The sequence below is a fragment of the Notamacropus eugenii genome, chromosome 2 (assembly GCF_028372415.1).
Source record: "Notamacropus eugenii isolate mMacEug1 chromosome 2, mMacEug1.pri_v2, whole genome shotgun sequence".
NCBI lineage: Eukaryota > Metazoa > Chordata > Mammalia > Diprotodontia > Macropodidae > Notamacropus > Notamacropus eugenii.
In genome coordinates, this window is record NC_092873.1 from 359,451,199 (window position 1) to 359,507,487 (window position 56,289).

Sequence of the window (56,289 nt, forward strand, 5' to 3'; positions counted from 1 at the left end):
ATCTTAAAGCACAGATCTTATCATGTCACTTCTCTATCTAATAAACTCCAGTGCTTCCCTCCAACCTCCAGGATCAAATGTAAAATCTTGTTTTACTTTTCAGCCCTTCACAACCTAGCCCCTTCCTAGTATTCCAGTCTCCTTATATTTTGCTCTTCTCTAAATACTCTGTGATCCAGTGACATTAACTTTCTTGCTGTTTATTGTACACAATGTTCCATCTCTTAACACCATGCCTTTTCTTTATTTGTTAAAATTCAGCTTTCCCTTCCAGATAGTCTCCCTCTTCCTCTGCTCTTTTTCACCCATTGAGAAAGCAAGAAAACCAGAACCTGTTACAACTATGTAGAACCATGCAAAACAAAATTCCATACTAACTATGCCTCCCCCCTCCAAAAAAAAAAAAAAAGAGAGAAAAAGAAAGAAAAGAAAATAGGTTTCAGGTGGCACTCTTTAGTTCATCATTTCTCTATCTGGAGATCAAAAGCATGTTTCTTCATGAATCCTTACGAATTTTGTTTGGTCATTGTGTTGATCAGAATTTTGAATATCATTATTATGATATGTTATTCTCCTGGTTCTTCTCACTCCATTTTGTATCATTTCAAACAAGTCTTCCTAGGTTTTTCTGAAACCATTTCCTGGTCATTTCTTACAGCACAATAGCATCACATTCATATACCATCACTTGTTTAGCCTTTCTCTGACTGAAGGTTAGCTCCTAATTTCCAATTTGTCAACACAAAAGGAGCTACTATAAATATTTTTGTACATATGGCTTCCTTTCCTTTTTCTTTGATCTATTTGGGGTATACAACCAGTAGCAGTATAACAGTATCAAGGAGGCATTCAGGTGAATAGCTTTTGGGACAGAGTCCCAAACTGCTTTCCAGAATGTTTGGAGTAGTTCACAACTCCACCAAAAGTGCATTAGTATATTTATTTTCCCCATATACCCTCCATCATTTGTAATTTTCCTTTTTAATCATCTTAGCCAATCAGATGGGTATGAAGTAGGACTTCGGAGTTGTTTTAATTTACATTTCTTTTTTTTTTGATTTAGAGCATTTTTTCATATGGCTATTGATAGTTTTTATTTCTTCCTCTAAAACTTCCTATTTGTATCCTCTTACCATCTATCAGTTAGGAAATGGCTCTTATTCTTATAAATCTGACTCAGATTCCTGTACATTTTAAAAATAAGACCATTATCATAGAAACTTGCTGCAAAAATTTTCCCCTCAATCTCCTGCTTTCTTCTAATTTTAGCTGCATTGTACTATTTGTGCAAAAGCTTTTAAATTTTATGTAATCAAAATTGTCCATTTTCTCTCCCACAAATCTCTCTCTCTCTTGTTTGGTCATGAACTCTTCCTCTATTCATAGATCCAACAGATAATTTCTTTGATACTCCACTAATTTGCTTGTAATATCACTTTTTAATGTCTAAATGGTATACCCAACTTGAGCATATCTTGATTTGTTATGTGGGATATTGGTCTCTGCCTATTTTCTGCTAGATTATGTTCAAATTTTCACAAAATTTTTGTCAAATAGTGAGTTCTTGTCCCAATAGCTGGGATCTTTAGGTTTATCAAATATAGGTTACTGTGCTCATTTGTGTTTGTATATTGCGTACCTAATGTATTTCACTGATCAACCTCTATATTTCTTACCCTTTACCAAAATGTTCAGACTATTACAACTTTGTAGTATAGTTTGAAATCAGTACAGCTAGTCTGCCTTCCCTTTCTTTCAGATTCCCTTGATATTCCTTAGTAATTTGATAGGTATGACACTAAGTAAATTAATTTAGGTAGTATTATCATTTTGTCCTACCCATGAGCAATTAATATTTCTCGGGTTATTTAAATTTATTTTTATTTGTGTGAAGAGTGTTTTGTTCATATAGTTTCTGTGTATGTCTCAGCAGGTAGACTGCCAAGTTTGTTAGTAGTTCTTTTTAACAAATTTTCTCCTCCTATCTCTTCCTATTGGATAAAAAAATTGCATTTGCGGGGGATTATTTTATATCTTGCAACTATTTTGCTGATGTTGTTTCAGTTAGTTTTTTGGAGAGTCAAAAGTGAAAAAGGTGAATTCACCACCAGTGAAGAAGAAATAAAAACAATTCTATTGTTTCACCAAACTATAAGCCAATAAAACTGATAATCTAAGTGAAATCAATGAATATTTACAAAAATATAAATTGCCTAGATTAGTAGAATACTTAAATAAACCTGTCTTAGGGAAAGAAATTGAAGAAGCCAAAAATGAGCTCCCAAAGAAAAACTCCCAGGACCAGATTTACAAGCAAATTCTACCAAACACTGAAAGGACAATTAATTCTAGCACTATATAAACTGCTTTTTTTTAAGTAGGTAAAAAGTCCTACCAAATGCCTTTTGTGACACAAATATTGTCTTGATACCTAAACTAAGGAGAGTAAAAATGGGGGGAAAACCCACTATAAACCAATTTCCTTAATAAATATTGATACAATAAATAAATAATAGCAAGGATGTTATAGTGATAGATCACAAAGATCATATACTATGACCAGGTTGGATTTCTATATACAAAAAAAAGTAGGACTGGTTCAATAATAGGAAAGCTATAAGTATAATTGACCAAATTAACAACAAGCACACCTGCCCGCAAAAGTCATATGATTATTTCAACAGATGCAGAAAAAGCTTGACAAAACACAACATCCATTCCTGTTAAAAGCAACAACAAAATTAGTTTTACTCATGCTTTCTCCCATTTGTTTTAATTCTTCTATTCAACATGACTAATGTGAAAATGTGTTTAATAAGAATGCTTGTGTTGAGCCCACATAAGACTGCATGCCATCTTGGGGAGAGAGAGGATAGGGAAGGGGAGAAAATGTAAAACTTATGGCAGTGATTGTTGAAAATCAAAAACAAATAAATAAACTTGGAGGGGGGGAAATAACAATAACAAAACACAAGTATAAATGGAGCTTTTCTTAAAATGATAAGTAGTATCTAATTAAAATCAAGGGCAAGCATTAGCTGTAATGGGGATAAGCTAGAAGCCTTTTTAATAAGATCAGATGTGAAGCAAAGATTTCTATTATCATCATTTCTATTCAGTATTGTACTAGAAATGCTAGCTATAGCAATAAGACAAGAAAAGGAAATGGAAAGAATAAGAATAGGTAACAAGGAAACCAAACTATCATTTTTTGTAGCTGTTTCTTCATGGTTATCAATTCATCTTTTTCATTTTTGATACCAGTAGTTTGATGTTCTTTCTTTTTTCATTCAAAGTAGGCAATGGTTTATCTAGCTTATTTTTATTTAAAAAAGAAGTTTCTAGTTTTATATATTGGTTCATTATTTTTAACTTTCAGTTTTGTTAATCTCTGATTTTCAGGACTTCTATCTTCATGTTTAATTGGAAGTTTCCATTTGTTAATTTTTCTAATTTTTTCAAGTGCATGCTCAAATCATTGACATGCTCTTTCTTTTATTGGAGTAAGCATTTAGAGATATAATTTTTCCTTTAAGTACTGCTTTGGCTGCATGCCACAAATTTTGATATGTTGTTATCTTTAATTAAATTATTGTTTTTATGATCTGTTCTTTCACCCACCCATTCTTTAGGATTGAGTTAACAATTAATTTTTAATCTATGCTTCAAAGACCCACTATTAAATGTAATTGTTATTGTGCCATGGTCAGAAAGAGACTTTTAACATGTCTGCTTTTCTGTATTTGTTAGGTTTTTATACCTTAATTATGATCAGTTTTTTGTGAAAGTGCCGTGTGCATCTTAGAAATAATTATACTTTTTAAAATTCTCATTCAATATTTGCCAGAGGTCTATCATATTTAATTTTTCTAAAATTCTATTTGGTTCCTTAACCTCTTTGTAGTTTACTAACTCTATGCCTTTTCACTGAGTGTCCATTCCTGGAATGCTTTTTCTTGTCTATACTTCCTTTCTTCCTTCAAGACTGAGCTAAAATCCCACCTTCTTCAAGAAGACTTTCTCAATCCCAGTTCCATCTCCCCTTCACACCACTACCAATGTCTTCCCTCTGAGATAACGTTCCATTTATTCTTCTATATCTTGTATGTCCATAGTTGTTTGTCTGTGGTCGCCACACACTGAAGAAAGGGACTGTGTTTTGCCTTCTTTGTATTCCCAGTGTTTAGCACAGTGACTCCTACATAGTAAAGGGTTAATAAATTCTTGTTGACTCACCTTCTGAAAAAAACCCTAAGCTGAAAATATCCAGGAATGTCATTGCCAAAATCCAGAAATGCAAGGTCAAAGAAAAACACTGCAAGTAGCCATAAAGATAGAGTTCAAGTGCCAAAAAGCCACAATCAGAGTCACATAAGATTAAGCTGCAACTACAACAAAGGAGAAAAATACTTTCCAAAAGGTAAGAGATAAAGGTTTATAAACAAGAATCACTTACTGTGCAAAACTAAATATAATCCAGTGGGGTTAGTAAATAGTTTTATAATAGAAGACTTTCTAGCATTCCTGATAAAAAGGTCAGAGTTGGGTAAAATCTTTGAAACACAAACCCAGGAGAAAAGAGAAACCAAGAAAGCTAAATGTATTTGAGTAACTGGAAAAACTATGATGAAGTGCTTAATTGTAATAGGAAGAAAAGGGACAGCTAGGTGGTGTGGTGGATAGTGCTGGACCTGGAGTCAGGGGAACCTGAGTTCAAATCTGCCCTCAAACTCTTACTAGCTGGGAGACACTGGACAAGTCATTTAACCCTGCTTGCTTCAGTTCCTCATCTGTAAAATGAGCTAGAGAAGGAAATGGCAAACCACTCCAGTATCTTTGCCAAGAAAACCCCAAAAGGGATCAGGAAGAATCAGACACAACTGAAACAATTTCAACAAGCAGGAAAAGAGACAAATATCTTTTAATAATTCCATTATCCTATAGTGGCACTGAGAGAGTATAAGATAAACACAAAGCCTTGGTGTGGTTTTGTCCCAATTTTTTTTTCATTTTTAAAGGGGAATGAAAGGAATAGGGAAAAGAATATACTAGGAAATAAAGCAGGAAGGAGGAGGACTTAACTATTTCTCATAGTTAGGGTATGCAAGAAGAGTATACTACCTTACAGAAAGGGAAAGGGAAACAGAAATCTTATAAGTCTTACCCTTACCTGAATCAAACAAGGAGAGTTGAAAAGAAACATACAAGAAGAGAGAGGAATTTAAGATGATAGATAGAGCTGGGGATGAAATAATCACAAGTAAAATAAATCAGATTTTAAGGTTGGATCATGAAGGATAGGAAGAGGAAGGTGGAGAAAGTGTAAGAACCAGTCAATAGCCTGGGGTAGTTGAAGAGAGGAGGAGCAGTAGAATAGGAGGCAACTACTTCATTTATAGGTTACTAGTGCTGATCCATATCCATTCTCTTTCACCACTTTCTTTCTATAAAAAGGGAGGTGGGAGCAAGTAAAGGGAAGAAAAAGTATAGGAGCATATAATGGAGGAAAATACATGATTAATAATCATTACTATGAATATGAATGGGATAACCTTGCCCATAAAATGGAGGAATTATTGCAACATAGATTACAAAGTAGAATCCAGTGATTTCTTGTTTACAAGAAATACACTTAAAACATATATATTGTCAAAGAATTAAATGATGAGGTAGAAAAGGATTTATTATACTTTAGGTGAATTCAAAAAAGCAAGGATAGAATTATAATCTCAAAGCAACAGTAAAAATATATTTAAAGGAAATAAGCAGCATTGTGTTTAAAGGCATTGAAGATAATGAAATAATACCAATATTTAATCTATATGCCTCAAATGGCATAGTATCTAAGTACTTGAAGGACAAATTAATCAAACCAAAGGAAAAAATAGAAAACCCATAATAGTTGGGAATTTTAATTTGCTCATTTCAGAACTAGACAAATTTAACAAAAAAAAATTTAAGGTCATGAATAAAACTTTAGAAAACATACATGATCCATCACTGGTGATTTTACACATACACACATGTGTATATATATATTATATGTATATATATATATGCATGCATGTATTTCTCAGCCTTGCATGATCTTTACATAATTCAATTTACATAGTAAAAACCCTATAAACAAATGTAGAAAAGCAAAAATATTAAATATATTTGTTACTGACCACACACTATAAAAATTATAATTAAAGTCCTTTGAGGAAAGGATTCAAACAAAGAGAAATTAAATAAATTAATCCTGAAAAAAATGTAGTTCAAAGAACAAATCATAGAAACAAAAATTTTTTTCAAAGAAAATAATAGGGACACAAAATATCCAAACTTTTAGAATGCAGCCAATATAGTCCTTAGAGAAAATTGTTGTTAATCATTGCATTGATCAGAGTTCTCAAATCTTCCAAAGTGGCTTTCTTTCCAATGTTGTTATTGTATAAATTATATTTCTGGCTCTGCTTACTCCATTCTTCATTAATTTATATAAGTCTTCCCAGGTTACAAAACCATTACTCATTTCTTATATAGAACAATGTTCTCATATAGAACAGTGATGTTCAATTAATAATTTGTTCATTTTTCCCTCAACTGATAGACTACCTTTCTAGTTTCCAGTTCTTTGCCACTATAAAAAAGAGCTGCTTATAAATGTTTTTGTACATATGGGTCTGTTTCCTCTTTCTTTGATTTTTTTAGTATATAAACCTAGTAACAGCATCTCAGGGTCAAAGGAAATGCACAGTTTGGCAATTTTTTGGACATAATTCTCAATTGCTTTCCAGAATATCTCAAAAGGTTTTGCAGCTCTACCAATAATAGATAAATGTACCTATTTCCCCACAACCACTCCAACAGTTGTCATTTTCCTTTTTAAAAAAATCAATTTTGCCGATCTGAAGGGTGTGAAGTATAACCACAGAGTTGCTCTAGTGTGCATTTGTCTAGTTATTTACGAGTTGGAGTACTTTTTCTCTTGACTATTGATAGTTTGAATTTATTCCTTTGGAAACTGTTCATATTATATGATCATTTATCAATCAAGGAACTGCTCTTATTCTTATAAATCTGAATCAGCTCCTTTATATACCTTCAAAATTTGACCTTTGTCGCAGAAACTCCCTGCAAAGGTTTTTTCCCCCTTTCCCCCTTTTCTAGCTGTTTCCCTTCTAATCTTCAACCAATATTCTCTTTTTAAAAACTTAATTTTCATTTTATTTTTTCAGTTTACAAAAATCTACCTTCTCTCCCTTCCTCCAATTGAAAAAAAAAGAAAAACAAAACACAATAAATAGATACAGTCAAGAAAAACAAATTCCTGTATTGACTGTGTCCAAAACATATACAACTAAATCTAATGACACCAAATAACCAGTCCTTTGAAATGGTCTCATTACTTGAATTTGCACATGTTTTCATTGGGCTAGAACCAGTTACCATAATTTATATAAGTATAAGTTCAAATAGTGTGAATTTGAGTACATTGATTACAACCAATTCATAGGATTCATAATTCACATCAATAAGGGCCCAGCTGTGTGTCTCAATCTTACACTGAGTCCATCACAGCTCTGACAGGAAGTGAGTATCATGTTTCATCATAAGTCCTTTGGAAAAATGGCTGGTCATTTTGTTGATTAGTTTTCCATCTACTCTTTATTTAAAGGAGAAAAAAAAGGTAGTGTGTTCAGCACTAGTGCTCTAGGTTTCATTCAATCTCTTCCTTCACTCTTCTTCCCTTTCCTTACTCAAAGGCCAAGAACTGGTTCTTCTTTCTTCCTTTCCTTTTAAACCTCTCTTCAAGATCGATTTTTCATGGTTAGAGTTTGTTTTTCTTAGGACGAATCCCTCTCTCATTCTACTTCCTCTTTTATTTGCCCCTCACCCTTCTTTTCCCCTCCTGTTTCCCTGTTGAGTGAAATGCATTTCTACACCCTAGACATGCTGTATGTTCTTTCATCCTTTCACCAGATCAAATGAAAGTGAAGTTTGTGTTGTCTGCTCCCTCCAGCCCTTCCTCAATGCTCTCATAGTTTTCTACTTGCTAATCCAAATTATATGACATAATTTCCCCTACTATTTCTCTCTCTTGCCCTTTCTTAGTGTATTCCTGCCCCCCTCCCTTTCCTTTCTTCTTTAAATATCATAAAATTCTTTTAAAAATCCATTCCCAAGCCCTCTATCTTATTGCCCTTTTTCCCTGATGATGATGATGAGATCTGATTCAGGACATTTATTTTCTCCATTGCTGCTTCTTCTAGAAATTGAGAAGTCACCAAGGCAATGCCTTCTCAAATTGTTCAACATTAACCTTTATCATCTCTCCATTCTAGAATATAAAAATAATTCATCCTGTGTATTGCTCATGAGTATTTGCTCATGTTTACCTTTCAGTTTCTCTTGTCTCCTGTGTTTATATTTTAGTCTCTAAACAGCTACGGTCTTTTCATCAGGAATGCTTGGAAGTACTTTATTTCATCAAAGCTCTATTTTTCCCCTGTAGGATTATGCTCAGCTTTGCTGGTTAAGTTATTCTTGGTTATAAGCGTATGTCTTTTGCCTTCTGAAATATCATATACTAAGCTCACCACTCTATTATAGCGGTGGCTGCTAAATCATGTCTGATCCTGACTGTGACTCCTTGACATTTGAATTATTTCTGGATGCCTGTAGTATTTTTTCTTTAACCTAAAAGTACTGAATTTGGGTTAAAGCATTCCCACTGATGAAGAGGGAGAGAATTCCAGGCATGGGGGCAGACAGTGAAAATGTAGAGTTGGGAGAGAACAGTAGAAGGGCCAGAGGCACTGGATCACCGAGTACATGCCAAGGAATAAGGTGCAAAAAGCCTGGAAAAGTAGAAGGCCATCAGGTTGCGAAGGGCTTGAAAAGACAAACAAGGTACTTTATCTTGGAAGTAACGGGAAACCACTAGAATTTACTAAAGAGAGGAATGACATGGTCAGACCTGCACTTCAACGTGATCAATTTGACAGCTGAATGGAGCATGACCTGAAGTGAGAGGAGGCTTGAGACAGGGAAAGTAAGGAGCAGGTTGTTGCAATAATCCAAGTAACATGTTCTGAGGGCCCTGTATCAGGGTGGTGGCAGTGCAAGAGGAAAAAAGGGGTATATGTAAGAATTGTTACAAAGGTAGAATTGGCAGGATTTAGAAACTTATTGGATATAGGGTGTGAGAGGGAGTGAGGAGTTAAGTCTGATACCTAGGATATTGAGAGCCTAGGTAACTGGGAGATGATGTTGCTTCATATCCCATTTTTGTCATTTTTGCCACTCTGATGGGTGTGAATTAAGACACTCAGAATTACTTTACATTTCTATAATTAATAGGGCATTTTTTCATATGACTCTAGATAGCCTGGGTTTTTTCCACTGAGAGCTACCTGTTCATGTCTTTAGACCATTTATTAATGGTGGAATGGTTCTTATTTGTATGTCTTGGAAATTAGACTTTTATTAGAGAAAATTGCTATAAAGTTTTTCCCCCGGTTGTTTGCCTTTTAGTCTTAGCTTAATTGGATTTGTTTGAACCAAACCTTTTCAACTTTATGTAATCAAAATGATCCATTTTCTCTTCTGTGATTCTCTCCATCCCTTGTTTAGGGATATAGAAGAACTGAGGCACAGACAGGTAAAGTCATAACTGGGGTGGGGTGACCAGAGTTTTGACCTAACCTGTTAAATATGGAGACTTACTGACAGCATTTACAATATACCAGCAGGATAGAAACAGTAAGCAAGAATAATTACTTAAAAGATGCTATCAGATAGCAGGCTGGGTTGGGCTTCTCTCCTGCAAAGCTCCAGCCCACCCCCCATCCTAGTCATTTGAGAGTCCCAATAGCCCTGGATATGGTTTGTGGTATTTTCCGTGTAAATATTCCTATCTATGGTTATGCAAAAAATAAAGTGGCTTACCTACAGTCACCTAGAATACCATCAATGGAACTAGCTGAAGTCCTTTGGTAATGTAGAAAAATAAGTAGAGTATTTCCTCCTGGGGAGACTGAGAAAGTGTTCCTTCTTATATCTCAACAAGACCCCTAATTAACTCACCTCTCCTATCTCCAACTGGAACACAGAGTCCAAATTTCCTTCCCTTTTATTTAGGCTATGAATCTTGTCTGGCAAGTAGTGCCAATTTTGTTTGCTCTGGAAGAAGGCTAATTGGATTGGTATTCTTTTTTCCCCAAGGCATCTTGACATGTAAGGGAAAAAAATGATTGGATATTGAAGATGTGTGGACCCAGAGGCACAACCTACAGTAACTTCCATTCTCCCTTTTATTGAATCATGTTTATAATCGGAAACTACTTTAATGATGTGCCTTTCAGGCTGGGAGAAGCATGTGACAACTGTAGCTATCTTACCTCCCCTGAGCATCCATTTTACTGTCTGTTTTATTTCCCATTATGTGTTAAGACCATTTCAGCTTTATAATCTGTTGTAAAAATGAATCATTTTTACTGACATTACCCTAGAATATATTCCCCCAAAGGATAAACTGGAATAGGACTGGGTGTGTTTCCAATTTGCCTCAGCTGCTCTTTTTCAGAGCACTGGAGGGAAGAGGTGTGTTCTCCTATGTGGGGATCATCTTGGGACGTTGACTGAACATGGCTTGTGCCTGGATGCTAAGGTGCCAATCTTCACAGAAAAACATCTAAATTAAAGTTCTCTTCTTTTGTGCCCTCACATTTTCTTTCAAAGGGTCTAGAGCTAAATGTAAACCTAACACATAGGATAGCCCCTGGAATCACAAGTTCAGGCACGTGTGAGGTGCAGAGGGAAGGTGTCTACTACCTTCATTTGCTATCCACTCTCAATATCAATTAATGAGGAAAACAGAAGTATAGATAATAGGAATTATTGAATATAATCTGAGTACTGCATGTTTTTTTTTACTTTGTAACAGAGAGTAAAACAGAATGAATATGTGCAGATATAAAACTGTCCAAATCTCCCATTCTTGATCCCTCTCCCTGTTTTCTCCATGCTCATCCCTGATCCAAATCCAGACAACCCCACTGCCAACAGTTGGAAGTTAGAGAGTCACAATTCTGACTTCAGAGGGCATAACTGAAAACAATGAGTAGAAACCGTAGCAGCAGATTTAGGTTCCACATGCAGAAAAACTTTCTAAGAATTAGAAGTGTCTAAAAATGGAATGGGCTGCTTCTTCCTATCAGTGAAGGTTCTGATTTGGAGAAGTGGGATTGCTTGACCACGGAGGTCCCTTCCAACTTTTAGAATCTGTGCATAATCCACAAATGAGTTAGTTAAGCAGTGATACATGTGTTCTCTACCAGCTTTTACTGCCTTTGAGGTCATATTTATATGTCTTATTGTCATACAGCAAAAAAAAAAAAAAAGAAAGAAAGAAAAATACTTATGGGAAGACTGTAGGTCCTCTATGGCTTTTGTGTGATTGTATTTCACAGATTAAAGAAAGGATGCCCTGGTGGAGTTGGCCTGTTTCATTCACACTGAGGCCATCATCTTATTTATAGAGCACATAACTGTATACACATAAAGAACAACTACTTGGCTTGTAGATAGTCAAGCACAGGATTCCATATTCCAATAAAATCATTTTATTGTCTAGAAGAAAGCAAAATTTTTCCATGGCCACATGCTGTCTGGTCCTAAGGAAACACCTAGGAAGGATACAAGGGCAAGAGCTGCTATTCCTCAGCACTCTGACTGTTCAGATAGTCCTGGAGAAGGGCCTGCACCTCTGCCCGTCGGCTCAGTTTGGTGGCCTTGCCCTGAAAGCGGCCTTTCTTCCCAGCTCCTTTGCCTTGAAGCAATTCAGCTACCCTGAAAACCAACGGATAACAAGAGACTCAACTGAACTCGCTTAGGAAGAACACTAGGAATAACAAAGATCTTGAGTCATCCTTTACCACTTAAGAGCTATCTCATAATAGTGTTCATAATTGTCCCTTTTATATCTCTCTTTTATAACCAAACACCTGGAAAAAACTGTCTATACTCACTGCTTCTACTTCTTCCAATATAAGATCCCAAGGTGGGGCCTGGTAGCTGAGCCAGGACCAGGCTGTGGAGGCTTCTTCCCCTCCTCTTCCTGAGCCTCTACTATCTAGTTCCCAATAGGCACCAGATGTTCCCTCCCAGCTAGATACTAACTCCCCCATCCTCTCTCTAGTCATGAGTTTACCCAAAACCTCCATTCCATGCTGACCCTCATGCCCACTGCCCATTTCCCAACAGCCAGAGGTCAGGGATATGGCTAGTCACATTACTAGGATAAGCAGAGTGTCACCAATTAAGATCCTTCTGACAAGATGGTAGACTACTGGGACTTGCCACATGCCCAGCCACTGTGCTCTCCAGACTCCCTAGAAAATCACCATCTGACCTACAAATGCCCTCTAAGAATGCTTGGGCCTTGCTTCACTGTAAGCACCGTTGTGCATTTCCATCTGCCCTAAAGCTGACCCATCCTACATGTGTGTTCTCACCTAAGTAGAATGAAACTCCTCAAGAGGAGTACCGCCTAGTGCAGTGCTGGCTCATAATAAGTGCAGCAATAAGTTCTTTTTCATTCATTCCTTCACTTCTTAACTCCTTATAGTCAATCTAATTTTGATCTCCTAATGGCTAAATCCAGTGACCTTTCTCCCAGTGGTCTTTCTCCTTGATGCCTCTTCAGCATCTGTCTACTGACTGCCCTGTCTTCTTCCTAGGTTTTCACACCACTTTCTCCAGATTCTCCTACCTGCCTGACCATTCCTTCCCATTTGCTGGGTCCCCTTCTACATCCTGCCCCTGCTGCATGAATGTACCCCAGGGCTCTGTCCTGGGCCCACTACTCTTTTGAGTGTAATCCTTCTCCTGGTGATCTCTTCAGTTCCCAATTAATATCTCTATACAAATGACTTCAAAATCTCAACATCCAGGCTTTGCCTATCTCCTGAACCTCACCTAGAACCAACTTTGCCTCAAAAACATCTTCATCTCAGTATCTTATAAGCAACTTAAACTCAACATGTCCAAAATGGAACCTACTCTCCTTCCAGCTCTACCCCAACCTAGCCCCCACCCCAATTTCCCTCCTTTTGTCAAGGGCATCACCATCCTTTCAGTCAGTCACCCAAGTTCACCAATTTGGGAGTCATCTTCCACTCTTCCCTTTCCCTTACTCCCTCTACTCAATCAGCTTCCACACACTGTCCATTCTACCTCCACACCTCTAAAATCTGCTTATTCTTTCTACTAGAATGATTCACAGTCCCAGCTGTTAGTGTCCTCTCATCATCACCTAAAATAACTTCATACATATTTTATACTTACTGACCTGTATACATGTGACTTCCCTTCAGTAGAATGTAAACTTCTTGGCATCAGAGATTGTTTTGTTTCTGTCTCTGTATCTATTCCTAGTGCCTGGTACTCATACATGTTCAATAAATGCTTACTGATCTGAATCGAAGGATTTCTTGTAGACTTACCTGGGTCCCAACATATCCACTGCCTCAAATGGCCCTGCAAGTAAGAAGAGCCCCGCACCTTTCTCGTCCCCTACGGTTAAGAAGAGAAGGGTGTCCTGAAAGACAAGATGGAGAAATGAGTCCTAATACCCAGTAATACAAAACCTACCCATTCCCAAAACTATTCCCCCCACCAAGGGTGCACATTTCCTAAAGTTTCAAAATTAAACTCCCCAAGCAAAAAAAACGAAAAAAGATTTCCTTTGCCTGGCCATAATGCATAATACAAAAAGTGGTCTGAAAGCAGCTGGAAGATATAGGGGAGCTACAAGAGCTTGGAGATTGTTATACTTAACAGATGACTAAGAATGACACTCTAACATCATTCCAGAGGGACTGTCTGAAACAGAAGTAGGAAGGATGAAAGGCCCAGCTATGATTCAAAAACAGGGTCCCCCTCTAGGCTCCTCCTCTGAAAGGATAGGCATACAAAGGAATAGCAAATACCAGAGGCCCAGAAAGACCTATGTCACAATCTGACCTTAGAAGAAGTTAACAGGCTGTGTTTAGACTAGGAAGCCAAATATGAGGAGGAAAGGTCCCTGAGGATGGAGGGGTAGGGGAGGGTACCTCACATACTCTCACCTCTATCCCAAACTCATTAGCAACGATGTTCATAAACTCAGAGTCACCATCTTTCCTACAATAAAGGACCATTTAGATTTTACAGATAAGAAAACTGAAGTCTAGAGAAGTTACATGACTTTCCCAAAGTTGCACAAATGGTAAGTTGAAGAGACAGGATCTGAATCAAGGTCCTTAGACTTCAGATCCAACATTATCTCTACCACACCTCATACTCAAAGCTTGCTCGTGTAGGGCATCAGAGCCAGGTTGGGGTCAGAGAGCAGTGAGAACAAGCTGAGTCCTATATGTTCAGTCATCTGTTCCCCAAAGGTAGCTGTCCATGGCACACAAAACCTTAGACTCCCCTAAGAAGGAAAAATATACCCGAGGAGAAAGAGCATATGGTTCCTCCATAGCCTTAGCAATTAAAGCTTTGGGTTTGGTTTATTTTTCCTTAAGTGGGGTCCCCTGGGACAACTAGAGCTTTTCTGGATGGTTGTAGAAGTTATGGCACAATGAAGGGAGAGAAGAAGAAGACTGCAGGTTTATCACCCTGTCCAAACCAAGAAATCAGGCATTTGACACCCCTCCCCCTATCCAGGTTTTACAATAAACTCAATCCATAACTCAAATAAGCACAGACTTGTTTTTATAATGTTTTTAGGCAAGCCATCCACTGCAGAAATACTCCAGCCCTCCTCCTCACCACTGCTGCCAGTTTCTGAAACCTCACCTGTGTAAGACAATCACTCCTCCCCTGTCTGGACTGTCTCGAAGACTGTGGGCAGTGAGAATGGCCAAGTCTCTGAGCAGATTCACATTATTCTGAAAATGATATTATAACTTAGCAATGCAGGTGTCAGGGAGTAAAGGTGATACAAAGGAAGGTGGTGACACACAGCAGGTCCCCTCCCATCTCCCCTTGCACCAAGCCATATCTCTAGGAAGTCAACTCTGCAAAACAGCTGCAGCAATCAGGGCCAGGCCTAGATATTACTTATCCTTACAACTCAGCCTCAAGGGAAACCCACTGTAGGACAGAGTCTATTTCCACTGCAGCCCCCCTCCTTGTGGCTCTAGTGTAAGTCACCTTCTGGAGCAGCTTGGCTGAGTTCTGCAGTTTCTGAACAGCCTCTGCATGGTCTTCTACTCCACACCTTGAGAGACACAGAAATTTGGAGACCAATCTCCCAACTCCCCATCCCAATTCCCAGCAATTTTATGAGTTGCTGGAAAACAGCGATGCCTGGCCTCAAACAGTGGCTCCTCCCAAGTGTGGGGTTAGCAGACAACAGCATCAGGAATAAAACTTGAGGGTGGAAGGTCACTATGTACAACAGAACTGGGGGCAAGAACTAGCCATTTAATAACAGCTGGCATTCGTATAGTGCGCTAAGGTTTGCAAAGAACTCTGCATTCACTGTCTTATTTAATCCTCATAACAACTCTCTGAAGTTATTGCAAACTCAAGTTCAGAGAGGTTATAACATTTGCCCAGGGCCATGCAGCTGTTAAGTATCTGAGGTATGATTGGAACCCAGGTATTCCTGGCTCTCAGCCCAGCACTCCTTCCACCAGGCTGTTCTGCCTGGGTTTACATGAAGAACTCCACCTCCGAGAGCACTCTCACACCTATGAGCTTATCTGATCCTTGTACCAAGAGAGAAAGTAAAGAGAAATATCCCTCATATTGTTGATGGGGAAACTGAGGCACTTCCCTAATATCACTCAACAAATCCACAAGAAGGAAAAGATAGGCACCTACTTGAGTAATGCCGTCAAGGCCTTTTCAACTCCATGACTTTTCTCCATCCACTTCAGTACCCGGTTCCCTGCTAGAAACACTAGGTTGGTCTTGTTCTTTTTCCCTTTCTCTGTACCTAGGATCTTAATGACCTGGATAGGGTTTGAAAGAAACATAGAGTGAAGTGGCTGTTAAGAGCAAGCTAGACTCACATTGTCTCTCCAGAATAAATCAATGGTGGGGTCTTTTAGAGGGGTCCTGCAAAGAATCCATTGTATAAAGACTCACTCAATGCACTTTCACTCCTTTGACCAATGGATTTCAACATTTTTGAGCTTCTCCCCTCCCCTCCCCTAGCCTCAAGCTCATCTTGTTCCTCCACCCCATTGATAGGCCCTTTCTGGAACTCCAGCCGTTCCCTTCTCCCTTCGCTCCACTTACTTGCAGGTCGCTGAGATTTCTCACGTGAGTTCCACAGCACATATTGGAGTCGACACCCTCAATGGTGATGACACGAATAGGCCCTGCATGGTCATCTGGTAAACCCAAGCCCTTCACCTGGGATGGGTAGGTGTATCTGAGCTTCTAAAAGGTCCTTGAAAAGAACCTTTTAGACACCCTGGAGCTGTCACTGGTTAGCTCCTCCCAACAGATTTTACCTTCTCCACCTCAGGATCATCCAGGCTCAGTTCCATCACAGTCACAGGTAGCCGATTTCGGATCTTCTCATTGACACTCTGCTCGATAGCAACTATTTGTTCTGGTGAGACCTTGGGGCTATCCAGCTCTATTGTGCTCCGAAAGCGTCCTAACTCCCTATGCAGAGAGAGTGGAATTCATGGGCTGAGAATGAAATGTAAGATTGCCAGCTCCTAAGAGCAGAACTTGAGGGGTTCTTAATCTCTGTTGTGTCACCAGACTCACTCTGGCAGTCTGATGAAGGCTATGGCCTCTACTGCAGAATGTTTTTAAATATATAGGCTTGCAAAGGAATCCAATTAGACTGAAACGAAACTAATGCTATACTGAAAAAACCAAAATCACAGACGCCCTGAAAGACAATGGATCCAAGAGCCTCAAATGCCTGAGTCCACCCTTTGACACAGAGACATTACTCCATCTTCTGGGCTTACAGAAGAGGACTGAACAAATGCTAGGCACTATTTCATTCCAGGAAATTCTCCTTTCTCTAGCCTCTAATGCTAAGTCTTTGTTAGGAAAAAGCTGGAAAAGGAAGTGGTCTGTATCAAATAGTCCATTATAAAACTGCAAAATGAAAAAAACGTCAGAACAAGAAAATGGAATACACACTAAAAGGACAACTTTGTCTTTTGACCTGTAATTTCAGCAGTGTAGCAAAACTCTGAATGAGAAAAGTCCCTCCACCAGTGCAGACTGGTAACTGTTCTGAAACACATACTTGACTGGGGCAATGGGAAGTGAAATGACTTTCCTAGGGTCATAGAGGCAGGACATGAAATCCAGTTTCGCCACTATCCCATGAGGACTAGACAAGTGGTATAGAGAATTTAAGAATGAGGACATTCCTTCTACCAACACAGGATGGCACCTTTTTTGGCAATTGAGTCCTTGAAAAGATGCCAATAGCTCTGAGTGGTTCAGTGAACTGTCCAGCCAGGTTCATAAAGCTAATAGGCAAAACCTGAACCCTGGTCTTCCTCACTCTGAAGCTATTTCTCTAACCAGCATATCATGCTGCCTCATGATCTCTGTAAAAACGACTATATAAGAACAAAAATGAGGGGGAACAAATGGCAAACGAATTCTAATGAGGATCCCTTTTGTAATAGGGAGTGACTGAAAAATATCAAGATATGAGTTAAATTTAATTTAAATGTAAACATCTGCGAAGCCAGCTTAGTTGCTTGTATTGATGTTCAAAATTAAGGTTTTAATAAAACATTGAAATTTAATCAGTAGTCTGATGCCTTTCACTCACCACGATGTTGTCTTTAACCCAAACAGGTGGTCAGCCACAGCTGTGATGAGATGCTGCCCTGGGTACCAAGAGGAAGGGAAAAGGAGAAAAGGTAATATTCTAAGAGTCTAACATGCAAGGGCTTTCAGATTCAGGCACAAGTCTCTCTACACAAGTGTTAACTACCTGGGCAGCCATGGTGTTACAATCACCTAGACAGAATTCCCAACAATGAGTCTAAATATTTTCTCCACTTCCATTCCCTATATACCTGAATGCTGCTGCATGTGGTCAAACCTCCGATCCCAGTCCAGCTGCACTTGAACCTGGCTCCCTGGTGTCAGAGGAGTAAGCAAGAAATGCTCGGCTTCAGGTCCCCGGCGGGTCACTCTGAGCACTGGGATGTTATCAATGGAACCTCGGTCATCAGGCTGGGGGATAAAGGTTTCTACTATGGATTTAGGAAAGGAAGGATGAAGTAGTAATTCACACTCCTAAAGCAGTTTAGGAATTAAACAGTACACATTGACCTGTAAAGTAGGAGGTAGGATTTTTCTAGGCTGCAAAGAGATAAGGAGAGGTTCAGGAATGGACACTACTAGCTGCCGTCAGTGGACCTAAATTTGAACGCTGTCTCTGCCACATACTTGTATGACTTTGGATAAGGTCACTTAATCTTTCTGGGCCTCATTCCTCCTATGTAAAATAAATCAGTGAAATGAGATGACCTCTGATGATCCCTCCCAAGTCTAAATCTATGATCCTTTGAAACTTCATATGTCTTTTTTTTGGAAGGAGGGAAATAATGTTATAATCTGAGGTTCTCATGGGTCAGAGGTCAAATACAGAGTATTTAGTAATGGGTCTACTAAGCTCAGGCTATTCTGTTTTAAGCAGCTTCTGGTAGCTGGGGAGGTGAAAGGAAGGTCTGTCCTACTACCTTCCTCTTCTGCCAGTTTACTTTATTCTTAAGGAAGACAGGGACAGTAACTGGACCTGTGCTTTCACTGGTATTATGGTATAAGGAATTCCCTTTACCAATGTCTGTCAGCCTTTTCTGAAAATTATAGAAAGTAACCTATAGCCCAGAGAGGTTAAGCCTGGGATGACACAGTATATGTTAGAAAGAAGGCTCAATCTGGATTCAAGGCTGGCTCTGTAGCTAATATGAACATATCATAGCACTTTAAGCTTTGCAAAAATGTTTCAGATGTAACTCTATCTACCACACCACTTTTATGCTCAAACTTGTGGGGATGAACTGGAGGATTATAGGATCAAAGATTTAGGGCTGAAAGAGGTCTTAGAAATCATCACGTTGAGGGGTTCTTAAAACTGGGGCCTGGGAACATTTTTTAAAAATATTCTGATAACTAATGTATAATTGGTAATATATATTTCATATTATGGATTTAAAAACATTATTGTGAAAAGGGCTCCACTGGCTTCATCAGACTGCCAAACAAAGGCAAGACACAAAAAAGGTTAAGAACTCCTGATCTAGTCTAATCCCCTCCTTTTACAGTTAGGGTAAGGAAATGTTAGATCCAGAGAAGTGACCCATGATAGGGGAAGGAGAGGGTTTGTCAGCCTTGAGTGATCAGGCCTTGGAGATAAGGCAGAACCTAAAGGATTCTGGAAGAAGCCAAGCCCGTAAACCCTGACGACTTGGACTCTTGGCTCTGCACCTGCAGGATGTCACCTTGAGCAAGTCCCTTCCCCCTCGATAAAAAGAAGTGATCTCTAAGGTCCCACCCAGTAAGAGCCCTCTCTTCTGCCCTCGAGGGCAAAAGAGAAGCAGGACTGGTGCATGGAGGTGGGGGCGGGGCCCCGGGGGGCAGGAGGTGTGTGACAAGGGCACGGTCTACGAGAAGGCCGGGGCTTCCGGGAGGCTGACAGTTGCTCTGGGCGTGGCTTGAGAGAGGAGGCGGGGCTTTGGGGAGGGAGGCCCGCGAGATGGGGGAAGGGCCGGAGGACGAGGGCGGGCCCCGCACCTGGCCCCCGCCTTCAGGGAAGAGCAGTGTATCTTCCAACACCACGTGGTAGCCGCTGAGCTTCTCCTGGGTCTTGCCATCGCCTTTCCCAACGGTCTGCAGCTCCGCGGGGCGGCAAGAGAGCACGGTGGTGCTGAACTGCGTGGACAACGGCGGGCCGTAAGGCGGGTCCCCTCCCCCTCCCCCTCCCCTTCCATCTCGGTCCCCCAGCCTCCTCAGCTCTCACCTCTCGAGCGTAGCTGTCCCGCTGGCACTGAAAGGTCATGGCCGCCGGCTCCTCGGCCGTGGGCCGTGGAGCACGCTAAACCGAGGGACCTGGTAAGGGCGGAGCTCCAGCCCTAGGTAGGACCTGCGTGGTAGAGTGTTAGGAAAGGGATTACGGACGGTAGGCGGCGTGAGACGGAATTAGCGAAAACGGAAATCGGTGACTCCTCCCTCCCGGTCGTTTGGTAACCTTTGGCGAAGCGCTCCAAAACCGGAAGCGAAGTGCGCACACCGGAAGTCATGGAGCCGGGCAAGATGGCGTCCCCCAAGAGCTCTCCGAAAGATGCCCAAGTGATGGCCCAAATTCTGAAGGATATGGGCATCACCGAGTACGAACCGAGGGTCATCAACCAGATGCTGGAGTTCGCCTTCCGCTACGTCACCACGATTTTGGACGATGCCAAGATCTACTCGAGCCACGCCAAGAAGCCTGCGGTGGATGCGGACGACGTGCGCCTGGCCATCCAGTGCAGGGCCGACCAGTCGTTCACGGCGCCGCCGCCCAGGGACTTCCTGTTAGATATCGCCCGGCAGAAGAACCAGACCCCCCTGCCGCTGATCAAGCCGTACTCGGGCCCCCGGCTGCCGCCCGACCGCTACTGCTTAACAGCGCCCAACTACCGGCTGAAGTCCCTGCCCAAAAAGGTGCCGGCCCAGGCGGGCCGCATCACGGTGCCGCGGCTCAGCGTGGGCGCGGTCAGCAGCAGGCCCGGCACCCCGACCCTGGGTGCGCCCTCGTCCGCGCCCGCGGTGGCCGTGGCCGCCGACGTCGCCACCCCGCTGTCGCTGGCCGGCCAGAGGTTCACGGTGCAGATCCCGGCCTCGCAGAGCCCCGCGGTCAAGGCCGCCATGCCCGCGGCCCCCGCCGTGCAGAACGTCCTCATCAACCCGTCTCTCATCGGGTCCAAGAACATCCTCATCACCACCAACATGGTGTCGTCCTCGTCGTCGTCTTCGTCGTCGTCCTCGTCCTCGTCTTCATCGTCGCAGAGCACCCCTGCCGAGTCCTCGAATTCGTTGAAAAGGAAACACGAAGAGGATGACGACTATGACAATTTGTAAAGGACAGAAGCCGGGTCTGGTGCCTCTGTCAAAGGTAAGGTTGGGCTGGAGTGCCGGGTATTGGAGTCTGGGGTTGTGGGAAGTGCCCCCAAATCCTAGGGCAGCTTGAAGCTACTAAATAAAGCAGGAGCTTCTTGGGCTACCCCGTGTCCCAAAAGTCTTAATGCAGATTTAAGCTGATAAAGCTGTGAGTCTTACTCTGCACGGAGTGTGCCGGGCGAGTCCGCTATAAAAGCCTAAATTTGCACTAGGACTTTTGGAACACCATGTATTATAAAAATAATCGCTGGCATTTATATAGCACTTCGAGATTTGCAAAGCACTTCTTCACAAAAACCCTAGGAGGTAGGTCTATTAGTATCATCCATGTTTTACAGATGGGGATATTGAGGCAGACTGGTTAAATAATTTGCCCAAGGTCAGACACCCACCAAGTGTCTGAGGCTGAATTTGAACCCGTCTCTTGCTGACTCCAGGTCCAGGACTCCCCACTGTGCCACCTAGTTGCCTCTAATATTAAAAACAAACAGGAAAAGTGGTGTGGCAGCAATATTTTTCACTGGAATTATAATTGTTTAATTTTCTTTAGTAGTGCAGTTAGAAAATACAAAGTAAGAAGAAAATGAGGGAAACAGTACCTATACTTGACTATGACTCTTTAGCCCTTGTGCCCCTTGGGGCCAGTGTTCTTCAAAGAGCTATTCTGAGCCCTCCTTCATAGCATTTTAGGATTTAGAGCTAGAAGAGACTTTAGAAGTAATCTGGTACACTCCTCTCTTTTTTAGTTGAGGAAAATGGTGAGGATCAGGATTGGCCTGTCTTAATAAGTTGCAGGTACTAAATGGATAAGTTAAAATTGAACCAGCTGTCTCCCAATATGGCATATCAAGTGATGATAATAACAAAGGGTCCAAGCCAACATGGGACTGCTTGAGAATAATAATTTCCAAACATGGGGAAAATTCCTTATTCCAACAAGTTCACAGAATCAGTGTTTCAGTTGTAGTTATAGTAATAATACTGATTAGCATTTATATAACTTTTTAAGGAAACTGAGGCTTGCTTGAGTTTAAACCTAGTTAAGTGTCTGAGGCAGGATTTGAACTCTGGTCTCCTAGATTTATGCACTACAGCATCTAGGGGCCTGATTTGAAGGGTTGCTTATGGCCATCTAGTCCAGCCTATAGCCAAAAAGGAATTTCCACTGTAACATATCAGAAAAGTGGTCAGCCAGCAAAAAGCTAGATAAGATATATAAGATCAGTATTGAGGACACTCCCCTCCCTCACTATCCACTCTGTAATTTCCACTTTTTGCTTCTGGTTCTGGCTTTTGGGGCTAAACAGAATCTTTCAAATGACAGTTTTCCAAAATTTGAACTCAGCCATCATGTATCATTTTTCTCCCCCTCCCTCTACCTTCTTCAGGCTAAACATCTCCAGTTCATTCAAGTATCCTCATATGACATGGACTCAAGATCCTTCACCATTATGCTTTTTGGACAACGTCCTGCTTATTGGCGTCCTTCCAAAACTGTGGTGTTATGGTGAAACCCAGCTTCCAGCAGAATTCTTGCTATTTCTGATGCTTCCTGAAAGTGTTGTTTCCTTTGAAAAAAAAAGTTTCCAGTTTCTTTTGCCTCTTTTCCTACCCCACACATTTTCTTACTTGAAAAAACATCCCTCTTTTCAGAACTACCACAGCCCAGTTTTGAAAGAGATGCTTCATGATGGTATGGAGGTGACCCTTTGCTTTTTACAGCAATGAATAAACATACATTCTGGCAGAAACTTCTGATCTGGGAAGCTTCAAGTATGACCTCAGAAAGTTTAAAAGAGGATCATCATAAAACTATAAAATGACCCTCTGCTCTGTACAGCAGACTTAACTTCCATGATGATGGTGACAGCATAGTAGGAAAGGAACACTTTTAAGACTCGGTTCTTAGACTATCTAGAAAATTTAACTGTTGGTTTAAGTCTGCAATCTCTGTTTACTAACTGATAATATTGAAGGAACTGAAGTATTCATGGACTCATTGTTATTACAAATGTGAGAAGACATGAATTTGTTGGTTAAATGGAAGTCTGGTTTCCAGCTTCCTAGGGTGGGGTTTGTTTTGTCATGTACCCAAAGGCAACAAAGAAAGTCATTTTGTGAGATGTGACCTTATGTCTCCTTTTCCTCCCTCAACTCCTTCAATTAGGGAGAGGGAAAGTCACTGCAGGTTGAAAACTTGAATTATAAGCATAAAGGAGAAGTGGATTATTAAAAGCAAAAGCTATGAAACAGCATATATCTTGTGATCAAATAATTCTCCCTTGGGCAATATACCCCAAGGAAATAACTTTTAAAAAGTTATAAGTCATCTTAGCACTGTTTTTAAAATTGGAAACAGCCCCAGTAACCACCAATAGGGAAATGGCTCAATAGCCTAAGGATGCTAATATGCCAGTAGTTTGCATTTAGATAGCACTTTATAGGGCACTTTCTTCACAGCCTAGTAACACAGGAAGTGTACTGTTATCTCATTTTACAGACAACCAGGCTTACAGATGTTGAGTGAGTTGCCTGCGGTCATCCTGCTAGTTCATGTGAGATCTGGAACTTTAAGATCTTCTGGCTTTAAATCCAGTGTTCATTCCAGTATATGATAATTAAGAAATATGTATTATATATTGAAACATGCAAAATTGTGTATGTGATATCATGTTAAATTAAAAAAAATACATGATAGGACTCTTCAGAAATGTACATAGATTTACAAAGGCAGGAAGGAAATATGGAGGGATGAAGATAGCATGTTCATTCTCTTCTGTAATGTTGCTTAAGTTCCTAATAAAAGAAAACATTACACAAGTTTTAGTGAAATCTTTGCTCTTTGCCTTTTCCCTTGCTATATACACAAGCATAAGAATTCTAATGAGTGACCAAAACCAAGAAATTAAAAGTCTGATAATAGGAAGGCACCAGGGCCCCCATCAGCCTATTTCTTTGCCATCCTATTCAGAAACAGTTGCCAAAGTCACATGCCTGGTGGAGGACCTAAGAGAAAGGGCTCATTGGGAGTGTAAATGTTAAAGATGAAGGTAAACCCAGGGCCCAGAATTGTTTCACCATAGGCCATTAACCATGTAGTCAAAAAGAGAAAAGACCCCAGCATTTTATAGGAAATGGTTTTCAGATCCTTATCCATCTGTTTCACAGAGAAATTACCTGCCATGTCTTCACCACTGGAATCATCCTGAAAAAGAACAGAGGCTAATGTTGGGTCAGGGAAGAGAAAAGGCATTTGTATTTATATGCCCAAATGGGACAGGAGGGAAGAAGGCTCTGCTGGGGATGCCCACAGAAGGAAGGAGAAAACCCATCCAAGCAGCTTTGTCTTTGCTCTCTGGAAGGAAATTGGAACTAGAGAAAGCAGGCTTCACTGAGGAACATATCGTCTAAGGGCCATAACCAGAAAGCAGAACCAATTTCACTGACAGTCTTATGAATTAAGCTCTACTTACATCGAGGTCATCCATGGCAGGGGGAGGTCCTTTGGCACTGGCTTTCTTTAAAAGCTAGAAAGGAGACAGAAAGTCACAGAGATTAAGGGTATCTAAATGTTACTGATCAAAGAGAGCCAGCAAAACCCCACATGACAGCAAGCTAGACAGAACTTACAGAAAATTACAGGAAGAGAGATATAAACCCAAGGACAGATATAAAACTTGCATCTTCTCTCACCTCTGCATAATGTTCCACCTGAGCTAGCTCCACCTCTTCATCCCCTTCCCAGTCTCTCCAATTATCAAAGTCCACAGATAGCCACACTGGCTACAAGAGGAAAGAAACACAAAGGCATTCAATAAGCATTTATTAAGAGTCTGCTGTGTGGCAGGCAAACTGTAAAGTCCTGGGGATACAAAAAAATGCCCAAATGGTACAAGACTTACACTCCTCCATAAGAAATAAATACAATGAGGAATATCAGAGAAGGCCTCATATAAGAGGTGGTTCTTGAACTGAGTTTTAGAAGATGCTAAGCATTTTAAGAGACAAAGGTGAGGAGGAAGTTCATTTTATACATGGGGAGCAATCTGTAAAAAGTCATGTTGATAGTAGGGAGAATGTCATGATTATAGGGGCAACATTTACCCATTGCAGGCTAAGTTTGTTTTTGTTTAAAAAGGTATTGTGGATGGGAGAAGGTGGGAGACAATTTGGAACTCCAGATTTTAAAAAAATTTTTACATGTACTTGGAAAATGTGATAAATAATTTTTTCTAGGTGTTGCAACCATCTTAGAAATTTAATTGGTCCAGGGGATTAAGGCTCAGACCTTCTACTGAGGTAGAAGGCTGGTGACTTAACTGCACAAGGAATCAAAAGCTCCTCCCTCAAATATGACATCTGGTGTGTGTCACAGTTGGATATACCCTCTTTTCCAGAGCTAAGCAAGCAAGCTGTGCCCTGAATTTGGCATAACAGTAATCCTTTGTGCCCTGGAATGATCTCACCCTCTGATGAAGTGTACTGCTTGGACCAGCACCAGGTGTTCATAAGAAATTTAGCTGCCCTTATTTCCCAGGGCTGTCCATCACATGTTCACAATCCCTGTTCCCTGTCATTGGCAGGTCCTGCACTCCTGTTCTCATCACCAAACTCTGGTTCTGTGCCTCACAACCCCCAAGACTTGAGACAATGGCTCTTCCCATGGGATCCAAGAACACCTGTATGGTCCCAAGAAATGCTAACCATGAGAACTATCTCAAGATCTAAGAATGATTGTGTTGTGAGCCAATACCTTTTGTGTATATAAGTGGCCCCAGCCTTAACACTCTTAAGTCTTCCTTCTGGGGGGTATGGAGGGGAGGAGAGAAGGGCTTCTGCCTGTAGATGTCCTTTTCCTCATACTGAAGCTAAACTTCTGTTTGTGTCCTGACTCTCCTGTATTCAGCCTGCTCTGCGTTGGCTCCAGCCACCCACAGGCCAGTTCCGGTCCAGCTGACATGCGCTACCATGGCAAATGTGGACTTAGGGAAGTTGTACCCACAAGTGAATCAAAGCAATTTTCTTGCTGACTATCCGTTCCATACTATGGCTAAGTAAACTTTTTTTTCTTAACTGTCAGATGAATTACAAGTATATAATTTCATTCCAATCTGGAATGTGAGCGGGTCAGGCCTAACTAACTCAGGCTGCAGAGAGGTCAAGGGTGAGGCCTGAGAAAAGGCCATTGGATTTGTCAGTAAAGAGATCCCTGGTAACTGTGTTGAACACCCATGAAGCCAAACAAATTACAAGGCATTGAGAAGTAAGATGTGCTGAAAGAAATGAACCATGAGTTCAGAGAAACAGAAAAGACATGAACTAAGGCAAAGTGAAGTAAGCACAGCCAGGAAAACAAAAGATACATGACTATGTGAATATAAATGGAAAGAGTACAAGCACAAAAGAATCTTGCAAGATTATAAAGAACAAGCTTGGCCTCAATGATTTATGAGAAGATGCTCCTGCTCCTATGCTGTGGGGAGAGGAGGGTGTGAGGGGACTTCGAGTACAGTGGTGTGAAACACTGTATACAATGTCATACTTTTTCTAGGTATTGATCAATTTTGCTGACTTTTTGTCTTTTTCTTGTTTTTAATTCTTTTTTAGAAAGAATGGATCTCTGGGAGGGAGGAGGAGTTGGGATAGAGGAGAAAATCTAGGCAATGTTAAAAGATATCAATAAAGTTTTTTTTTTAAAGCAAGACAAAGGGCTTACAGTCTACTACAAAAGATAAGAGACATGTGCATGAAAGAGTGCAGACAATATAGACTCCCTCAGATGAAGCCTGACCCTTCAAAGATGAGGAAAATGGATATCTGATTCTGATTCCCAACCTGGAAATCAACTCATGCTTCTTTCTTGCCTCTGTATCCAATCAGCTGCCAAGTCTCATCAAATCTACCTCCATTGCAGCTCTGTCCTCTTCACTCACATAGCTGCCACCCTAGGGTTTGGGGCCTAGAACAACAACTTCCTAATTAGCTTTGATGCTCCTAGTTTCTCCCCCCTCCAATCTATACTCCCAACTGCCACACTGATACACCTACATCATGGGACACTTATTAGCTGTGTGACCCTGAGCAAGTCACTTAACTTTTATCTTCCTCAGTTTCCTCAATTGTAAATTGGGGATAATAGCATCTACCTCCCAGGGTGGTGAGGATCAAATGAGATAACGTCTATGAAGCACTTAGCACTCTGTCTGGCACTTAGTAGTTAGTTAATAAATGCTTCCTCCTTTCCCATCCCTTTCTTTTCCTTCTCTTCCCATAGGTAGGTACTTCCTATTACTTTCAGGAGCAAATACAAAATGCCTTTTGGCATTCAAAGCCCTAGCCTCCTCCTACCTTTGCATTCTTCTTATATCTTCCTCTTTAGTACTTACTCTTTGATGCAGTGACCTCCTGACCTCCTGGCTCTTCCACTAATAAAATACTCCATCTCTCCACTCCCCGAATTCTCTGGCTCCCTCCTATGACTAAAAGGCTCTCCCTCTCCCTCCTCTATTCCAACTACTATCCTCCCAGGCTTCCTTTAAGTCCCAATTAAAATCCCACCATCTACGAAAAACCTTCCCTAAATCCTCTTTAATTCCAGTGCCTTCCCTCTGTTAATTATTTCTTATTTATTCTGTATACAGCTTGTCTGCATATATTTGTTTGAATGATGGCTCCCCTGTAAGGGCTATATAAGCTCGTTGAGGAAAGAGACTGACAATTTTTTGCCTTTTTTTTTTTTAAATCTCCAACACAATACCTGGTACAAGGTAGATACTTAATAAATGTTTACTGATGAATTGATTGAAAGAAGCTTTAATGATTATCGCCTCTAAGATAAATATATACCTCTCCTTTTGGCCTTTAAAGCCCCTCATGATCTGTTTTAAGCTCTCCTTTCCAGTCCTTTCTTCACACTCTGCATTCCAACCTAGCTCCCCTTTCATGCTCTCTCTATAGGCTGTCTCCACCTCCCCACCCCCAGTTGCTCTTCCTTCTCATATCTGTCTCCTTCAAGCCTCAGCTCAAATGACACTTTTACCTCAGTTGTTAGTGCCTTTCTCCCTACCACATTCCTTTGTCTTCATTAGTATATATATCTACTTCTTGTTTATCTGGGCATCCAGGAAGACCTGAGTTCAAGACCTGCCTGTTGCACATCCTGACTCCTCTTGGTGCTCTAGATCGATGGTTGAACAGGTGCTGCTAAGCGCTACCTAGCAAATAGGGGGCTAGTCCCTGTCCCCAGCTACTTCAAAGTATATTCCACCTAGAGAAAGTAAGTTCCTTGAGGGCAGGGACTGATTTGTTTTTTAAGGTCTTTGTTTGCTAGCACCGAACTAAAAGCTGAAAGAAGTTGAAGCAGAAACTGAATCTCTGCGTGCTTAAGCCCCAAAGCCACTCACCTTGATGTCTTCTTTGGTGAGCCGAGGCCAGGCTACCTTCTCCTTCCATTTTCTCACGAAGCAAGTGATCGAGCGGCTTGAACGTTTATCCTGAGAGTCCTAGGGGGACAGTTTATCCTGACGGTCCTAGGTTTCAGTCCGGTGGGGGTTGTCCTAAAATGGAGTCTCCCCCTTTTTCTGTCATTCTCCATGCCCCTCAACCCCCTTTACCTTGGAGTTCACCTTGGCGTAAAACTCAATCTCATTGTACATCTCCACACCGTCTGCATTCCTGCAGCTGGGGAGGCAGAGAAACAGGAATGGTGAGGGAGCTGAAAGGAGTGAGAAGGAAGGCCCCGTCGCAAATCAGGGGTGGTCCTTACCTGAAAACTACCCGGTGGTCCTCAAGAAGCACCTGGACGTCGGTGCTGTCCTCTACACAAAACTCCATGAACACATACTTGGGGCGGTCATACCACAGAGTCCGGGCGTGTTGTCTGCAGAGAAGGGGAGGGGACCGGCATGAGGAGGGGATCAGAGGGAGGTGTGAATCACATCGGTCCGAAAGGAGAGCAAATCGGAGGGCCAAATGGTGGCGGATCCTCTGCTTCCCTCTCACCGCTCACCCCCCACCCTCACGTTCTGCTCTCGGGGCCTTGGGCTCCTCCCCTACCCCGCGGACGCCAGCGGGACGCCACAGACACTCGCGGAAGGCAAGAATCTAAAGAAGAAAACTTGTCTGGGGTGGCTGAGGACCTCACCGTGCCATGGCGCGTATGGCTGCCTCCTTGGGGCTTCTGAATGCAGCCCCTTCCCCCTCTCCCCAGCTATCTTTAGAGCCAGGTGCCGCCCCCAACAACTGGGGTTCCTTATATGGCTGTAGGAAGGACAGGCGAGGGACAACAGGGTCCAGACTCCTATGGGATAGGGGTTTTCTGGTCTGAAGGCTGTCCTTTTAGAGCCCCGTGCGGAGACTGCCCTGGGGTCCGTCTGTCTCCCATGCAGCTCCTTCCAGAATTTTCCAACATGAATTTTTATTGCTGTATTTTAACATCGTCTGCATTTCTCATGGTATCTTTTTTTCTTCCCTCCCTAGAGAGCGATTTTTTTAAAGGAAGGAAAAGAAAGTTCTGCAAAATTAATCCATGTATCAAAAAAGTGTGTTATGTGCAATACCATGATACACACCCACAGAAGCTGCCCCCCACACACTTCTGCAAAGAATATGGGAAGCGGTGATAGATGTCTTTTCGCGTTTTTTTCTTTTGGGCTCGGTTTTCACCAAGTATTAAGAGAGTGGTATGCATATAGTAGGAGAAGGGGGAAGGAAGGAGGGAAGGAGGGAAGGAGGGAAGGAAGGAAGGAAGGAAGGAAGGAAGGAAGGAAGGAAGGAAGGAAGGAAGGAAGGGCCTTTTCCTTCAAGGTCGTTAGTCTACTTCTAGGGCCTGCACCATGTAAAAATAATTCAATTTCAGATAATCCAAGGCTCACAGCACAAATGTAGAGTTAAACGAACACTTCTAAGTCCGGGAAGCCCACAGGAGGTAGCACCTGAACTGAGCCTTGAAGGAAGGAGGCAAGCAAGCAAAGGATTCTGAGGGCTCTACATTCTAGGTTATCGGGAACAGCCTGTGTAAAGGCTCGGAGGGTGGAGGTGGAACAGTGAGTTAGGACCACTTCCAACAGGCCCGCGTGTCTATGTGAAGCGGCTATAGAGGTAGTCCGGAGGAAGTTTGCAGAGCTGGGGAAAGAGGCGTCCTGAGGACGCTTGGGATTGGCGCAGCTCACGACCCTTCTAAGCTGGAAGGTCGACCTCCACGCCACAGGATCTGCAAAGAACGCCCCGCCCCGATGACGCCACACGCCAGGCCCCGCCCACCGCCCACAGGCTCTTGCGCGCGGCGTTGCCATGGCAGCGAGGGGGCGCGGTTGATGGGGCGCGCTTCCGGGAAGATGGCGGCCGCGGGGGGTATGGCGGCGACGGCGGCAGCCGGAGCGGTGGCCCCGGAGCCCAAGGCCGAGGCCGAAGGGGAGGAGGCGGAGGCGTCGCCGCCGCCGTGCGAGGCGGTGCGGTGGGCGCCGGTGGGTGCGGTGGCCGAGGCGCGGGCGGCGCTGTGCGAGGAGGAGGACGGCTCGGAGGGAGGCGCGGGCTCCGGCCCCTCCTCGCCCCCGGAGTCCCCGGGCCGGGCGCTGCGGCGGCTGCGAGCCGAGCGGCGGCGGCTGGACTCGGCGCTGCTCGCGCTGTCCTCGCACTTCGCCCAGGTGCAGTTCCGCCTGCGGCAGGTGGTGCGTGGGGCCCCCGCCGAGCAGCAGCGTCTGCTGCGAGAGCTCGAGGACTTCGCCTTCCGCGGCTGCCCGCACGTGCTGGGCTGGGGCGCCCCTGGGGACCCGACCTCCGAGGAGGCGGACGGACATGGGCCACGCGAGGGCCCGCAGGGGCTGCGGCGGGACGAGCAGGTGAGGCCCGCCCGCGGGCTGGGGGTGGGAAACGATGGAGAGAGAGGCTGCCCCGCGAAGAGAAAAGGCCTGGCAGTGGGACCGTGAGGGGACCGGGATGGAGAGACTCCTGTGTGCCCAGAGGCTGTTCTGCTAGAGGGGACAGGCCTGGCAATGGGACAGGGGTAGAGGGGCACAGGAGGGAGGTGGCCCCGGTCAAGAGGCCAGATCTAACTTCCAGCCGCCCATAGGATCCAGCTTGACATCTGGAAGGGACCTTAGGTGCCCTGTGGTCCAAACCCCTCACTTTACAGATGAGGAAACTGAGGCTCAGGAAGGCTAAGTGAGTGACTTGCCCAAAGGCCTGTGACTCCAGCAGGGGTCCGCTCAGCCTCGCTGTGCCTCAGGCGGCCCCCACACTGGTTGTGTAGTGAGTCAGGGCAGCTGGGTTCGCTTTAGTGCCGGAATCCTTGCACCTGCCCTTCGCCCCAGGCTGAGCAGAATCCCATGCCAGTCCAGCCTTGACTTGATGCAGAGAAGAAATTTATAAAGGCTTGGGAGTAGCCGTCCAAGGAATCTGGAAGAGGCCTGTCCGTGATTTCCTAGAAAGATCTGGAAGACATTTCATCCTAAATCCTGTCTCTGGTTTAGGATTTTACATAGAATGGTTTAACCATTGAAACTCAAATCATGACACGTTGGGGCACTTTAACCCTCCCAGTCCCCGCGCCACAAGCACACCCTTAGGTTGAGGTCCTACTGGTTAATGATAAATCAATTCATGGAATAATCTCACCTTGTTTTCTTTACCACAGGAAATTTCCTTTCTGGGATGGCCCAGGTGGACACAGTTGGATATGCTGAGGGCTCTGTATCTTCTAGACATTCTTTTAGTTTGCTATTAAGTCCTATACACACTCCCACAATAAGGCTTCCTTCCCACCAGAAAGTGAAGTCCTGGAAGCTTCTTATCAGTAAAGAATGTTGACCTACTTCTTTTAATCTGAAAACCTACCTTGTTTAATCCCTTTTATTTATACTCCTACCTTCTTTCACTTTCTCCACAGCCCCTGGAGGAGGGAGGGCCAAATAAAGCCTTTCCCTCCTCTCACCCAGGCTTGTTTGGCCTTGATTGATCCACAGGCTCTAGCAGAAGTGCTGTGAATGTGATCAGGCCCCTTGTTCCAGGGGCATCAGCACCAAATGTCCCACCTGCACTTGATACCATTTTTCTACTTACCTGTATCTGCTTTAAGAAATCAGTGTAGCCTGGTCATGTCAGAGGATCCACATTTAGGAGAAGTACTGGTTGCTGTTTTCAGCATTAATGGAATAACTCTTTTGACTTTGAGATGGTAGTAAATGCATGGAATAAACAAAATGAATATTCTTTTTAAAATGTTCCCTTGAATTTTGAATAGAAAATTTTCATCATAGTACTTTGAGTTAAAATAATACTTAATGATTAATCTCTATCTACACGTAACAAAATACCATTTTAAAATCTGGTTCTCATGAGTTGAATGAGTACACTTAGAAATGTCTTTTTGGGTGTCTGTTTAATTGATGCTTTTGTTGTGTCAGATAAGGTTCCCACAGGGAAGTTTTGAACTGCTCTCACAGCTTTAAACAGAATGCTGCTGTGAAAGAGAACTGGTTTTGTCTTCGAAAATTATGATGCTTTAATTTGATTTTTTTTATCTAGAATTTGCTTACGTCTTTGACATTTAAAGGATTTTTTAGAGTTACATCCTACTTTTAAATATCTGTCTGCTTTAAAATCACACCAAACCTTGGTGTTTAGGATGTTAACCCAGGTAAACTAATAATACAAAAATATTATTATAGTTCTGAGCAATGTTGAAATATCTGGAAAGCCATTTGAGAAACTGTCAATGGATATTATAATAGGATTTGAAATTTTATTTGAGCACAGGCTTTTTTTTTTATGAAAAAATAAAATCACATTTTTCAGAGAAAAAAAATCAGTATAGAACTTTTAAAAAAAATTGACACTCTTTATCATCACCATGCAGTTTTCTCAAATCCTTTATTAAGTGGCTGTGAGCTTGTATACAGGGAAGCTTTGAAATGAAATGGGAAGACCAGTGGACAGATCTGAGAACCTTCAGTTGAAACCCTGGCTTTGCCCCTTAGGTGCCTTCACCTCTCTGGGCCTGAGTTTCCTCATAAGTAACATGGTCCTGGTGACCCCTGAGCTGCCTTTCCAGCTCTACATATGTGATGATGGGACCCTGGAGGGTGTATTGACTAGATATTTTTCTAGTAATTACTAGATATTATTTAGAATTCTTTTTACAAGGGTTTCCTGTATCTTCAAAAGGCAGAGGGAGCAAACAGACGTTGTTTTCTACCTTGCCACCTTTTTCTAGTGTTCATTAACTTCCCCTGTGGTTAACCTTTTTGTGTTTGCCCCCATTCCAGTAAATACTGTATTGTTCTTGCTCCATAGGAAAGTTTACTACAGAGACTGTCATGCAAACTGGCTAAATTTTTTTTTCCTTTCTCTGCAAAGAGTTAGGACACTTTGAAAAACAAACTTCCCCCTTCTCTCCTGTGGCTGGTTAGACAACTTTCCATGGCCACAGTTCAAGACTAACAGGAATCTATGGTCAGAGCACATTTGACACTGCTGTGATTCCCTTAGGCTGTAATCACTATTTCTAGAGAAGAGGGATTTTTATTTAGCGCAAACCAAAAGCAAATGAAGTGTTTATAAAATATTATGACGTTAATTTGCTGTTTTTGTTCTTTCTCATGCCGTACAACTACAGGGATTGGTAAGTGCCACTTTAAGGCTATATCCTGTACCCTTGTGGACAAACTAAAAATAAAGGCATAGAATTCTGTGTGATTTTTATGCTTTAAAAAAAAGGATGATTTTCTTGTTTAAGAAAACAAAGATAGATTTATGCTGTCCAGAATACATCTGAAAAGTCTTAATTGTGAATTAAACAAAAATCCCAGGCATAAATCGGAAACTAAAAAGTGGGGTGGGGAGCGCCAAAGAAAAAGAGTCTGAGGCCTAAAGATTTTTAACCAGCAGTTTACTCTGTGCTGCCTTAACCCCCATTTAGTATCAGTGCACTGAGTGCCAGAGAATGGAAGAAGAGATCATTGATCACTGAAGAGATCACTGGTAAGAGATTTCTTACCTTGATATGATAGTCAGTCAGTGAACATTTATTATGAACCTCCTATTAAGTATTAAGTGTAAGAGACAGTTCTTGCTCTCAAGCAGCTCAGTAATGGAGGAGACAGTATGCAAACACCTATGTGCAAACAAGCTCTAGATGGATGGCTAGATACTCTATAAACTGGAGAAAATCTTAGAAGGAAGGCACTGAGATTAAGGAGGACTGGAAAAAGCTTCTAGCAAAAGGGTAGTTTTTAAAAAGCCAGAGGGTTTGGAAGAATGGAAGAGGGAGTTAGAGGACATCTGTATATCTGCTGATATATGTTTTTCTCTTATTTTTTTTCTCAGAGAACTACATTTCATTTTTGACTCCAGATGAGCTATTAGTACCATAACGATGCATTGCCACATTTGACAGAGAATGAATAGGAATGAGAATGACTTTACATTCTTTTCTCCTCCCCAAGACAGAACTGGCTAGGAGTTAGAGAGGGAAACAGCCCAGGAACCAAGCAAGGGGGGGATACTTGAGTGATGTGTCCTCAGACAAAGTTTTTGAAGGAGGGAGAAGGAAGAAATAATGGGCCACCTCAGACTTGTGCTAAACATTCAGTGACTGGCTGAATTACAGTTTCATTAGGATGAGATGTTTGGGTCCCATAAGCTCAATTTTTTTCTTTTGTATTTTATTTTACTTTATCTAGAAAATTTCCTTTCAAAATACTGAAATTTTTGCTAGGTTGAATAAAGGACAAAACAATGGCTCGTGCTCTTTTCTAGAAAACTAGGAGAAGAAAACCCTTTAGAAGCTAAATGTGGGGGTAAGCCACAGGTGGAGCCCACTAGAGAAGTGATAAGGAATCAAATTTGAATGATTTTCCCTACTACTGGCCTAGTACTGTTTTTTTGTTCCCCAAGATTCCTGGATACATGGGTATGAGCTATAAAATCCGCAAGGGTAATGTTGCCTGAGGAAAGTATGGGTTATTCGGCTGGGGAGGATGCTCATGCCTGAGATCCAGGAAGCCTTCTTGGTAGAGATATCAACTAGTTGTTTCAGCCCTGATGGTCTAGTATGGATGAAGAAATTAGAATAACAGGCTTCACTGTTTCCATAGACTCCTGTCAGAGAGAGAACACTCCATGTCCCCTGCACCAGTCCTTTTGATAGCATAAGAATTCTGGGTATTTCCTTATTTTAGAGTGAACAGGAAAAACAGGAGCGTGTAGAAGCCCAGAGAGAGAAGCAGCGAGAACTCATTGTTCAACTGAAGACTCAGCTAGATGACCTGGAAACTTTTGCCTACCAGGAGGGTAGCTATGACTCCTTGCCACAGTCCATGGTATTGGAAAGACAACGGGTAGGTACATCCTGGAGGTTCCTCTGGTTGTGTCTCTGATTAACATCAGAGGGGTACCCCTCTCCCTCTCTTCTGCGTCCCAGGCTGACAGAATTTGGCCTTTGTTAGCATTATTTCACCTGCCTCTTCCCAGAACTCTTTGGGCTACTTCCTTCCCCCACATCAGTTTTTTAAGTGATAGGAACAGATTTTATTATAGCATTAATTTAAGCATGACAGACATGGTAAATCTGCTGTATTCTTTAGATCAGGTTATATAATATATTGTTTTGTAGCTATTAATCAGTAGGTTTATCTTCCTACCCACATCTTTAAGGTAATACTATATTAAAATTATTTTGCAGTAGTACATATTTGTATACTCACAGGAAACTTCTCCCTTGGGAACACTCTTCCTCTAGAAATATGTGAGAGGCAGGTCCCACAAAGGTCACATGACTGAGCCAGAGTTCCAGAAGCTGCCCTAGAATGAATTTCTAGCAGGTCCTGATAAAATGGCCAGATTATTTTTCCCTCAAATTTGCCACAATATTCCTCAGTGTTAACTGACTTTTTTTTTTCTGTAGTCACCTGGGATCTCTAGTTACCTAGTTGACCAGAAATTTGAAGAAATCAGAATAAGTCTATGCTGAGGCATTAAGGAAACAAATTTTAGTCATATCCTATCTGATGTCATTACCTGATTTTAGAAAAATATAATGTTAGGAAAAACACAAAGAGGCAGATAATTTAGTCTCATAGTGTTATAAATGAATGATTTTCCAAATGGGGGTGGAGGACATGTTTTGGCTGTATGATGGCATTTCCATCATTCTGGTACATGCAGAATGTTATTGGGAAACTTCATGAGCGGCCTCATGTAGGCTATGCACAGGTTTATAGAGGGGGCCCTACATCATAGAGACCACAAGTGAGATTGAAAGTCTGAAGACTTTTTGGTTAATCAGCTGTAGCCTCATTTCCACTGGTCATGGGCTTGGGAATGTGTATGTCTTGCCTTGTGAAACTCTGTTTCAAGGTGAAACTGTGCCAGCTGTCCCCTGTGGTGAGCAGTCTGTCATTGCTTGTGGCCTCATACAGGTGATCATAGATGAACTAATAAAGAAGTTAGACATGAATCTGAATGAAGACATCAGTTCACTGTCTCCTGAAGAGTTACGGCAGCGTGTGGATGTAGCTGTGGCCCAGATAGTCAATCCTGCCCGAGTGAAGGAGCAGTTGGTGGAACAGCTAAAAACTCAGATTCGAGACCTGGAAATGTTCATTAATTTCATCCAAGGTCAGTGGGCCTGCCAAGGCAAGGGGTGAAGGCATCTCAGAATCACAATTCTATGTCCATGTATTTAGACCATCAGTAACTAGCCCATTATAACAATAAATGATCATAATAAATAAAAAATCATCCAACCCCTCAGAGAGGCTAAGTAAGTGACTTCTCCTTGTGCCTTTGTATTCCAGATGAAGTGGGAAGCCCCTTGCAGACAGGAGGTGAACATTGTGAGTGCAGGACATCAGGGAGGCCTGGAAATGGCTCCTCCGGGATTGGTACTCGATTGCCTTCTGGAAATAAAAAAGGTGAGTGTGGCCTCATCTTTAGCATCTCTGTATCATGTCTGGGATATGTATCTCCCCACTGTGGGCAATGTGTGCCTCTCTGACAGGTGGTTTCTTTCCCCAGTGAATGCTGAAGAGGCAAAGAAGATCCGTGAGACAGGGCTGCACTTGATGCGGAGAGCGCTGGCTGTGCTCCAGATCTTTGCAGTGAGTCAGTTTGGTTGCACTGCTGGTCAGATCCCTCGCACCCTGTGGCAGAGGGACCAGGCTGATAGGGATTATTCTCCTCTGTTGAAAAGGTTGGAGGCCTCGGTGGACAGGGTGAGGCAGCTAGCTCTGAGGAACCAGATGAACGATCATGTCATCAGCAGTACTAGCCTTCAGGACATCCCCCTTGGGGGCAAAGATGAGCTAACGGTGGCAGTGCGGAAGGAGCTGACCGTGGCCATGCGGGACTTACTAGCCCATGGGTTGTACGCCTCTTCACCAGGGATGAGTCTCATGATGGCTCCCATTGCTTGCTTGCTCCCTTCTCTCTCTTCTGCCCCCCAGGCCATGCACCCCTGGGAGCTCTTTGTGAAATACTACAACACCAAAAATGGCCGAGCTTTTGTGGAGTCCCCAGCTCGAAAGCTGTCCCAGTCCTTTGGGCTGCCTATGACAGGGGGTGCTGTTGTGACACCCAAACAAAGCTTGTTAACTGCCATCCATGTAGTGCTGACTGAACATGACCCCTTTAAGCGCAGCGCAGACTCAGAGTTGAAAGCTTTGGTGTGTATGGCCCTGAATGAGCAGCGTTTGGTGTCTTGGGTCAATCTGATCTGCAAATCTGGAGCACTTATTGAACCACACTACCAGCCTTGGAGTTATATGGCACATACAGGTTTTGAAAGTGCCCTCAATCTGCTCAGCCGCCTGAGCAGCCTCAAATTCAGCCTCCCTGTGGACCTGGCCGTTCGACAGCTCAAGAACATCAAAGATGCCTTTTGATGACCAGGCCCTTGCCCGACTAGTGCCTCTCCATAGGGATGAGTTACCACTTTACTACATGAGGCTGAGGGAGTTGGAGGAAGAAACAGCTGGGTTACAGGTTATCCCAAGGTTTTTCATAGGTGGTCAGCCCTAGTGCCTCTAAAGTCTGTTACCCATACTTAGCACCTTAGAAATTCATGCTGGAAAGCCCCTGGTTGAAAATGCCCTGCCCTGGTATGTGACCACCTGCCTGTGTATGTCTGGGTGCACATGTGGATGTGCATGATCTTTCTCCCAGAGGCATCTTTGCCTTCCAAGCTGCTCTTTTGACCCACAGGTACCCTCATCAGAAACTCAGCAAACCTAGGAGTGCATTCATCCTGTGGCATTGAAAATAAGGATTGGCAAAGATCTGTTTCCAGTCATATGGGGAGAAGTTAAGGCCAGCATTCTGCTGCTCAAACAAGAGGCTGCCTCTCTTTATTTTTTTATTCTGGACTTGACCCCAAACCCCAGTAAGATGAATACTTCCACATATACAGTAGAACAGAAAAAAGATAATTGCACCTGAAACCCTAGATCTCTTTACACACAGCTTGATTTTACTTTTAATCCTTTTTTTAAATCCGGGGGACAGCTAGGTAGACATAATACATAAAGTATTGAATTGGAAATCAGGAAGACTTGAATTCAGATCCACTTGTATAACCCTGAATAAGTCATTTAACCTCTGCCTCAGTTTCCTTTTCTGTAAAAATAGGGATAACAATGCCTACCTCTCAGGGTTGTTGTAAGGGTCAAATGAGAGAATTTTTGTGAAGCTCTTTGCCAAACTAAAGCACCATGTAAATGCTAGCTATTTTATCATTATTATTTTTTTCTTGAAGCAGGTTTGAGTGACCCAAAGCCAGGGCTCCTTGTGACCATAATTTCTCCTTTGTACCCAAAGACGGTCTTTGTGCCAGAAGTTTCTGTATCTTTTCTCTATTTTAAGCCAGTGAATATAGTTAAGAAAAATTGCATTCTCTTACACCTTCAGACAGAAATATAGGCAGGGCTATAAGGGAGTTAGCCACATGTTTTATTTCTTTGGTTTTTATTTTAAATGAAGCCGTTTAGAAGCATTTTTTTTTTGTGGAGATCAGAACCTAAATCTGAGAGGGCAAATGCTCTGCCAATTTGTGTGCCATGACAAATATTTTTCTGACCTTTTGTGTTTTCTTCCACCTAACCACCCTTCTTTCAGCAAGACTCTTATGTTCCTAGGGATTTGAACCTGATTTCCTAGAGGCAGAACTGTTATGGATCTATTCTGTCAGGGACCCTCATGCCGGGGCAGACTTGTACATCGAAAAATACACATGTATAATCGTTATCAACTTAATTCAGCTACGTTGGTGCAGACTGAGAGAAATAAAGCCTGGCCTAGCTTTCTTCTTCCTCCAGGAAGGCTTTAGGATGATCTAGATATGCTGGTAGTTGGCCCCTCCAATAGTGGGTGTTGATGCTTTGTCTGCTGCTGATTGTTCCCAAGAATGAAGTGGGAAGAACCGAATAGCTAATTCTAGAACAGCCCTATTTAGGAGTTATTATCTCTTGAGTCTTTTTATTCCACCCGTTTTTTTCAGTCAGCTTGTGGCAAATGCCAGTACGTAACTGTCCAAAGCTGTGAATGTCCAACTTTGTGGGCAAGCCTTTGAGGTTTCAACACTCTCAAAAACACTTTGTCTTCTGTGCAATTGTGGGATGATTTTGTGTCTGCTGGGTTATACGGTGCATTTTAACTTAATTTTTTTCAGCAAATGTCACTTATTTAAAATTGTGTTGATTTTGATCCTAATTTATCCACTGTGTGTGACAGAATAAATGTAAATGTTGTGGACTATAACCCCTCCTTGTTGCTAACAAAGCTGTAGTATTTTGTGTAAACTTCCAAAGTTGTTAGTGGGAAGTGTTTCCTTGAAAGCTGGATTCCTATCTCAGATTCAAAGAAGTCTTCTGATTTTTGATGGACAAGTATTATGCATTCTAGTCCCTCTAACAAACAACTCCATTCTTTGACAAGGTGTCCTTTTGTAGATGGGGATACACAGAGGAGTAAGGCTAGTTGTACCCTGGAGTTCATAAATTGTGCTACTGCTCCCCAAGAAGGCTCTCAAACAGTAAGCTTCCCCAAGGGGGTTCTTGCCCCCGCCTGCCCATGTGAATTTTTCTGACATCATCACCAGGAAATAGACGGAAAAGATTTCTCCAATGCCCCAAGAAGGGAACCATGGTATTTCACAGATTTCTCTTCTCTAACAGGATATCTTCTTCCACCCTACCCTACCTCCTCTATATTCTAGTCTTGCTAGTATATATGAACTCATAGTTGATATATACAGCTGTTCTTGACTACAAAGAAGGAATCTGGAGTACAAACTATAGAGAATATAAATAATATGTATTCATTCAACAAACATTTATTAAGCATTGGCTGTGAGCAGTGTACTGTCCTAGACAACATGCACAGATGAGATTGGAACAGGCCCCTGCCTTGTCTTTGTATGTTAAATGGTAAAACTTATAACTCAGGCACAGGTTTAAAGCATTTAGCTTCTTCTGTTGTCAGTTCCACTCTGCAGATCCCTCTTCTAGACATTTGTTATCACTGTTGCCATTTACCTGTTGCTACTTACGGGCAAAGGCTGAGTCCTCTTTCAGCCCTCTATGTCCATCCATGGCAGTAGCCACTTGGCCTGCCACTCTGGGTTGTGCCCACAGTAAATCTCTGACTTTGAGCTGAGTCTCCATCTCTTCTACTTTCCCCTTGAACCTCATTAACCCCAGCCCCTCCAACTCTGGATCAGCTTATTCTTCTAGGTTTCCCTTTTTTCCTCCTCTAAACTTTGTTTCACTAGAAAACCACTGTGGTTCTTTATAATTTTATTCTCTGGCACCATCGTTGGCTGTATGCACTGATTTTATTTTTCCCATCCCCTCAAAGCTTGCTACACATCCTGTCCCTCTTCCAGGCAAATTGACAACACCGTATTGTACTGGGTCAATCACAGTTCTAGGTCTTCATTGGCATATAGCAAAAGGACTGGCATTTAGCTCTGAGAAGTCCCAACGCTGCAATCTGTTTTAAAACATGTTTTGGTTAGACCTGTAATTTTATCCATGCAGAGGAACTTCCAGTATGGAAACGCCAAGAAAGGCAGCTTCTCTGTAACTTAGAGTAGCTTGGAGTAGTTGCTTACTTTCCAGCTCAGATTTCATCTCGACTGGACCCTCAGTGAAGTCAGGCAATCCTTTTACTCCTCCTGAATTGATTCTCTATCACACTATCCACAACCTCTCCTCAAGCCTCTCATAACGTTCTCCCACAGCTTTACCATGTTGAAAAAAGGAGGCAATTTGTTAAGTGCTCCCTCATCTTCCCTCTTCCTTGTCTTGTAGCACATTGACATTACGCTTCACCTCTTTCACTGTGATGAAAAGATGACCTTTCTCACCGAGGGCAATTCTCTAGATGCACCCTTGATCCCACCCCTACCCATCTTTTCTAGCAGATTACACCCACTATCGCCTCCCCCTTTGACTATCAGGATCTTCAATCTCTTCCCCTACCTACCGGTTCCTTACCTGCTGCCTACAAACATCTCTATATCTCCTCTTACTGGATCATACCATGCCCACTATCATCCTACGTTCTTTGTTAGTCAGTCTTTTTCCATACACATATACCCATCACCTGCACTTCCTTTCTTATCCTTAGTCTTCTGCAAACTTTAAGACTGATTTTTCCAAAGTTACCAAAGATTTCTTTAAGGCCAAACCGAATTCTTCTTAGTCCTCATCCTCCTTCACCTCTGTACATTATTTGACATAGCTGACCACAATTTATTCCCAAATAATTTCTCCTTTTTGAATTTTTGTGACTTTCTTGACTCCTAATTCTCCTATCTGCCCCTTCCCTGCCTCCTTTCCTGATTGATTCATCATGTTAAGCTCAATATCCCAAGGCTCTCTTCCCTCTTCTCTCTACCCTCTTACTAGGCATCCCCCAAGGTTCAGTTATCTCTAAGCAGATGATTCTAGGATCTGTATATCCAGTATCTTCTGAGTGCCAGTCCCACATTGCCAATCGTCTTTTGGGTTTTTCTTTCCAATTGGTTGTCCTATAGATATCACAAATTCAAGTCCAAAATAAAATTCATTTTCTTTCCCTCCAGTTCCAGACATCTGAAATTCTAGATTACTGCCAAGGATACTATGATCCTTCCAGTCATCCAGGCTCACAGCTTCGGTGTCATCCTTGACTCCATATTCTCACCCCACTTCTCCAGGCCCTTGGCATGACTTGTCACTTCTGAACTCTGCATCTCTCCCATCACATGTCCCTTTCTTCCCACTCATACAACTTTAACTCAAGTTAGGGACTTCGACTGCTCTTGTCTATTATATTAGAATAGCATCCTCTTTGGTTTCCTTGCCTCAAGCCTCTGTCCACTCCACTCTACTCCACTTCACTCATAACCTGATTTTCCTAAGATTCATGTGTGATCATGTTACCTCCTATTTGTTCATCCCTTGTGATTCCTTGTCACTTCCAGGCTCAAATATAAACTCAGTGTTTAAAACTCTTCACAACTTGACTCTTACGATATATCATTCTCCTCTGTTCACTGTGGTGCAGCCAAACTGCCTTTACTCTCTATTCTTAGTTTCTTGTCTCTGTCTTTGTACTGGCTCTCATCAATACAAGGAATGGATCCTCACTTTCTCTCTGCCTCTTGGAATCCTGAGTTTAGTTTAAGACTTAGCTCAAGTGCCATCTTCTTCATGGAGACTTTTCTGATCTCTTAGTAGCTAGTGCTACTTCCCAACACAGCTCCGCATCCATTTTGTACACATATTGCATTACGTAGTTGTGTATAGATTGTCTCCCTGTTAGAATGTAAGCCCCTTGAGGATGGGAAAAGTCATCTTTGTACCTCCAGTGCTTAGCATAGTGTGTAGCATATAGTAACTACTTGTTTGTTAATTGACTAATTGCAGAAGGCCAGCAGAGGTATGTTGGGAAGTGTTTAATAGCCTACTTTCTGGGGAAAAAAAGTATGCATGACAAATTTTAATCATCTCCGTCACTTTTTTAAGTCCAGACAACCAATAAAACAACCCTGATTTGTTGCATTTATCTGTTTACTAGGTGCAAAAGCTCACGCTGAAAATTCAGCAGTTGGCCACTGGCCAGCTCCAGCACATCACTAAAGCAGATGCCTATCTCATCTAAAATCATCTCTGTGATTTTGATCACCTGAATTCCAGTCCTGGATCTTCCTGAGGAGAGGGGAACCTGTGGCCTTGAGGGCCACATGTCTTTAGGTCCTCAAGTGCAGTCCTTTGACTGAATTCAAACCTCACAGAACAAATCCCCTTAATAAAAGGATGTGTTCTGTAAAACTTGAACTCAGTCAAAAGGCCACACCGAAGGACCTAGAAGGCCACATGTGACCTCGAGACCTCAGATTCCCCATCCTGGCCTAGAAACCAGATGTGTGATCCTGAGCAAATCATTTAACCTTTTATGGGCCCCAGTTTCCTCATCTCTAAAATAAAGGGGTTGAACTACCATCCAGCTCTAATGTTCTATGTTTTAAATTCACGCAAGGCAGATTTTGAGTGGACACAAAAAGGTAATATATCGTAATATCCTGAGGGAGATTGTAGAGCAAGGGCACTTCACCTGGGGTCTGTGGATTTGTTCTTTTAAAAAAATATTTTTGTCACTATTTCAATAAAATTGGTTTCCTAAGCAATTCTAAGTGTTTTATTCATTTAAAAACATTATTGTGAGAAGGGGTCCACAGGCTGCACTTGGCGTGCCAAAGGGGTCCGTGAAACCAAAAACACTCCCTATTGTTAAGTCCCTGGGATAGCTTCAAAAAGAGAAAAGGCAAAGTCTAAGTATACTAAAACTAGGGCCTTTTATTGTCATTAATCATATAATATATCTTTTATAAAGAGCTTTAAGGTTTGCAAAATGTTTTAACATGCGCTGTCATTTTATCCTCAAAACAATCCTAGGGAGTAGGGATTATTATTATTGTTCTCCTCATTTCACAGATGAGGAAACTAAGAGGGTTAAGTAACTTACCCAAGGTCAGAACAGCTAATAAAGGTCTGAGGCAGGATTTGAACCCAGTCTGCATAACTCCCATGTGCTGAGCCACCTAGAAGACTTAAATAATGGTTAGCCCTAGGGGACAGCTGGATGGTCCTGTGGATAGAATGACTTATTTTCCTGATTTCAAATCTGACTTCAGACATATACTAGCTATGTGACCCTGGGCAAGTCACTTAACTTTGCCTCAGTTTCCTCATCTGTAAAAAGAGCTGGAGAAGAAAATGGCAGATCACCCCAGTATCTTTGCCAAGAAAACCCCAAATGGGGTCAGGAAAAGTCGACAGGGTGGAACGATCCCTAGAGGGTTGAAGGAGGTAGTTTTAGAACAAATCAGACCAATAACAATTGCCCCTGCTATGTGCAAGGTGCTAAACGTTGGGGATACAAAGACAGCGAATGAACAGTCCCTTGTCTCGGAATCTAACGAGAGAAACAACCAGCTGTGCTAGCCAAGATCTACACAGGACAAACTGGGGATAGGCACTAAGGTTAAGGAGACAGCGGGAAAGGCAGAGGGTAAGACTAGCAGGCCTCGAAGGCGGCTGGGGAAGCCAGGAGGCAGAGCATTCCAGGCAGAAGGTCCAGCCAGAGAAAACGCCTGGGAGTGTGGAGATGGAGGACTGAGTGCTAGCACCAGCACCGGGACGGAGAGCTCTGACAGTCAAACAGGGTTTCATATTTGATCGTGGAGGCGATCGGGGGCTACAGGAATGTAGTGGGGGGGGGAGGGTGGGTCACATGGTCAGACCTGCGCTTAGGAAAGATGGAGCTGACCGAGGAGTGGAGAATGGCCTGGCGTGGGGCAAGGACAGAACACGGCTTCAGAGAGGGCGAAGGTCGGGTCGGACACCAATCTGTGGCCAGCTGCGGTTGAGCGCAGGCACCGTCTTCTGCCTTTCTCGGCATCCCCAGCGCTCAGCACTGTCCCCAGCACACAAGTAGGCACTCAAGCCTGACTCTGGAGGGGAGGCTCCTTCCCAGTTCCCATAAAGGAAAAGCACAGCGGAAGCTGGAGATCCCTCCAGCAACTTGCAAGGGAACAAAGCCTCCCCTCGAGGACAGCCAGGGTCTCCAGATTCCAGCCTCCACCCTCGTCTCTTCCAGTGGGGAGGGTCTCCCTGCAGACCCTCCCATTCTGAATCCTGTCCTAGCTGGGAACTGGGAAGCGGCTTCCCGTCCCTGCTCGTGTCCGGGGCTGCAAATTAAGTGTGATTTCACGGAATGACTCACCAGGGCCCGTTGCCCGCTCAAAAAGCTTCTTCCGCCCACAAGCCGACTTCCGCAGACGGTGACTGGAATGCCCAGGTTCGGGGGCGGGGCCTAAGGCGGCAGTGACGTCATCCGGCCCGGTGTGAAAGGTCAGCGGAAGCGCGCAGTCTCTCTTTTACCTCCAAGAGCAACCCGCTTCGTGTCGGTGAGTCCTGTGCTGCGCACCGCGGTAGAATCCGCTGCCATCCGCGCCCTACAGGCCACCGGGGCCCTCGAGGTCCTCTCAGCTAGGACCCGGGGGCCTCCGGGCCTGCGGGAGGAGCCGGGATTTGGGCCCGCGGGGAGGCTGAAGGGGTCGGGGCTGGCTTGAGGCTCCGCGGTGCCCGAGGCCTTTCCGCCGCTTACCGGGTGTCTTTCCTGCTGCATTCTCTCCTCAGAAATGGGCAAGTTCATGAAACCCGGGAAGGTGGTGCTGGTCCTGGCCGGGCGGTACTCTGGGCGCAAAGCCGTCATCGTCAAGGTACCGGGAGGATCGGGGCGGGGGGATGGGCCCGAGGGTGGCCAGGCACCGGGCATGCATTAAGCCCCTGCTGCGTGCCAGGCCCGGTGCCAAACCCTGGTGATACAGAGAAAGGGCAAAACCCTCCAGAACGTTCGAGTTCTGTCGGAGGAGGCAGCACGCAGACCGTCGTGTACGGGCGCCCTAGAGACGGGATGCATTGGAGATACCCCACGGTAAAAGTACACCGCCAGAGCGGATGGGGGACGTGCGACCGAGGGAGAACCCTCCCTCCAGAGAAAGCGCAGAGTTTGGAGAGTGTGAGGGATAAAGGAGCCCAGTGTCGCTGAATTGGAGGGGAAGAGGAGACAGGCAGCCTACGAAAGAGGGCCCAGCACATCCCTAACACAGACCTGAATTTTCCTGGGGCCCCAAAACATGCCTTCTTGAGGAGAGAACGGGGGTCCAGGTGCAGCCCATCTAAAGAGGTGGTGATTTTTTACGCGAAATTCCAGCGGAGGATGGGAAGTTTCTTAAGCGATCTTCTTGTTGGGCTCTCCCAACCCTTTTGATTTACCTTAGCAGCCCTGGAGTCTGGGACTCCAGCCTTCAAGGGAGCCTGGTCACTAGGGTTTTTGTAGACCAAAACCTGCGATAGAGCAGATTCCAAGGCGGCCTTTGTTACCTTGCTGTGATTTTGATTATTTCAGAACATTGATGATGGGACCTCCGACAGACCTTACAGCCATGCCTTGGTGGCTGGTATCGACCGATACCCTCGAAAAGTGACTGCAGCAATGGGCAAAAAGAAGATTGCCAAGAGATCGAAAATCAAGTCCTTCGTGAAAGTTTATAACTACAACCACCTCATGCCCACCAGGTAAGCCTCTGTAAAAGGAAAGGGTACAATTCTGCAGTTAGGCTGACTTTGTATTGGATATTGGTACAAACTCACAATCTGAGTTGGAAGAAGGAAAAGTAGTATAGATGAATGCCACAAGATTTCGGAAGGTAGAGATAGGTTAACTTTGAAAGACCAGTCATTTTGTCTGTGCTTTATGTGTTTGTAGGCTTTTCCAGAATGAGATTGATATCATCTCCTTCTTCCTCTTTAGGCTGAGGTCTACCATAAATGACTAATGACTTTAAATTAATGCATTAAAATTTATTAATTGGACATTCTGTGTCCCAACCTTTTCCTTTCTGCCTTAGAGAAATGTCCCAGTGGGCATGGTCCTCCTATGTCCTCTTGACATCTTTCTACCCCAAGACAGTTTGAGCTAACCTAGGAATCTGAAGCAAGGAAAATATAGCTTAGTCTTCAATTAGAGTTATTCCTTGGCCATTCTCAAGGATTGGAAGATTCTTCCCAAGATTAAGATCTTAATTCTTTCTAAATAGAAGTAGAGAAAGGAAATAGACATTTATTAAGCCCCAGCTATTGACCAGGCCCAGTGCTAGTAAAGTACTTTACAAATATTAAGTCATTTAATCCTCACAACAATCCTGGGAAGAAGTAGGTGTTATTCTTTTCATTTTATAGTTAAGGAAACTGAGGTAGATAAAGGATTATGTGACTTGCCCAGTATAGCACAGCTAGTAAAGTGCCTGGGGTCCTATTTAAACTCAGGTCTAACCAATTTATGGGGCAGCAGTCTTATCAGCTAGCCCACCTAGCTGTCTCTATGGGTACTACCCTCAAGTGGATCTTAAGCCAGTTTTCTATGTATAGGAAGTTCAAAGTTAGATTTCTACTCTTAATCCAATTCCTATCCCATAACCAAGCATATAATTAAATATAGTCCTAGTCCTGTCCTTTATTCTTTATGTGTTCCTTAACTCAGCCACCTACCACACCCTCATTTCCCACCTCAATCCACCCTCTTGGTGTGTCCTGTTATAGTACTCATTATTTGCTACTAGCACTCAGAATTCTTCTAATGGTCTTGATAGATAGACTGCCTGCGTTCTGACAGTAGAAAGTTGCATTCTTAGCTTCTTGGGGTTGGTAGGGGCCTGGGTCTAGTTGTCAAATTGCTAGCTCCCCTACCAGCTTTGTAACTTTTCATATCTCCAGATACTCTGTTGATATCCCGTTGGACAAAACAATTGTCAACAAGGATGTGTTCCGTGACGCTGCACTAAAACGCAAGGCGAGGAGGGAGGCCAAGGTCAAGTTTGAGGAAAGGTTGGTAATATGAGAGAGTATAATACTAAATTATCACTCTGTCATGTGGAGGATTTGTCCTCTTCCCTCCCTGTTCCTTATATTATCTCTTCATTAGTGCCTTTTTTCTCTCTAGGTACAAGACAGGCAAAAACAAGTGGTTCTTCCAGAAGCTGCGGTTTTAGAACTACTGTGTTGGTCAGTAAATAAAATGTTTACCAGAAATGAACATTTGTGTGTCTGATTCATGAAGTACATGGGACCTAAATCACCTCTTCACAGATGAGGAGACTGTATTTAATTACTTGCCTAATCAAGTAGAGGGGAGCAGAGAGGAGTAGACTATAGGGTAGGGAACAGGATGCTAGTGATATGTGCATATGTACACACGGGAGCACACACAGCATCATTTATTGAGCATTTTAATTTGTGCCAGGCATTGTGCTAAGGCATGGGTGTGTACAAAAGTAAAGCAGCTTCTGTTCTTAAGGGGCTTACATTTCAGTAGGAAATGTGGACATATATATAAGGGTAGTTCTGAGGAGGCAACGCAGTAGCAGCTGAGGAGATCAGTAAAGGCTTTGTGTAGAACCAGGGGTTGGTAACCTGGGGTACATTAACTTGTTTTTTAAATATTTTGATAATTGCATTTCAGTATACTCATTTTAATGCCTTTAAAATCATTCTGAGAATGGTTCTATAGGCTTGGGTTAAGAACCCTTAATAAAGATGGTAACTCACTTGAGTTTTGAAGGAAATTGGGAGATTCCAAGAGACAGAAGTACATTCAGATAGGCAGTACAAAGGTAGGAAAAAGGAGGTGGAGTGTTGAGTGTAGGGAGCAGTAAGCTGGCCAGTGTGTCTTCACCGTAGAAGAATCCTGGGAAGGTAGGGTAAAGCTAACTCATCCATTTTAGAACTTCTTTTCCTGTTACTTTAGTAGCCCCATTCTCTTTTCATCATGTCCTGTACCTTAAAATGCCTAGCAATTAAAATCAGCTAGAATCTAAATGACCCTAAGGAACTGTGTAAGTCCTAAGTCTATTTTTTTTGACAGATTTGGACATTGTGATTCCAACAGACTTATGATGGAAAATGTTATCTACATCTAGAGAAAGAACTGATAGTCTGAAGATTACAGCATGCTATTTTCACTCTTTGTTTTTTTCTTTTGTTCTGTTTCATCTTTCACAACATAGGCTAATATGAAAATAAGTTTTACATGATTGCACATATATAACCTGTATCAAATTTTTTTTTTTTAATCTTTTGGAGAGATTTTTTTTTTATTCTCTTAGGAGGGAAAGGGAAAAATTTGGAACTCAAAAATCTTATAAGAAATATTGAAATGGTTCTTAGATGTAATTGGAAAAAGTAAAACAGTATTTAAAAAAGTTTGTGAGGATAAAATGAAAGATTCGTAAAGTGCTTTGCAAATCTTAAAGTGTTAAATAAGTGCTAGTTTTAAAAAACAAAAATAACAGGTATATTGTGGGAGAATATAGATCTGACCTCAGATGTGATTTTTTTGTTTGCTGATTAATATATAGCACTTTAACTTTTAAGAATTGGAAATCAGCTTTTAAAAATAATTGGGGTTTCTCCCAGCTTGCTCAGCTCTTTGAGCAAATCTTGCCTTTCAAAAAATAGTCTTATTCTATAATAGCTGAAAATCTTTTTGTGAAGAGATTTAAAAATTTTAAAGATGAGTTTGTTTTTGATTCTGCAAGTCATAGGGAGCCAGGCACTAGAGTTCGGGTGACAGGATCAGGGTTAGCTTTAGGAAAGTAACTGAAAGTATATGTAGACCTTCGAATTAAGAACCAAATGGGCTTTTAAGAATAGTTCAGACAAGGGGTGATAGGAGCCTGAACTAGAGCAATGGCTGTGTAGATAGTATCTATTCCAGATACGTGGGGTGAGTGAGTAAGGAATCAAGGATGACACTTGACCAGAACAATGGTGTGGCCCTTGAAAGTGAGAGAAAGCTTGGAACCCTGAGTTGTTTCAAACGCTGATAGTTGCCAATCTGATTCAAAATGTCCAGGAAACAGGTAATGTAAGTCTGGCTCTAGATAATGAAGTTTAGGGCTAGATAGGTAGATGTGGGAGCTGGTCACCTGAAGGTAATTGAACTCATGGAAATGATGGGGTCACCACGAAGAGCATCTAAGCCTTGGAGTTCACCCTTAGTAGGATGTAAATGTAGCAGCTCAGGGAGAACCAAGCACTGTTGAGAAAGCCCAGAGAGAAATGAGTTATCCTGGACAAGGCAGCCAACAGTATCAGGCTGCGGAGAAGTTAAGGAAGTTTGAGGTCATTAACAAGGAAAATGGCAAATGTTGGAGAGGATGTGGAAAAATAGGGAAACTAATTGGAATTGTGAACTGATCCAACTGTTCTGGACAACAATTTGGAACTATGCCCAAAGGGCTATAGATCTGTATACCCTTTAACCCAGCAATGCCACTGCTATGTCTGTATCCCAAAAAGATGAAAGGAAAAGGATCCATATGTGCTAAAATATTCATAGCAGCTCATTATGGTGGCAAAGAATTGGAAATTGAGGGGATACCCATCAATTGGGGAATAGCTGAACAAGTTGTATATAATTGTGATGGAATACTGCTGTGCTGTAAGAAATGAGCACCTTTATCAAATTGCTTACAGAGGAGGGTGGAAAAGGTAGAACTCAATTTTTTTAAGTGAATATTTAAAATTATCTTTACATGTAATTGGAAAAAATAAAATACTATTTAAAAAAGAAAGTAATGAGAAAGGTGCTTTCAAAAAAACCCGGGAAGACTTATATGAACCTATGCATAGTGAAGTGGGCAGAACCAGAAGAACATTGTACACAGAAATAGCATATTGTAATGGTGACTGGCTGTGAAGGACTTTGATGTTTTCTGCAAAACAATGATCCAAAAGGATTCCTAGGCACTTATAAGAAAAACAATGTCTGCCTCCAGATGGAGTCTGAATGCAGATTGAAGCATGCCACTTTTCACTTATTATTCTTGAGGGCTTTTGTTTTGTTTTATTTTACAACATGGCTAATGTGGAAATGTTTTACATGACTGCATGTGTAAAAATCTATTTCAGATTTCCTTCTCAAGGAAGGAGGTGAGAGGGAAAGGAGGGAACTCAAAATTTAAAAAAAAATGTACATTTTTTATTTACATGTAATTGACCGTTACTAACTTTGGAGAAAGCTGTTGTTTAGTGATTAAGTAGGAAGATAAATTGTTGGGGTGATAGTGGGTGGGGAGGGATGGTGCATGGTTAAGGAATGAGGAGGCACCAAGTATATGTGACATTTTCAAGGAGTTTGTCTGAGAAAGGGGAGGCTGGATCATTGTTAGCAGCCATGATAGGATCTCAGAAGTTTTTATGGGTGAGGTTAAAGATTAGGTAGAGAAAATGATCATGAAAAGTCTGCAGGAGAAGAAGAAAGGGGATGTACATGATCAGGGTTCCCCTTGGTAAGAAGGACCCATCTCTCCATCAGCAGCTGGATTAAAGTAGGAAATGGTGAGGAATAATGTCCAGGAGATTGTGAGATATGCCCGGGGAAAAGAACTTTTGGTGAATAGCCTCAGTTTCTTTGGTAAAGGATGAAGCAAGACCCTCAGTTGAGAAGATTACAGGAGGCTTTGAGTGAAGTGGTTTGGAACCGCTATTGTGGAGAATGAAATAGAAAATTAAGTAGGTGTAAAAGCATTACCTTGCTGCAGTGAGATCCTACTTGATGTTAGTTAATGAATTTGTAGATGATCCAGTCAGCTGGAGAGAGAACCTATATAGCATGGCCTTAGGGATAAAGAGACAAGCGTCCAAGAAGACTTGGGTTCAAGCCCCACTTCAAATACTGATTATGTGACCCTAACTCAAGTCACTTAACCTTTCAGTTCTCTGGGAAACCCATATTGTTTGTCCTTTGTTCTCAAAGAAGACCATGACATCAAGAAGGTTATTCCATGACATGCAGGTAAATTGGATTTAAGTGAGAGAGGGCTGTGCAAAGTCACCAGCCTCACTTTCTCCTCCAGAGTCATTTAGATCTAGTGACAAGATAGATCCGGGTGACTGGCGATGACGCTGGATGTAGTGTCTTTAACAGATCTCAGAGTTTCAGGGAGGGTACCAACTGGTTGAAGGAGTTTCCTGACTTAGACCAATCAAGGAGTTATTTAGACCAATGAAATAACAAATCCAATTGAAAGATTGCATCTATCACCATTTCATCTATCCAACAGGAGCAGCGGAGGTGTATGGTGAAAGTAGTGTTGGCTTTAGCAAGGCATGAGTGGTGATAGGTCAAGGGCCTCTAGATGGAGGGATAGTTCAGATCTGAACTGGTTAAGAAGTTGAAAGTTAGAAGGTAGGAGAGCATAAACAGAGTGTGGATGATGGCCTAGCAAAATACTGACTGGAGAGATTTCAGGTCAAGGTGAAGATGAAGAATAGGTAATACTTCTAATACAAAGCATTCCTCTGCTCAGAAACCAGCAGGGGCTCTTCAGAATAAAGTCCATACTACTTAAACTAATATTCTATATTGTGAAGTTATAAAAATCAAGTTTGGCCCCAAGAGTTACAAAGAGACCTTCCCAGTACTTTGTGGAGGTAAAAGGAGGATTATCCAAGGATGTGGAATAGATAAAACATAAAATGTCCATTTTTTTTAACATCCATTGATTTGGATGATTTTTTCCTTACTCTTCTTTTTTTTGGTTTTGGGAAATAGTGGGGTTAAAGTGACTTGCCCAGGGTCATACAGCTATTCTTCTTTGTTTTTTAAATTCTTTGATATAAGAAATGACTCTCAGGGTAGGGATATGGGGAGAGATAAGCATAATTCTAGCTGATGTAAAAACAAAATATATCAATAAAGTTTATTAAAAAGAATGAAATCGAAACAAAAAATAAATTGTTGAATAAACTGATATTCTAGGCCTTCTACAATCTGACCCCTTTTGCCTTTCAACATTTATACTGTTATCTGTATAACATCCTAGGAACCTGTCTCAAACTTAATTGTTCCTGGACATGTACAACACTTTTATTCAGTCAAACGCTAAGTGCCTACTATGTTCCAGACATTAGCAGACTTTCCCTCTTGCCTGTGTCTTTTATCCCATTCCTTAGGTTTTTAATAAGCCTTCCCCAGCCCCACCTCAACATTTCCTCTGCCCCACCCCAGTGAAGGATCTCTCCCATCAAAATGCTACCTTTCTTTTATACCTCTTCTATGCCCTAATAAAATTAAATTTCTTTTTATGTAATATATCTCCTAATAGACCTTCCAACCCTTGAGATTCTGTTAAGAGCTTTCTCTTTGAGCTAGCTGATTAGTAAGGCAGGTGGGAACTTGGTTTTGAGTATGATGCTTTGTAGCCAGTCAACAAGCTTACCATGTAGCAACTCAGGTCCTCTTGCTGTTCTCAAAAAGAACTTTACCTCTGGCCTCTGCATATGCCTTTCTATTATCTGATGTCTCACATGCCCAGAATGTCCTCCCTCCTCACCTGTACCTACTTACTGGCTTCCTTCAAGACTCAACTCTGATTGAATCTATGAGATGCCATTCCCAGTGCTGTGTACTGCACCATCACCCCACCCCACACACATGCTTTGCCATTGCCCTCTGAAATTACCTCTAATTTACCCTGTATGAATCTTGCATAGGCTGCTAGGTGATACAGTGCATAGAGTGCTGAGCCTTGAGGCAGTAAGGCCCAAGATCAAATCCAGACTGAGACACTTCATTGCTCTTTGACCCTAGGCAAATCACTTTAACTCTGCTACAATTTTCTCATTTATAAAATGAGGGTGATAATAGCAGCCACCTCAGTGTTGTTATGAGGATCATGAGATATAAATGTTAAGCACTTTGCTGACTTTCAAGCATTAGATGATTGTGATGGTGGCTCTGTGAAGGAGGTGAGTCAGAAGCAAGAGCTGGTTGTTGAGTGGAAGATTGATGACAAACCTGTAAAAGTTGATAAGTCGGATAGATCAATAGTGAAAAATTCTCTGGATGATTCTGCTGGAAAAAAAAGGTGCATCTAGAAGAGTACAAGTATGTGGAGAATTTTGGTCTGATCTATGGCTGCCTCTGTACAATCTGTTTCTTTGCCATTGTGACTTTGGTCTGGGAATACCTACACCCCTTTCCAGTGTTCAAGCTGGTCTTTGCCTTGTGTATTATATTCTGTTTCATCATGATAAGAATCTTCGCCATCTACATTTCATAAAAGGAAAAAAGCATTTTCCTTTTAGCACCATCAGAAAGGGATCTTGATGATGTTTGGCACTTCTTAAACAGCTTGATGACAAGTACATCCTGAAGCTAATCTTCATGAGTAAGGAAACCAAGCGTTAGAGGAAAGTAGGGTGTCCCTAGGTGTCACAATGGATAAAGCGACAGACTCATCTTCCTGAGTTCAAATCTGGCCTCAGACACTAGCTGTGTGATGCCAGGCAAGTCAGTTAACCCTGTTTGCTTCAGTTTCCTCATATGTAAAATGAACTGGAGGAGGAAATGACGAACCACTCCAGTATTTGTGTTTTTGCTAAAAAAAAACCCAAATAGGGTCACGAAGAGTCAGACAAACTGAACATCAACAACAAAAGAGGAAAGCAGTTTGCTAAGTCCATTGCCAAGTTTTTAGCAACAATGGGATGCTGGTCATGGAAGCCTACAAGCCTGAGATCTCTAAGCTCCACAACAGTCTCCCTACAGAAAGGAAAAGGAAATAACCCTTCCATAGGAGCAGTTTTTTTTTTCTGCTGGGATCATGCTGACCACTAAAGGGTTAAATTTTTGTGTATGACTTTCACAGAATGCTTTAATTAGGGAAACTACTGGATCATGCTGATCCATCCAGAAAAAGGAGGCAGTCAGGTTACTGATAAACAGCAGGGTTGTTTTTACAGGCAATTTCTGGACATTCTTGAAAACAGAATGTCTTCAGGATAAGAAAAAGGATTTGCGTCAATATTATATCAGCAGGAGAACAATGTTTGGTAAAGAGAAGAAACCAGAGCTGCTTGATCAAGTTTAAAAGTTGGGGAATTTTGTAGCCTCTCTAGTGGGCTACCTGCATGCACATTTTCAGCCTACATGTATGCATTCTGACTACTGCATGTGACAATCAAAAAACTTCTCGTTAATTTGAGACAATTTCTGCTTCATGATGTTTTTCTGACCTATCAGTTGTCCAGTTGTGTTCAATTCTTCATGATCCTATTTGGGATTTTCTTGACAAAGATACAGATACTGGAGCAGTTTGTTATTCCCTTCTAAAGTTCATTTTACAGATGAGGAAACTGAGGCAAACGGAGTTAAGTGACTTGCTCAGGGTCACACAGCAAGTCAGTCTGTGTGTCCGAGACCGTATTTGAATTCAGGAAGATCCATTGTGATACTTAGCTGCCCCAACCACATCTATACACAAAATAAACAACAAAAAACCAAAACAGAAACAAATACCCCACAAACCAGAAACTAAAACAGATGAGAGTAAAATAGGGAATCTTTGAAATGTCTCATGTTTTGTCATGAGATTCTGTCTCCTGCTGGATCTTTAGGATTTCCTAGAGTGGAACTAGCTGTTGGGAACTAGTGGAGCTGAGGTCAGCTGCCTTGCCCTAACTTCCCATTGGCCTTGCCGCTGACCAGACTAAAAAAAATTGTTTGATTTGTCAAGAACATTTGGAAGGAGTTTTTGCTGGAAGCTCTACCTGGTAATGCTTTTACCGTGCAGAAGCTTTTTGCCACTCTCACCCCTTTTGAATTTTTTAACCTGCTTCCTATGATGCCAAATTTGTTGTTCTTGTTATTTGTGCATATCTATATACCACGTGCATATATTTGTAGATAAATGTGTATTTGTGCATATAAGTAGGTATTTATAGGTGTATGCATATGTACATGTGAATGTGTGTGTGCATACATATAGGTGGATGTATGTGTATACAGATGCATACATATAAATATATTTGTGTATATGTGTAAGTGTGAATTTTTAAATCCCAGGCTCTGCCTCCATAAGGGATTTAGAACAAAACCTTTGGGGTACAACAACCTCCAGTCACAGACCTATTTTTCTTTAGTTTTGTATTGAACCTTGAAGGCAGGGTTAATTTTAAGAAGTAATAATACCCAATACCCGTCACTCTAATTTGTTGAAAGCATGCCTGGAGAAGGAGAGTCCTGTCTTCTGGATCTCAG

The 56,289-nt window shown here is 42.3% G+C and overlaps 4 protein-coding genes and 1 pseudogene across 11 annotated transcripts; 4 read left to right on the forward strand and 1 right to left on the reverse strand.

The window, feature by feature from the left end:
* Nucleotides 1–11,596: 11,596 nt before the first annotated feature.
* Nucleotides 11,597–45,493, reverse strand: PTGES3L (prostaglandin E synthase 3 like). Of its 8 annotated transcripts, XM_072646594.1 has the most exons (17): nt 29,712–29,845; nt 28,907–29,020; nt 28,755–28,821; nt 28,545–28,643; nt 24,835–24,924; nt 24,615–24,668; nt 19,777–19,914; nt 18,054–18,213; nt 17,804–17,861; nt 16,503–16,659; nt 16,285–16,401; nt 15,865–15,995; nt 15,190–15,256; nt 14,833–14,924; nt 14,118–14,172; nt 13,494–13,588; nt 11,597–11,838 (listed from the first exon to the last, which is right to left on the reverse strand). In XM_072646594.1, exons 1-17 carry the CDS (start codon nt 29,828–29,830, stop codon nt 11,703–11,705), a joined length of 1,749 nt encoding a protein of 582 aa, XP_072502695.1. In that variant the 5' UTR covers nt 29,831–29,845; the 3' UTR covers nt 11,597–11,702. The 8 variants fall into 8 exon arrangements, with proteins under 8 accessions (XP_072502695.1, XP_072502688.1, XP_072502692.1 ...); XM_072646587.1 differs by lacking the exons at nt 24,615–24,668; nt 24,835–24,924; nt 28,545–28,643; ... (1 more) ...; nt 28,907–29,020; nt 29,712–29,845 and adding an exon at nt 20,003–20,141; XM_072646591.1 differs by lacking the exons at nt 11,597–11,838; nt 13,494–13,588; nt 14,118–14,172; ... (7 more) ...; nt 19,777–19,914; nt 29,712–29,845 and adding exons at nt 23,796–23,937; nt 24,319–24,346; nt 45,406–45,493.
* On the forward strand, nt 20,276–23,961 carry LOC140528611 (transcription initiation factor TFIID subunit 9-like). The gene is made up of 2 exons (XM_072646595.1): nt 20,276–21,136; nt 22,530–23,961. Exon 1 carries the CDS (start codon nt 20,281–20,283, stop codon nt 21,100–21,102), a length of 822 nt encoding a protein of 273 aa, XP_072502696.1. The 5' UTR covers nt 20,276–20,280; the 3' UTR covers nt 21,103–21,136; nt 22,530–23,961.
* On the forward strand, nt 30,360–39,891 carry RUNDC1 (RUN domain containing 1). Its single transcript, XM_072646586.1, has 5 exons — nt 30,360–30,980; nt 35,319–35,477; nt 36,558–36,756; nt 36,936–37,052; nt 37,156–39,891. The coding sequence occupies exons 1-5, from the start codon at nt 30,375–30,377 to the stop codon at nt 38,019–38,021; spliced, it is 1,947 nt and encodes a 648-aa protein (XP_072502687.1). The 5' UTR covers nt 30,360–30,374; the 3' UTR covers nt 38,022–39,891.
* On the forward strand, nt 44,928–48,279 carry RPL27 (ribosomal protein L27). Its single transcript, XM_072646597.1, has 5 exons — nt 44,928–45,589; nt 45,822–45,904; nt 46,594–46,763; nt 47,961–48,071; nt 48,187–48,279. Exons 2-5 carry the CDS (start codon nt 45,824–45,826, stop codon nt 48,233–48,235), a joined length of 411 nt encoding a protein of 136 aa, XP_072502698.1. The 5' UTR covers nt 44,928–45,589; nt 45,822–45,823; the 3' UTR covers nt 48,236–48,279.
* Nucleotides 48,280–49,990: 1,711 nt separating this feature from the next.
* On the forward strand, nt 49,991–54,912 carry LOC140523067 (signal peptidase complex subunit 2 pseudogene; annotated as a pseudogene).
* The last annotated feature ends 1,377 nt before the right edge of the window (nt 54,913–56,289 follow it).

Coding starts and splice junctions, on each gene's coding strand:
- RPL27 (XM_072646597.1), top strand. CDS start 45,824: ATGGGCAAGTTCATGAAACCCGGGAAGGTGGTGCTGGTCCTGGCCGGG. Junction 45,905..46,593: donor GCAAAGCCGTCATCGTCAAG/GTACCGGGAGGA, acceptor TGATTATTTCAG/AACATTGATGATGGGACCTC. Junction 46,764..47,960: donor AACCACCTCATGCCCACCAG/GTAAGCCTCTGT, acceptor TCATATCTCCAG/ATACTCTGTTGATATCCCGT.
- PTGES3L (XM_072646594.1), bottom strand. CDS start 29,830: ATGCATACCACTCTCTTAATACTTGGTGAAAACCGAGCCCAAAAGAAA. Junction 29,021..29,711: donor GTGGGGGGCAGCTTCTGTGG/GTGTGTATCATG, acceptor CCTTCTCTGCAG/ACAACACGCCCGGACTCTGT. Junction 15,257..15,864: donor GCCTTGACGGCATTACTCAA/GTAGGTGCCTAT, acceptor GTGTCTCTCAAG/GTGTGGAGTAGAAGACCATG.
- LOC140528611 (XM_072646595.1), top strand. CDS start 20,281: ATGGAGCCGGGCAAGATGGCGTCCCCCAAGAGCTCTCCGAAAGATGCC.
- RUNDC1 (XM_072646586.1), top strand. CDS start 30,375: ATGACGCCACACGCCAGGCCCCGCCCACCGCCCACAGGCTCTTGCGCG. Junction 35,478..36,557: donor TGGTATTGGAAAGACAACGG/GTAGGTACATCC, acceptor GGCCTCATACAG/GTGATCATAGATGAACTAAT. Junction 36,757..36,935: donor GTTCATTAATTTCATCCAAG/GTCAGTGGGCCT, acceptor TTTGTATTCCAG/ATGAAGTGGGAAGCCCCTTG.